At 32.7% G+C, this 72,089-nt stretch overlaps 5 protein-coding genes and 2 long non-coding RNA genes across 11 annotated transcripts; 4 read left to right on the forward strand and 3 right to left on the reverse strand.

Moving 5' to 3' along the window:
* The first annotated feature begins 1,939 nt into the window (after positions 1–1,939).
* LOC146896224 (late embryogenesis abundant protein At1g64065-like) lies at positions 1,940–3,085 on the forward strand. The gene is made up of 2 exons (XM_085735006.1): positions 1,940–2,103; positions 2,358–3,085. The coding sequence occupies exon 2, from the start codon at positions 2,371–2,373 to the stop codon at positions 2,947–2,949; it is 579 nt and encodes a 192-aa protein (XP_085591132.1). The 5' UTR covers positions 1,940–2,103; positions 2,358–2,370; the 3' UTR covers positions 2,950–3,085.
* Positions 3,086–8,041: 4,956 nt separating this feature from the next.
* Positions 8,042–10,178, reverse strand: LOC146896225 (unknown protein 1). 5 transcript variants are annotated; one of them, XR_015022511.1, is made up of 4 exons: positions 9,943–10,178; positions 9,092–9,699; positions 8,890–8,960; positions 8,042–8,314 (listed from the first exon to the last, which is right to left on the reverse strand). XR_015022511.1 is itself a non-coding variant. In XM_085735008.1 (3 exons), the coding sequence occupies exon 2, from the start codon at positions 9,689–9,691 to the stop codon at positions 9,107–9,109; it is 585 nt and encodes a 194-aa protein (XP_085591134.1). In that variant the 5' UTR covers positions 9,692–9,699; positions 9,943–10,178; the 3' UTR covers positions 8,838–8,960; positions 9,092–9,106. The 5 variants fall into 5 exon arrangements, 2 of the variants coding, with proteins under 2 accessions (XP_085591134.1, XP_085591133.1); XR_015022512.1 differs by lacking the exon at positions 8,042–8,314 and adding an exon at positions 8,351–8,464; XR_015022510.1 differs by lacking the exon at positions 8,042–8,314 and adding an exon at positions 8,351–8,464 and having other exon boundaries at positions 8,890–9,699; positions 9,943–10,174.
* A 3,695-nt stretch (positions 10,179–13,873) lies between these two features.
* LOC146896226 (uncharacterized) lies at positions 13,874–16,907 on the forward strand. Its single transcript, XR_015023360.1, has 2 exons — positions 13,874–13,985; positions 16,629–16,907. It is a non-coding gene; the product is annotated as an uncharacterized LOC146896226 (long non-coding RNA).
* Positions 16,908–20,398: 3,491 nt separating this feature from the next.
* LOC146896227 (uncharacterized) lies at positions 20,399–22,307 on the reverse strand. The gene is made up of 2 exons (XR_015022117.1): positions 22,040–22,307; positions 20,399–21,417 (listed from the first exon to the last, which is right to left on the reverse strand). It is a non-coding gene; the product is annotated as an uncharacterized LOC146896227 (long non-coding RNA).
* Positions 22,308–31,009: 8,702 nt separating this feature from the next.
* On the forward strand, positions 31,010–32,740 carry LOC146896228 (uncharacterized). The gene is made up of 5 exons (XM_085736012.1): positions 31,010–31,328; positions 31,465–31,614; positions 31,695–31,829; positions 31,927–32,097; positions 32,186–32,740. The coding sequence occupies exons 1-5, from the start codon at positions 31,077–31,079 to the stop codon at positions 32,498–32,500; spliced, it is 1,023 nt and encodes a 340-aa protein (XP_085592138.1). The 5' UTR covers positions 31,010–31,076; the 3' UTR covers positions 32,501–32,740.
* A 2,508-nt stretch (positions 32,741–35,248) lies between these two features.
* Positions 35,249–36,950, reverse strand: LOC146896229 (NADH dehydrogenase ubiquinone 1 alpha subcomplex subunit). Its single transcript, XM_085735009.1, has 3 exons — positions 36,792–36,950; positions 36,604–36,697; positions 35,249–35,464 (listed from the first exon to the last, which is right to left on the reverse strand). Exons 1-2 carry the CDS (start codon positions 36,897–36,899, stop codon positions 36,611–36,613), a joined length of 195 nt encoding a protein of 64 aa, XP_085591135.1. The 5' UTR covers positions 36,900–36,950; the 3' UTR covers positions 35,249–35,464; positions 36,604–36,610.
* Positions 36,951–52,055: 15,105 nt separating this feature from the next.
* Positions 52,056–55,878, forward strand: LOC146896230 (KH domain-containing protein At2g38610-like). Its single transcript, XM_085732402.1, has 7 exons — positions 52,056–52,256; positions 52,334–52,422; positions 52,527–52,651; positions 53,955–54,071; positions 54,211–54,327; positions 54,462–54,605; positions 55,188–55,878. The coding sequence occupies exons 1-7, from the start codon at positions 52,165–52,167 to the stop codon at positions 55,332–55,334; spliced, it is 831 nt and encodes a 276-aa protein (XP_085588528.1). The 5' UTR covers positions 52,056–52,164; the 3' UTR covers positions 55,335–55,878.
* Positions 55,879–72,089: the final 16,211 nt, after the last annotated feature.

Here is a 72,089-nt window from a genome sequence, read left to right on the forward strand (position 1 = left end):
GAAGAGATATGAAGTTGTTGTGGAAAGAGATCCAACAAAATTCGAGGTGCAAGTCCATATTCATCCATCTCCAAAAGATTCCTTCAATATATCGTGTCTAAGATTTCTTGTACTCCTCACCTCATAAGAGCGTGACTCAATTAATTAGGATCGTCGATACGATCTCTAACGAACTTCTGCCTTCTCTATCAGGTTTCATGGAGTCAATTACAAATGTGAACCCTTGTAAACGGTGGCTTCGCACCATAAAGGACAAGATACATTTTCACTGTCTTTCCATCGACTCTCCTATCGAGTCCATTCAGTAATTTCATCGGAGAGCTTGCTCTGCCATGAACGAAAATAACTCCTGGTGGTAGCTTCTTGTATACACACATATACCTATTTGGGTATCTTCTTCGTTTTATATAAATTTTTACTTATATATGAAAAATGCTAACAGGTGTTTTTGTGACATTTGTTAAGGAAATAAAATTAGAAAGAATACACAAACTGTGTATCAGAAAATAACTCTTATTCATTATTTCAATTATACCATTAAACAAATTTGTTTTTAAAAATGTTATATTGTTGGTGTTTTTAAACAATATAAGAATTTTATTATATTCCCTAAAAAAAAGAATTTTATTATATTTGTTATATTGTTGGTAAAAGATAAAGAAATTTTCATTACGTGTACTCCCTCTGTCCTTGTATATAAGTCATTTTTTTTCTTCACATTTCTTAAGAAAAATTGTTAGTTCTATGAGTGCGTATATTTTGTGTGTGAATACTACTAAATTGTCATTTGTTTACGTATGTATTAAATTTGATTTTTTATATTACAAAACAAATTAGTAGAATTAATTACGAGTATGTTTTTTAAAAAAATTATAAATACATCTAATAATTTTAAGGGTTAGATATGTTTTTGGTCCCTATAAATATACCAACATTTTGTTTTAGTCAATCTAAAAAATTTCTTCGATTTTTAGACCCAAATTTTTTTTCATCTTCACTTTTGTCCCACTTTTCAAGTAAACTCATATGTATAATTCATATCTTTGACTAAAATTTTGCAGAGAAATTTATAATATTATAAAAATCTCTAAATAAATTAGAATTTTTTAACAAAACATGAATTAAATATAAATTTTTATATCTTTTGCGATTATAAATTCATATTTTGTTGAAATTTTTTAATTTTTTGGGGAGAGATTTTATAATATTCTACACATTTTTTTAAAAAATAGTGAACAAAAATGGTACTCATTCCGTTTCAAAATGAGTGTCGCTTTAACCAATTGCACACAAATTAAGGAATGAAATGAAATAATCATTAGACATAACATTTTTACTAAACTGCCCTTAATTTATAAGAAAAAGACAAACTTAAAGTTGTATTGAAAATTGTGTGAGAGAAAAGTTGGAGAAGGTAAAGTTGGAAGAAAGAAAATAAAGTTGTATTGGAAACTGAAAGTGACATTCATTTTGAAACAAAACTTTTTAGCTAAAACGACACTCATTTTGAAACAGAGGGAGTAATTGAAAATTTATACTCCCTCCGTTTCAAAATGAGTGTCGCTTTAGCCAAAAAAATTTGTTTCAAAATGAGTGTCGCTTTCAGTTTCCAATGCAATAATAACTTTTTCTTTTCAATTGTACCCTCCAATTAATACTCTACACACTACTTCCAAAGTATTACTTTTAAAACTAACCAATAGTTAATAAGGATAATTTGGTAAAATAACCATTCTCTTTCTTTTAATCATTGCATTTCTTAATATGTGTGTAAACACCTAAAACGACACTCATTTTGAAACGGAGGGAGTAATAACTAAAAGTTGAAAAAAAAAATTTAGAGAAGCTAAAATAAAAAATTGATATATTTATATGGATAAAAAACACATTTAACCGTAATTTTAATTTGTATAAGAGTTTATGTTTAAGAAAAAACTTTAGTGTCTCTGTCTGGTCATCATCAACATTGGTAACTGCGGAAACCGAAGGATGTGAAATAGAAGGTGCGTTTAGGGTTTGCGAGAGGAGTCAAAATCCAAATTGCGGCGGTGTATACTGAGATTTCAACAGACCAGCCTGATTTTTGCACATCCCTAAGACCAGGTACAGATATGTTATCGCCTTTTCTCAATATTGCTTCTGTTCTTTCTGCAGTATGCCTTCAATTCACATATTTCGTATTAGGTCTCGTTCTATGAGCATAGTTCAGTTAGTTGGTAAAGGGGTGAAATTCTGCCTACTTACAGAAAGAAAAAAAAAACTTTCATATTATGATAACTAAACCTCCTTACTCGAATTGCTGTTTCCAGACATAATTATGATTACAAAATTATTTACATAAATATGAAATTTATTAGATTGATAGGAAGGATGAAAGCAGGAGCTGGTAAAGGGAGAAAAGCATGCCTCATAGTCACAACTGTTTTCATTGCAATTGTATTACTAATAGTCATTCTGGCGTTCACAGTCTTCAAAGCCAAGCATCCCGTTACCACTGTGAATTCATTGAAGCTACGTGACTTTGATGTCAACTTGGATATAGCAAAACTAAGGGTAGATTTGAATGTAACCCTGGATGTCGATGTTTCAGTCAAGAATCCTAATAAGGTGGGCTTCAAGTACTCAAACACCACTGCACACCTCAATTACAGAGGCCAGCTCATAGGTGAACTCCCTATCTCTGCTGGAGACATCTCTTCCGGTGAGACCAAGGGATTCAACCTCACCCTCACCATTATGGCTGACCGTTTGCTCTCCAATTCCCAGCTTTTCTCTGATATCACATCTGGTACATTGCCCCTAAACACTTTCTTGACGATTTCTGGCAAAGTCAATATCTTAGGCTTTATCAAAGTCCACGTGGATTCCTCCGCATCCTGTGATTTTGCGGTTAATACTTCCAATAAAACCGTTGGCAACCAAGAGTGCCAATACAAAACAAAACTTTGATTATTCATTTGCAGTTTAGAGGTTTGCCTAATCTGTACATATTTTACTTTGTCTCATTGGTGATTTCGATTTGTATCCAACTCTCTCTTCTCCTCTTAAAGCTGCTTCTTGAAATTCATTTGTTATTATCATCTCATTCATCTCTATTTTCATTTTTTAACCATAATGTTTATATTTGTTTAGTAAACATGTTTTCTTTCTGCTATCCATGTTTAATTGTTTCTGAATTGACAGTATTTAATTTAACTCTATTACTGTTCTCATTCTTTTATTAAGGCATTATTATTGGTATTCTGAAACATGTTTATTCTCATATATAATGTGTTTTTAGAATTAAGTGTAGATTTGTTAATTTGGGTTGGCTCAGCCCACTCGTGTCATGGTCAATACATTGTTGAGTTGGGTAGTGTTGGGTAAATTTTAGTTCGAAACAATAACTTACTAGCATGATCTAGAGACCGGGTGTGAAGAAAAATGTTTTTGGTGACTGAGAGTGTCGGTGCTTGGGGAAAACAACAACTACTGTCGTAATGTGTGTGAGGAAAGGGTATATGGATCCCTTTATCCCCAAATTCCGCATTGTGTTACGAATCTATTCTAAATCGAAGAGCATTAGTTGCAATCCAAAAGTCTTAGCTCTTCTATGTCTCTTAACAAGAATTTAACACCCATGGGAGATAACCATTGTTTGTAAGTTATTTTCCATTAATCATATATTATTCTTTCTTGCAAAAACTGTATTGATAATCATGCACACAAGTTTGTTTTACTTTTAGAGCAAATTACATTGACCTCCCCTAATATTTTCTTAAACAACACAAACATTGCATCTAGTCTTCAAAACAGACTAAGCTCCCCTCACTTTAACACCGTCAAACTTCCGTTAGATAAAGAAATTAAAAAATGTTATATTTTGTCATTTTTAGTTGTTTCTTTCAAAATAGAGAGTCATTTTCTTCTCTCTCACCATTTCTCAAGTTCTGAACTAGACTAAATTTTATTTCATAGTTGATGCAATTCAAAATGAACAGAGCATCAAAGTCCACTTCAATTGTAAGGGGTTTGAAAACAATAGATTGAGAAAAAGGTTCCCTTCCTTCCAACTGCAATGCACTGGTGTAGTATGTTGTTTGTTCCTTTTAACTTATTATCACAATTGAAACCCATATTTAAATTGATGGTTTAGTTTTTCTTTCTCTCTCTTTTTTTAGAGGAAGGTTTAATTTTTCTTTGATTGGTCGAATTGCATTTCATAAAATCCATCAAATAAATTCAACATTCCGATTCATGCTAGAATGAACTTGATACACAAACATAAGAAAATGAAACTTATAATACAACAGTGGACGAAAATGCTCGGCAATGAAGTAAAAGTCCATAGCAATGTGAGTGAAAGTGAGAAAGATAACGGTGATTTAACAGTGTTAAGGTTGAAGGGAAGTATTTGTCAATTTGATAACTAAATAAGGGAGGTTAGTGTTTAGTTTAAAGCTAAAGGGGGTCTTTTTGTTATTTAAGAAAACCTTACGGTTGGTTAGTTTAATTTTCCCTTACTTTTATGCATGCACATATTCCATTTGCAGTCTTTTGGAGTTTGAAAATGATCCTTATCTTAATTAGGCGCTAGGGAAAGAAGGTTTTGGTCATTTAGAAAGGAGAAAGAGGAAATGTGGTACCATTGGTATTGTTTTCTCAAAGTCCACAGGGAATGAGCAATTTTCATAAGAATATGTCAATTTTTTTTTAACAATAGGAATATTTGGGCAAATTGACATATTCTGATGAAAATTGCTCATTCCCTATAGACTGAGAAAATTTTCATAAGAATATGTCAAGTTAATAACTAAAGAATCGAACAGTAACATGATTATGATTTTTTGGGCAAAGAATGAGTATCACAAAATCCTATAATTGCACAATAATGAATGTTTGAAATACAGTACTATACAGAGATGTGGAGAAAAATTAACATAAAAGTGATTTTTACACTTCTTCAATCACGTACTCGTGATCTACATCCATTCATCAAGCATAACTTCAGAGTTTAAACGAAGCTCAAATCGCAAATTTTCAAGCATGTACAATTTTAAAAAAAGATGCCAAACTTTGACATTGCAAGCATATACTTTGAGATTACTCACCTACGTCACCCAAGAAGCGTGTTATCTATTTGGAAAATGCGTCGGGGACACCCCATTAATTGTAGAGAAATGATAAACAAACACAAAAACAGACACAAATACAACACCATATTTCACTGTTCACTTATACATTATTTTTTTTTTGTTTTTTTATTTTCTCATTCTCACACCAGTACATGTCTCTTCCACTCTTATCAAATCAAACACAGTTTTCTCTCGTTCTCTCACCGGCGCCGATCTACCAAATTCACCGGCGACCGTTCTGTCCTAAACAACGGCTACCGTTCTGTCCTCATCACCGGCGACCACTCTTTTACAGTGTTTTCGCGACTGAGTATCTCACAGACCTCGCCTTCGCCGATGCAGATCTGTTTTAGGGCGGCGGATCTGTGAGTTTCAGTAGGCGGTGGTCATATGAGCGGCGACGACAACAAGGAGGATGGTGTTGGTGTTTGATGTTTGGACAATGGTGTGAGGGTGGTAGGATGATGGTGAGTGAACAACATCAGCGATGGTTGAAAAAGAATAAAAAAAAGTGAAATCAATTAAAAAATACCCCTCATTTTTCAGTTAGAATTTCAATTATGCCATTGTATTTTAAAGGAAATTACCAATCTATCCCTGGTGTCGTATTTGTGTCTATATTTTTGTGTTCACTTATCATTGCTCTTAATTGTATACATCTTGTGAGAAAGAAAAATAAGAAAGATAATGATGTGACATAAACACGGATGTGCACGTAAATTTTAAATAATAGAGGCATTTGAATTGTTGTCTCACGTGGAGTTTATAAAAAATCTCAAGTTGTACAATCCTACACAAGTTAAAATAAACATGGATGGGCGCGTAAATTTTAAATAATAGAGGCATCATATATCTATTTGAATTGTTATCTCATCTAGAGTTTAAAATAAATTTTTCCATAAAATAATGCATTTATTATCTCTTAAGTTGTACGATCTTACACAGGTTAAAGAAAATCCTAATAATAATACCATTTGGCACAATGTCTCTAAGGTTTTGTTTGCGAGTTTGGAGAGGGAAGCCTTTGGGGAAAAAAAAAAGGAAGGAGCAGGTTGCAAGAAATAGAAAAAAATGGAAGGGGATGGCTAGCGCGCCACGTGTACGCGTGTTACTGAAAATTTGGAAAAGTCAAACGACCAATGCTAGCGCGCCACGTGTACGCGTGTTACTGAAAATTTGGAAAAAAAAAATTCGCACAGTTTTGGTGGTTGAGAGGTAATCAAACCCGTACAGTTTTGGTGGTTGAGAGGTAATCGAACCCGTGCAAGCTCATATGCATCCAACTTAAACCACTGAGCTATCATGTTCTGGATGATATTTTTGCAATGTAACATCTATTAATATTAATATTACATACAGTTTCACATCAATAATGTTTTTTTTTTGACGTTATCACATCAATGTTATATATATATATATATATATATATATATATATATATATATATATATATATATATATATATATATATATATATTATTTTTTTTTGAGCAAACATCAATGTTATATATATACATTAATATTACATAAAAAATTTATTAGTTCTCTGAACTCTCAATTTTTTTTAATATTTTTAAAACTAATTTTCTTATCTTTTAATTTTCTATTTTTTTACAAGCATTTAAATTTTTCTTTCAATTTTCATCATATTAGTTTGACCAAAAAAATATTTTAATTAGTTGAAATTATAAATTTTATATATACTGTTGATTTTAAAATATTATATCAATTGGTTTAACATAAGTTAATTATTTAAATTAAACTAATTTTGTCATTTTTTTAGGGAAAATTAATTGTCATTTATTTTTTTACGTACATGTGTTACTATACGTTAAGATTTTTTTAAAATAAAAAACCAATTATGTTTATCTTTTACCAATAGTATAATATTAACTAGTTCATGATAGTTCACGTGACATAAATTTTTTTACTTTAGATATAAGTTTTATGTGAAACTGTATGTAATATCAATATTAATATTTGTTAGTTTGCTAAAACATCAACTTCTTCATGATAGCTCAATGGTTAAGGTTTAATTCATGTGCGCAAGCAGAGCAGGGTTCGAATCCCACCAGGATCGTTTCCAATTTTTTCCCAATTTTCAGTTACACATGGACACGTGGCGCGCTAGCATTTGCTGTTTGACTGTGGTCAGGTTTAATTCATGTGCGCAAGCAGAGCAGGGTTCGAATCCCACCAGGACCGTTTCCAATTTTTTCCCAATTTTCAGTTACACATGGACACGTGGCGCGCTAGCATTTGCTGTTTGACTGTGACGCACAAAAAAGTCATTACCGCCATTCCATCCGGCGGTAATCAATAATTGAAAAAAAAAACCTGCAAATCAGGGAGTGACACATGGCAGTACAAAAAAAAAATCTGAAAGAGGGTCATTTCTTTATATTATTCTCATAGAGGGTCAAAGTTGGAATTTTTTTTCATAACAAGGTCGGGAAAAAAAAAATTCACCCTCCCTTCCCCTCCAAACTCTCAAACTAGTTATCTACATCTGTTTTTAAAGTGCGATGTGCCTGCCTCCATGTGCATTTCTTTGAAAATTCAAAGTTTAAAAAGACAATCAATTAGCTGGTACGGTGCCTTTTTGAAAATAATTTATCATCTCATCAAACGGTAGCTCAATGCAAGATTCGAGTGTATTTACAAATTTTTAAGATAAATGTATGTAATTATCACTTTTTTAAGAATTTTTTAGCGATGGAGTCAAGTTCAATATGAACATGATATCAATGGTAAGACTTTAGTATTGTAACTTCAAGGCATTGAGTTTAAATTCCTTTATAAATTATAAAATGGTCATTAATGCCACTTGATTAATAAAAAAATAACTCCTCTCCTCTCCCTCATATGAATATATGACTTTTTAGAGACAAAGTCATATGACCTCTTCATTCGGTTCAGTCATATGATTCAACCAATGACCCAAAGTTCACTCAATAAACCAGTACCATTACCCAGCCCAGTTTAAGCTGTTATTGATACCAACAGTTACAACTGGCATTATACACAAAATACTTGTGCGTTTATCTTAAATGATACTTTATCTCTAAAGAATAAAAAATTACACTTCCCAACTTTATGCAATCAAGCTCACACCAGTCGACATCCATTGCAGATAAGCAAAATAGAAAGTAGCAGCCACAAGGAACAATATATGAATCGAAATAAAATCATTCCCTTTTCTGAATGGATGCATAACCCAAAAAAAAAAAACAAAAGGAAGAATTATTAGTATTATAACTGAGGGCACCAGTTGTGCCAGCGACCAAGAGGACATGATTAGAGATCAAATACAAACATGAAAATAAAACGCATGACACGATACAACGACCCTGCATCCAAACCACCAAAAGCAACCATTACAAGACAACACCAACATTAAAAGCCATTATGAACTGACAGGAAAACAGCTACACCATCACAAACAATGCTACAACAACAGACCGATCGAGACTAGTATGTGAGAAGATAACCATTACACATGAAAACATCCACTTGAATCCGAAATAAACACCAGCAGAACAGTAGCAGGATCACACATGAAGATCATTTCAATTTTCAACATATTAACTAGTTTAGCATTCCTACAAATAACTGGGATTTTGACATGAGGGATGGGGAGATTTCAGATAAAGGGGTCAAAACTCAAGTAAATGTCAGCATCAAAATCAATTGAAAGCATGTGTCGAAAAAATTGAAACAACGTTAGTAAATAATGAAATGATTTATTTAGCACAAACAAATTAGTGTAGCTTACAATATTGATGCTCATCTTGCTGCTACATCTATCAATCTATCTATACGAGCTTGGTCAGATGCAATTATTCCCTGTAAAATTATATTATTTAAAAAATATAAATAACAAGCTAAGCTAAGCTAAGCTACAAACTAATTAACTATATAAGGAACACAGAATTTTGAAATGAGCAGCACAAATTGAAATGTAATCTAACTAGTACAGATGTTGGAGTGAGTCAGAATTCAAGCTTCTTGCATAACTCCAGTTGAATGATCTTGGGTTGATGGGCGGTGGCAGGTTTGAGTTTGCGAGGAGCAGGAGGACAAGTATGAGCAATTCCGGTGAAACGGAGCAGGGATGGAGGTGACTTACAACCGTGATCATCATCAGAATCACAGTGTTGTAGATTTGAGATTGGAGGAAGAAGCCCCTCCTCCTCCTCCTCCTCCATTTGCTTTGAAAGAATGAAGTGTAAGAGATTGTCGTAGACAGATTCAAAGATATGTTGGTCAGAAAGAGAATCATATTGATGATTGTGAGCAGAGGAACGAAAACGAAGCCGGCGGACAGCAGAGCTCCTGAATTCATCGCGAGTATCCTTTGAAAAGGGGTCGAAAATAACATCCTTAGGTGTTCGAGGGCTGTGATTGTGAGAATCATTGATGCTTAAAGTCCCATTAAGTTGTTTCCTGACCAGCGTGAGCGTGAGAGGGGATTGAAATTCAAAATCAGCATTCTCTTTCACAACCTCAGGAGTTACAGGAACAACACAATCTTTTTCCTTAGCCTTCGAAGGAGGAGGAGATTCGAACAAATCCATCTCACAGCCTGCACACACCATTTGTAAAATTAGGGTTTAGTTTTTTTTCTTTCCCAAATACAACAACGAAACCCTAATTTCACCTTACCTTACCTTCCCCAAAACACAAATATAAAAATAACATTCTAAGAACGAAAATGATTAAAGACAGAGAGAGATCGGAGGCAAACAAAAGCTGAAGCAGCTACCATTAAATAATTAATTAATTACATCGAAAATGATTTGGATTTTGTGAGAAAAGAAGAGAGTACCTGGAAGAAACGGTGGAGGAGAGGAGAGGAGAGGAGAAGCACTCAATGTGTTGTGTTGTTACTACAGAAACATTCACCGCCGCGAACCACGATGCTTTGCTTTCACTTCATGTGTTGTGTGTCCGCCTTTCTTGCAACTACTCTTGTCCTGTCTGTGATGCCAAAAACCGCCAAAAATAAAACCTTCTCCCAAGTATCTAATCTAATCTATATCTATACGTATGAAGCCCAGACACGGTTGTAAGTACGATACGGGTATGCGAATTTTTTTAAATGTAGGATACGATGCAGAAATGATACGCAAGTTAACAAAATTTTTATAGAAAACTTACATATATGTAAATTACTTGAAGAAAATAAATATTGATTACTCTTCATAATTATGTTATTATAAAAGTCACAATCTTTAAAAAATAATACATGTAATCAAAATAAAAAAAAAAATGTAACGTTTTATTATAAACCATACTATATTTTCATATGTTGGATATCGAAATAAGAAACATTAAAAGAACTCAATACAAATTTTATATAATGTTGATTAGCTGAATCACCTTTCTCGTTACCTTCATCCAAAAGAAGAGTAAGAGCATCCACAATGGAGACACCCATTTTTGGGTTGGGTGCTTAAATGGGTCTCATACGTACACATCACTCTTTTATTATTTTTTTAATAGTAGTACCTAATAAGCATTCAATCCCTCCAACCCAGATCTCACACAAAGTTCTTAAATGGGACCCACTAATCAACTATCAATAACTTTATATCACTACATTTCAATTTTTTAATATTAAAAACGTGCGGGTCCCGTTTAAAGTTGGGGGTCTTAAATAAGACCCCGGGTCTTAAGAGACCCCCAAAAAAAATTCTCCAATGGGGGTACCTATTAGGTACGGTGTCTTAATTGGTAAAGACACCACCATTGGGGATGGTCTAAAGGTGCAATTATCCCCCTCAAATTGCACAATATTAATCAATTTACTCCCTCCGTCAAATTCTTATGTTAATCAACATCACGTTTTGCAAATACTCCCTGAAGATTTGCACTTGTGTGCAAAATGCCCCCTCAAACTTGAAAATTTATATATTTTTTTCTAATACTTGACTCAAAAGATATTAAAGACAAACAATTAATAGTTAACTTTAATGAAAATCTTTTAGAATCTCCACTTGATACTTGGTTCTTCATCTATGTTATATGGACTATTTGGTTGTCCCTTTAGATTATGTTTGAAACTGAATAGTTGTTTCTTCTGCACCTATGCTTTTATATTTCGTTCCTATGCTTCAATATTGTCATGATTTAATTAATAGGCTCAACTTCAGTCCCTTCACATTTACTTACCTACTACTTCTTTTTTGTTGCAAAGGCAAAATATACTTATACTATTAAAACCACATCCAAGCACAAGATGTGCTAGAATGAAACAAGAAGATAAGCATACATAAATTGTTTAGCTATCCATAAACAATAACAATGAGACACAAGAAAACTCCCAAAACTCAACAATATGTGAAATGAGTTTCTAATTTTGCTGACAAATTAATGCATCTCCAATTCCAATCCAAAGATAAAGCAAGATTTAGGAGACTATTGCTTAATCTAGGAGGTGTATTTATTTACTATTCATTTAATTTTTTCATATCCTCTGTGATTTCAATATAGTGGATGATGCCACATGGTAATGAATTATATTGCTGAATGATAATATTGTCACTTGATATAATTTTCATAAACATATAATTGTCATCTAATCATTGGTTAAAAAAATGTCATCTAATCTATTTATAAAACAAAGCATATCGATTTAAATATGTAGCTAAGTTGAAAAATATTATAATTATACATTATTTACAAGAATATCAACCACTATGTTAATTGTTTGTCTTTAATATCTTTTGAGTCAAGTATAAGAAAAAAAAATTAAATTTTCAAGTTCGAGGGGCATTTTGCACATAAGTGCAAAACTTCATAGGGGTATTTGCAAAACGTGATGTTGACTAACAGAAGAATTTGACGGAGGGGGTAAATTGATTAATGTTGTGCAATTTCAGGTGGGTAATTGGAGTTTTGTTAACGTCAAAGAGGTAATTGACGAAACTTACAATTTCGGGGGATAATTGCCTATTTACTCCCAAAAGAATTATAATTTTAAGTGGTTTATCGAGAAACAATTTTATTGATGCATATCTAAAATTGAATCATATACATCTCTACTAAATTTTTACAATATTGTATCATTTTTTACCCTTCATCTTTTTCTAGAATACATATCTTAGATGTATCTTTGTATATATGTGGAATATCACATAAGTATCTGATAAAATATATTTTTTTAATTAAAATAATTAATTTCGATACTTCACGGGTACGTATCCTTGGAGTATCGGTATACGATTTGTATCCGATACAGGTACGTCTCCGTTTTGGAGTATCCCACTTGAGTTGGTCTGGCGGTATTGTCTTGGGTCTTGGGAGTGTGCTCCTCCACAAGGTCTCAGGTTCGATTCTCTCCGGTGCCAATTTGGATGGGCTATTTAGCTTCTTAAAAAAAATAGATTTATACGTATAGAAACTAGTATGATACCTGTGCCAAGCACAAGGATTATCATATTTATAAAATCTTAGTAAAAAAATACAAAAAAAAAAAAAAAACAAAACATCGCACATAAAAATGGTGCATATTTAAGTTATTTGACGTATAAATTAGTATAAGGGGAATGTTAACGAGTGCCCTCAAACACTCTTTATGAACCTTTAATAATAAGTTTTTATAAATTTTTATGTAATCAATACATTTCAATTATAATATTTGACTTTTTGAAGGAATATTTCTAAACTTAGGATCCTTAATTTAAATATAAAATAAATTTAGGGATGTGTGTGTTAGTATATTTATCATATCAATAAAATTTGTATAAACCTATACAAAATATTAATATTTTAAAATAAGTAAATGTCATCAATTTGTATTTGATATCTGTGCAACTATTTTGTCGTGGCAAAATTCTTTTTCATACTTGTATTATATTTTCACATTCTCTTTTTATTGTTTTAGTTTCCATGTCATTGACAATATTTATTTTTCTTTTTAAATTGATGACTGTCTCAAAAGTCATCACACAAATGTTTGTTCAATATATAATCTTAAGCATGGGTACTCTAAAAATGAAGAAATAAATACCAGTACTAGTATTGTATGTATCAAACCCTATCTATTTTTACTAAGTTGATTTGTCGTAGTTCGTGTAACAAAAATGTACAGGTGGTTGAATAATAACCAATTTTGTTTTTGTTTTTTTATTGTATTTAAATAGCTAAATTACACCAGAAGTCCTTTAAGTTAATTAATTGTAACAAGTTGGTTTTTAATTTTTTTTTACCACTTAGATCCTTTAAGTTATTTAATTATAACTTTTAGACCCCGAATAACTTACATTTTTAAGATATGAAATCCTTTAAATTGTTACTGTAACAACCCGATTTCGCTAGATTTATTTTATTATTTATTTATGTGTGTTATATGTGTTCTTATGTGATTATTTGCCTGTGTGTATTTTTGGTTGGGAATTGTAGAATTCGGTGTTAGAAGGGTATTTTAGTCATTTTTGACTTAGGGGCATTTTGGTCATTTTGAGAGTAGGGGTAATTTTGTAATTTGGTTGAGGATTAGTTTTGGTGCTTAGTGAGAGTTTTTATTTTACTAAGTGCTAGGGAGTTGTAGTAATTTATTTTATTTACCGGTAGGTGACCGTTAGTATTACTTTTTACCGTTAAGTGAGTAGTAACATCTTGGGGTTGGAATAGAAATGGGTTAGGCCCATTAAGATGTTGTGAGTTGAGCCCAATTAAATAGGACTATATAAACTCTTGTTAAATAGGTTTCCACCAACATTTTCATTTGAGAAGAGATAGAGATAGAGAGAAGATAAGGGTTCAAGAAGAAGAACAAGAGAAAGGGGTTGGAGGCTAGAGCTAGAAGAGGAATTCATCATCTAGGAGCTAAATTGAAGCTTGGGTTAGAGATTCTTGGTGCTAGAGGTAAGAGGGTTAGGCTCCACTCATAATTTCATAACTTTTCCCTTTTACCTATTTTTATGAAATTGATGAATTGATTTTAATTGGTGTAAATTCGTGCATGATTGTTTTTGTTATGTTTGAGAACATGATTTATATGATAATTGTGTTGTTGTTGTTGAATTTGCATGACAAAATGGGTTTATATGCATATAACATGTTTTTGAGTGAAATTGATGATGAAAAATGTTGTGGTTGATAAATTGATGATGAATGAAGTTGTTGTTGTTGAATTGTGGATGAAATCATGTTCAAATGTTGTTGTGGTTATCTTGGCATATGTTGTTGTTGAATTGATGCAATGAGTGTCATTGGAATGATGAATTATTGATGAGTTTGTTGTTGTTGTTGAAAGTTGTGGCAAATTGGTGAATTTGTGAATTTTTGATGAAATTAAGTTGAATTGTGATGTTGATGATTTTTAATGAATGGAACAAGTTAATTATGATGAGTTATGGTATAATGATTTTCTGTTTTTGGCCGTTGATTAGTATTGAGAAATCGTTTGAGAGAAAATTAGGATTTCTTGTAAAAGTGATTTTTAAGTGCTTTTGGAAATAAGTGATTCTGGGATAAGCTGGTTTGAGAATGTGAAAGTATAGTTTTTCAGAAAAATATGATAGGATTAATTGAGTAGAACGCGTAGGCGAAAACAGAATTGAATTTGGGTTAACAGTCGATATTTTACGAACAAAACAGCGAACCGAAAAGGCCCGGACTGCACTGAACTGCAGCCCAGGCGTCAGGCTGCTGGCTGCTCACGCTTGAGCGCAGCACACCTACGCCTAGGCGCAGCCAGGCAGCCCCTTCAGGGCAACAATTTTGTTGTTCCTTGATTGGGCGCTTCAGGACCAATTTCGGACTTCCAAAACCGATTCCTTTGATGTTTTTCGCTATTTTCTAGGTCTTCTAAACCTTTGGAAACATCAAAAGAATTGGGTTGAACTTGACTCCTTGGATTTAATCAAGCTTATTGTTGATTGTTCAAGAAATGTCCAAGAACGCTGATTTTTCCGAAACTTGTTTTCTCAAGAGAATGAAGTAGGGTTAAGTATGTATGATGTTTATATGACATCTAAAAATGGTTGTGAATGGTTTCACCAAGTTTTAACTTGTTTTGCTTTGAAAATGGGAATTTTCTTGAAAAGTGATAAAGAGAGACGAACCTTGTGATTTTCATGAATCCGTCGTATTTGGCCGATGAAATGCTTACGTAGCCTCTACTGCACGCACAAGTGACTTGTGAGAATACATGGCATAGGCAATTGAACTTGTTTACTTGGTTTTGGCTTAAATGCTCAATTATTTTTAATGTTGTGATTTTTGGAGACGAACTTGGTAGAAAATGATTTTTGAGAGCCAATTGCTTATGAACCCTTTATGAATAGATTAATATGATTATGAGATGATGTATGAATGGTTGGTGAGTGATGAATATGATGTTTGTGATCATATGTTGTATTTGTTCCTTTATATGGATTGTAAGGAATTATGTAGAAATGTGGCAACTATATGTTGATTTATGTGGAGATGATTGATGATGTATATATATGTGACAACTATATGTTGATTGAATTGTGGATGTTGTTGGTGATTGTAAATATGTCAAGTGGTGGTGAATTGTTGTCGATGCATATATACTAATTGAATGGTTATGAACATGTTTATGTTATGTTGTTTGTTGAACATGTTAAATGTTGATTGTTGTTGGTGAATTCATACATGCTAATATTGATGGTGATCTTGTTGGTGAATGCATGTATGCAAAATGATGGTGATGGTGAGGTGATTATTGTTTGTGTGAACATATGCATTGAGTCGAGTCATATGTTCATGCATTCATGACTGATGGTGGTGGATTTTATATTCAATTGACGTGATTACGATGTTTTTGTTGCATCGAAGGTGAAGACCTTGAGGTGATCTGGTACCGCATGCATCTAGAAGAGTCTAGAACATTGCATGCATTTGAATAATTGATGAGTTGTGTCATAATTGAATATGTGACTTGGTGAATTTGTGCATTGGTGGATTTTGATGAATGTTGTGATTGTGTGGATTAGTGTATATGTACATTTGTGAATTTTGTTGATGATTGTGAATAATCGAACTATGCTCTAATTGCATGTTTTACTTGCTTGTGCTTATACACTTGGTGAATCTATTTGATGATAGTTACTTTGATAATACTAATGAGGTGAGAATTGTATATGTATATATATATATATATATATATATATATATATGATTCCTTTGATAATGATGATTGCTAGCTTATAACTTGAAATGATGGATTGTACTTGTTGAATTAAGCATGCTAGATGAGTAATGAGGTGAATAATATTTTCATTTGATGGATGTTGATAAATGATGAACTCTTGTCGACGACTTGATTAAAGATTAAATATGTCTGTTGTGCTATGATGATAACGTGATAGCTTGAAGCGCAAGTGATGGGGGATAATCATGTGATGCTAGTATTCTAGGAGGGATGGTTATGTATATGTGATATATATGAATCCTTGAATGCTATGTTTTCATATGGATTATGATGATGTAGTGCTAACCTCAGTGGTTTATCACCTGCCTTTCCGTATGGACGGGTAGATGGAGTGCAGGGTGCTTAGATTGTGTGCTTGATGTTGCCAAGGAGCGGAGTTCCTCCTTTTTATATGCAAGTGTCTAGATTAGGGCTCTGATCTAGGGTAGTACTTGCATGTTGGATCTTGTTTTGATTATGTAGTTGGAGTTGAGACATTGACTGTATCTGAGAGATGTATTTATTGTCATGAGATTTGGAGATGTTATTCACATGGTTTTATATATGTTCCGCTGCTATGTTTATGAGACTTGACAATTTATACATGTATGTTGTTTTTGTTTTGATGACGTAGCATCTATTTCTAGAATATATTTGTATATTCGCGAGTTTTACCGCTTATTAGAAGTAGGGTGTTACAGTTATGGTTAAATAACTTAAAGGACCTAATTGGTATAGAAAAAACTTAAAGGAACAACGTGTTACAATTAATTAACTTAAATGACATAAGTGGTACACAAAAAACTTAAAGGACTAATTTATTACAATTAAATAACTTAAAGGATCTCTTATGTAATTTAACCTATTTAAATTGTCTCTCTTGATTTTGATGAATATAGTGGAGGAGGTCGACTAAAAAAGTAAATATTTGAAGCAACATGATGATTAAAGTAATGCTATTCATATTTTAATCATATGAATGTTTTTATTAAAATTGATTTTTTTTCTCTAAGCATGTTTTCATAACGACAATGTAGTAATTCACTTGAAAATTCTTTTTTTTTTTTTTTTTTTTTTTTATGTTTATATCAACGTACTTGAACCTTTATTTATTAAAGTGTTCAGTATTACCGGTACCCGTAACGGGTACCGTACCTGTACCTATGCATCATAGATATCTATATAGAGGAATGATATTTGTAATTTGATAACAACTTTTGTGACCATCTTTTCCTTTTTCTTTTTTTATTTATCAAAAATAATAGAGAGAATAAAAGGAAAAGAGATTAAGAATACAATATGAGAATTAGAGTATTGTGATCATACTTTTTCTTCCTTCATCTTTCTCTCTCTTGTTTTTGTAAAAAAAAAGGAAATAAAATATTGTCTAAAAAATTGTCGTTTAAATATCATTTCTAAAAAAAAATGTGTTCATCTAAAAAATAATCTACAATATTTTTTATGAGAAAACAATTCTATAATATTCTATTGTTTTTGGTTTTTCATAAACCAAACCATTAATTCTATTTTCCGAAAGAAAAAAAAACCCTAATTGCATTAGAAATTAGGGATAAATACAATAACCTCCCCTGAAGTATGTTCTAATGTCAATGACACCCCCTCTATTTTACAAAACACATATACTTCCCATGGTATATAACTCCGTTTAAACACCGTTAGAGGAAAAAGAAAAATAAACCTCTGTCTCATTCTTTTCAATCATTTTCTTAGATGAGAAACACTGACAACATACTTCCTTCCAATATTATGACCAAGTATACCAAATTTGCAAATTGTGTAATTTCTGCATAGTGTAAAATTCTACACAGAACCGAACTTTCAAATTGCAAATGTGAACCTGAATAGAGAACCAATCAGCATGCAACATGTTTCCTAAGTTTTCTTAATTTTAATTAGTTATAAACAAGTTATTTAATACAAATCTTGATATTCAAGAGGAAATAAAAACTTAATTGAACAAAATTGGAATTGAAAAGATGAATAAAGATAACCGCTTGAAGGGGTTGAGAATACTTTCCTTGATTAATGAGTTGGTGGTGAGCCAGTGTGAGTAAATAAAAGAGCATCTCACCGTCCATATTCATTTTCAGTTATTTTTTTCTTTTAATCATAAAATCAAATTAAGGAATTTGAAAGCAAGACCCATGAATGAATATGAATATGGTTCTTTCTAGCACAATAAGGAAGAAGAACTAATGAAGAGTTGAACGAGAATGAATATTGTGCACTTAAATTAAGTGTACCTGGAAAATTACTTATGAACCGGTTCGGCTGTTCTTGGACTTATTTAAAATTATGAGTGAAATTGAATTCTGTAAAGAAACAAGGACCAAGAAACAAATAGAAGGTGACGACTCAGTTGTTTTTAAATTCTGCAAACAGAATCTGTTAGTTACTAATTGGATCGTTAAATTTGAGGGAGGTGCATGTCAATTGTTTAAACATTTAAGTGAGGTGAATGTCTAGTTTAAAACTAGAGGGGGCCTAAGTGTTATTTAAAGAAACCTTAAGGGAGGTCTGTGTAATTTTCCCTAGAAATTAATATACTTTTTAGGGAAAAATACACTCACCTCCCTTAAGTTTTCTTTAAATGACACAGACACCCCCTCTATTTTTAAAATAGACAATGACCTCCCTTAAATTCTCAATAAATCAACAAATACCTCCCTTCTCTTTTGACACTGTTATCTTTGACCATTCAATTGATTTTCCTACAAAGATAACTCATCTTATAGAACCAGTGAATTACTTGCTCAACTCCCTTCAACATCTGTTGCGGTAATGGACCAAACACCCTAATATTCATGACAAGATGCTTTAAATTTTCGCTTGTCTGAAACAAAGCTCCACACAACTTTAGAAGCATAAAAGGCAGTTTAAACAAACAAAAAATTACTAAAACACATCAAAAACAAACATTGCATATTAATAAGATTAACTACAAGCTAATTTTATTTTATTTTTGGGAGAATCTGGTGTGCTTCGAAAAATGGGGTTAGATGGACTTCAAATTTGATATTTTTAATGTGAAAGTTGATGTTGATTACCAGAATTTTAAGATAAAATGAGAATGAATACCAGGGCAAGGAAAAATATGGAAAGATATATATATTTTGAGGGAAGGTTAGTTTTCTAGTGTTAAGAGTAATTAGTATACACCAAAAACAAGTTTGTGAGGAATACACTGCCACCACATAGCTGCCTGATGCCATCGATGAAGAATTTTGATTAATAATGTTAGGTAGGCTTAATTGGTTGCAGCGGCGTAATGCATTCAATCTTCAATAGATTGTAATTCATAGCAGCAAGGAAATCTACGCTCTACCGTATGCTAGTTTGCGAGGCTTTTTTTTTCTGAATTAAACAGATAGTTAACAGTGTTAGATCAAGGGAGGTTATTGTATTATTGAAACTAGAGGGGAGGTATGTGTCATTTAGCCAAACCTTAGGGGATGTCATTGTAATTTTCCCTACTTTTTAAATCTTTTTTAAATTTTTTTTTCGGTTGCAAGGATGTTAAAAAAAATCTTGCGTGTTAATTGGGATACAATTTACTTGGATAAGGAGACTGCAAGGCTAAGGGTTCATAGAATTTGAGAATTTAATTTGATATTGTTGGTTAAGTGGTGTTAGAGGATGTATGCAGACCAAAAGTGTTTATGGTATGAGATTTTAGAGGCGGGGTATGGACAAGAAGGTGGTCGTGTTAGGGAGGGTGGACAATTAGGATTTGTTATGCAAACCATTGATATTCGTTAGACAATGCAGAAAGTTTCATAATTGTCAATATTCAGAATGTTGTCAGCTCCGCATATCAAATTTAGCCCGCGTAACGAAGCTTTGCTAAGCAAACAGGATGCCCGCCTAACTTAGCTTCGCTAGGCGAGCAGGTGGGTCACTGCTCAACTAGTGAAGAATCAGGCGGTTTAAAGAAAGACAACACATACAACTCAAAACAACTTGATAAAGCAAAATCTTATTTTCTCTCTTGTTAAGACATGTTTTTTTTTATCCATATACAGGATAAGAAAACATGTCTTAATGAGAATGAAAAGAATAAAACTTTCCCTAAAAAAAAAAAAGAAAAGAAGAAAACTTATGAATGAAGAAAGCTCTCCCATTGGTTGAAGAAGTGGCAAATTAGTTTGCTATAGATAGGAGTTCAATTCACTTCATTTGGTTCAGTTTTTGTTAGAAGAACAGAACCACACTTGGTTGTTTACTTTAGGAACCACACTTGGTTCCCAAATACAATACGCTAGATATTAGATAACTATGAATATTGATCGTGACTTTGAAGAGTAGTTTACTAAGTAATAGTATGATTACAAATTAAATCTCCTTGAAACCTCAATTGAGAAAAAATTGGTCTCTTCTTGAACTAGAATCATACTATAAGAGTTTGTATTGTTCCCAGGAGTCTATCTGATGAAGACGTGTCTTCAAATATGGAAGATTGAAAACAAAATTGGAAGCCAATGGTACAGTTTGGCTTGATTGCAAAATTTCCATGGCTTTAAATGAGCAACTAGTCCCATTTGTTGAACATTGTGCTTCTGTATTTTCACATTCACCCATTACACACTCTGAAGTTGATTTTTGCATATAGATTTTATCTTGATTGGAATGTGAAACATATTCATTACTTAATAAGAGCCAGGGTCGCGGTGGAAGTTTGTCATTGCTTTCTAACCTTGACTCCAAAATATTTGTTTGACATTTATCTTGAGTTGACAGTGATAGTTGTTCTTGATTCTTGTCCAATGTCGTCCTAGACTTTTTCCCAGATTCTTTGGATCCACAATTAGGGAGATTAAATTTTTCTACACAATTAGTTGAATCTAGATGATTAGAACAAGAATTCTGATTTGGGAATAAGGACCCTTCAATCTTTTTTCCTTCACCTTCAATCTCTAGATTAGTCTTTCCCTTGAAGCTTCTCATTTTATTCAATGGATTTTGAGACATCAACATATAGCTTGCAGGAGAAAAAGCGGATGCAGTACGAATTTCACATCCAAGTAATTTTCTTTTAGCTATATTTTGGGCAGTAGGTCCTAAATCTTTAACAAACAACATCAAGCTATCTTTGTAGCCATTATCTTGTTGACTAACCTATACAAAGAGTAGACATAATAATAAGAAAAACACAATATAATTAATCTATGTGAACCATAATTTATGCATTTTGCGAAATTTCATTGACGAAAAAGACATTGTGAGCAAAAACAACTCACATGCTCAAGTAGTTTTAATCTATCATCATATATTGTTGAAACTATTGTCTCGTCCCGGTAAAAACGTCGATAAGTACAATGCCTATCAACTGCAACAGATGTACATATGTGAATGCCTTTGTTACCTGATAAATAACAAAATTGTAAGTCATGAAAATTTCACATTTAAGACTACCACTACACAAATTATTACGAGGTTAGTGTTTTTCGCAATAACAAGCTTTTCAATTGAGCTTCACCAAGCTTTGGATGAAAAATATTCATAGGAGGTTTTCAAATTTTCAGATTTAGACCTTTGGAATGATAGAAGTGCATGATTGCCTTGTATAATACCAAACTTAGTAGTAGAAAGTTGCAAGTAAAATACAATTCACCAAGGGGAAGAATTTTTAGATGCTCTAGAAACACATATCAAAGATAATAATATTACTACATTCATACTTAATTTCAACACTAAATAAGATGCTACAATTAAAATTTCTTCAGATATTTCCTCTTACCTGTCTGAACCTCTACATCTCTAGCATGAATATGCTTAGAGGTGTCATGAAAACTTGTCTTGGCAATTTTTTGGCTAGACGTACCATGGGAAGAACATGACACATTATGTGAGGGGACTTCAATAATTGTTTTATTGGATTTAATGTGTGTTGAATCCGTAAAATCTCTTTGGTTTTTTTTACCCACTTGCTGCCTTGTTTCTGAGAACTCTATTTCAAACTTCTCAGGATCGGTTCTTAATACATCAAAAACTTTCTTAGCCAACTCACCTATAACACGGGCCTGTAAATTGATATGGTAGAAAAATTGTTTCATCAAGAGAATTAAATATTCGATAGTGAAATTTGGGGGTAAAATATTCAGAAGCATTTTGTACCATACCTGTTTGAAGTATATGGTACCGGGAGGATTAAAATTCATCGCATTATTGAATATTAGAAAAACATCATGCTGCATAATGGTTTCGATCAAATAACATTGCATTAGATGACAAACATTAAAGCATAATATATAACACTATGCATGCTGCTAACATTGCATGACCAATGTTTGTAAACTTCAACCTCAAATTGTTGTAGAGTCTTATACATTCGCTCGTGTAGTTTTGCCCTCATAGTGCCAAAATCCATAGGCTGCTTGACAATTGTATAATAATCCTCAACCTTCCCAGAAAATACATAAAAATATGAGTTATAAGGAGAATTTCATGAATCCGCAACATACAATGAAAAATTAGGACCACAAACCTCATTTGGATCAACCGGTTCAGCAAATATTTCGTAGGTGTCTTTCCTGTGTCATAAAGTACACATTCACACTTTATGAGTTTAAAATTTCAATCACATGACAAAATTATTTTTTTTATAAGAAATTTTTTAATTATTAAAGGTAATACAAGAGCCAAGCTACTCGTCCAACCTATTAGAAGAATAAAATAGAGCCTGACATACAAGCCTACAAACAACCCCAAGAGATATTGGAACGCCTATCAAAAATCAAAGCAGTACCAATAATAGTTTTCAGGGTCTTGTTAACCGGCCGAAAAATTAGTTAAGGACCTAAAAGTAGAATGAAAAGTCAAGTTTTGCATTGAAAAATAACACTTTTTTATCTTTTAAAAAGTATAATACACAATTTCCAAGATAATATTTCTTTTTATAATTCATTAACAAGTGCCCCCAGAGGCACTTTGTTAACATTTCTCTAGTTTTAAATATTCCTACAATCCTTATAAACAAACATGCCAATAATAGTTTTAATATTGACAAATTAAACAAGTCATTTTAATCAGTAACCTTGAACTTTAAAATAATATGGTTATTCACTCTTAACTACCAAGAAGTTGTATACCAAATAATACATCTCACTCTTTTAGATCTCTTACACCTCAAACTCACACATGATGCAAGAAATTGACCACACCATTACAGTCTATCAATCAGACTATCACAGTACTAACTCAACCTGACATTCATACAAAATCAGACCTTTATACAAGACAGAATTATATTAAGGTTTTCTGATTGTGACAGGAAAAAGTTAAAGCTAACTAACACCTTTGTAAAGTGTCGAGGACCAGTTCAAGTATTTGTTTCTCTGGCAAAAGAGTTGATGGCGGTTTTGATGGTTGGTCGTCTACTACATGCAAAGCACAATAAATTAATTAAATGAATCAGAAGTTTGAATATAATAGCTAGTGTGGCAATTCATAGTTTGAATCATCACATGGTATGTATATAAGAAATTAGAAGATCTCACTAACCACTGACGTTTTTCTTTTTAATATCTTCATGTTTCACACCCTGTAATGACTTATTAAGTATCATATCATATAATTAAGTAAAACCGACCTAAGATAAGGAAAAAAATGTAGTGTATGCGTGTGTGTAATGTAAACGAGATTAAACCTGATTTGTTGAAGCAGTGAGATGTTGAGGCCTTAGTTTTGTCCTCTTTTTGTCCTTTGTACGAAATGCAAGACCATGAACATTATCTATCATGCAAGATATACGTGGGCTCCTCCTTTCTCCCTCCACCTTTTGCAATTTCCTGCCACACACATCAAATTTTATGAAGTATAAGTGAAAATATGTAGTACTCTTTAAGATTGAACTCTAACTAAAACCCACCTCAACCTGGTCATTGTATACATCGGCATGTTCGAAATTGGATCAATGTTATTTTAAATGTATAGACCAAGACTTTTGAAAAGGTAAGATACTGTGTATTTGGGAGATATCAAAATGCTTAAACAATAATTGAGGCAGAAGTACTAGAGTTTATGTGAATTAATTAGTAATAATATGATCATGATCCCGTAATAATTCTTATGAGGAACCAAATCACGAAATCTTCTTTTTCAATAATAACATAGCCAAAAGAAGAAAATATCGAAACTAATTATTTGTCATTAGGCATGGCAACAAAACCTGTGCCCATGGATGCCCGCCCAAACCAACCTCGATTTGACAGGTTTTTTCCGATTTGATTGGGTTTGGGTATTAGTTTGGGTTTTCTCCGATTTTAAAATACGGGTATGGGACGGGTAATGGGGATATATGTACCCACCCCGAACCCATACCCAAACCGTACCCGAATGTAGAAATGTCATGTTTTTGTTTTTGTTGAGGGGGTTGATAATGATATGCCATTTTATTTGGTTTGATAATTGTCATGATATAAGAACTTTCATTGATAGTTAAAGGAACAACTTAATTATTCAGTAAGGAAATAATAAAATGAGCGCAAATTGTTGGATAATGCATCACAACAATACCATTGAAGCTTAACAAACTCTTTTTTATATTAAAAAATTGATTTAGTGCGGGGACGGGGATGGGGCGGGAATACCCGAACCCATTGGGGATGGGGATAGATTCAATTTCTCATCTCCGTTGGGTATGTGTAAGGTAACGGGTAAGTATATGGGAGTAGGGGATGGGGATGACAAAACTCGTTCCCACCCCGCCCCATTGCCATGCCTATTTGTCATCAAATCAACTTGTTGAAATTAAACATAGGATCACACTTCTCTGGGTTAGAATCCTCTCCATTTGATAAAACAAATGGAGTACACAATTTGGAGAGAGCACATGCACAAAAAATTTCTTCACTCAAGTCAAAGACATTCTTTTTGTTTTTGAAGCTAGTGAAAAATGTATGTTCTGAATGAGAAAGGTGCGGATAATTGAGATTGAAATGAAATAAAATAAAAATAAATTGAATAATATAAGTTTTTTTTTTTAGGGAAAAGAAAACTATAAGTTGATAGTAATAAAGTTATAAAAAATAAAATAATATGTTGGATAAAATAGGGATTCAAATCTTCTCATGTAAAGTTGAAATTCGAATATGAGATGGTTTATTAGTAATAATCTCATTATTAAAAAATTGAATCTCATAATTTCATATTTAATAACTTTAATGTTAAGATTGTCAATACTCTCATTTTTTTTTGAACAAGGCAAAATGGAATTAAATAGCCAAACCAAACAGCAAATCCCAAGCATAAGATGTGCCTAGAGACCTGCTAGAGTACACAAAGTATGTCAATAGATACAAAAGAACAAAGAGGTAGTTAACCAATGCCTAAACAAGCTAAATGACATGACCACCACCTCTGAGTGCTAAAAACAAACATGACATTTTTTGCTTTCAGCCAACCTAATGACAACAACTTAACTTTATCTAACAAACGGGGAATAACGGTTACAACATTATTGAATAGTCGGTTGTTTCGTTCATTCCAGACAACCCAAGAACACAAGAGCCAAATCAATTGCAAGAACGAACGTTTAGCTTTACCCGCTCCTGTCATATAAGTAAATTGTAACAAATGATCAGAGATAATGTTAGAATCAACCCCCGCAAAATCAATCCAGTCACGAACAAGCTGCCAAAGCATTCCAAACGTTGAACACGAAAGAAAGAGATGATCGGCCGTTTCAATATGGCCACATCCAGACACACAGTAAGTCGCTGATGTTGGAATGATCCCACGGACGGCCAAATTAGCTTTCGTCGGCAAACGGTCATGAAGAAGTCTCCAAGCAAAGACTAATACCTTCAAAGGAACCTGATGATGCCAAACAAACTCCAAAGATGTATCCATACTAGGTGTAGCCGGGTCTGTCAGCATATCATAGGCACCACGCACAGTGTAACCCCCAATAGGATTCGGGAGCCACACCCATCTATCTGAAACATTAGGAAAAACAGAGACATCAAATAGTAAAGCTCTACACTCCTCTACCAACTCCTCCTCCCACGCCCACAACCTTCGACGCCACCTCCAACTATCCCCTCCATGGCCTATGCCACGAGAGAACATGTCAGCCACTGAGGCATCTTTGTTCTCAGCTAAATCAAATAGTCTAGGAAACCGTACACAAAGCGGTAAACCTTCAATCCACCTATGCCTCTAAAACATCGTATCAGACCCATCCCTCACCCTCCTCATCACACTACCACCGAACCAGCCCTCACCCATACCGCCATCCCCGTCACGAATCCTCCCTACCTCCTGCCACCAAGAGGAACCACTCCGGCCCCCAACCTCCAACCTCCCACAAGCCTCGCCATAACGGGCGACTAAAACACGATACCACAACCCGTCTCTATCCACTAGCATCCTCCAACACCATTTACCTAGTAATGCATTATTAAACTCTTTCAACTTCCGAACCCCCAACCCTCCATGCTCCTTTTTACAACACACGGTATTCCAACCAATTCAAGTAATTTTTCTATGGTCCTCACTCCCCCCCAAAAAAAATTTATTCAATAAAGATTCAATGGAAGAGATTATACCTGATGGAGCTCAGAAGAAAGAAAGTGCATAGACAGGCAGAGAAGTCAGAACCGATTTAAGGAGGATCAAGCGGCCACCAAAAGAGAGAAACCGGCTATTCCAACCCGACAGTCTAGATTTAATACGATTCACAATAGGATCCCAAAAAGAAAGTCTCCACGGATTACCCCCAATAGGCAAGCTTAGATACATAAAAGGAATTGTTCCAACTTTGCACCTCAACACCGAAGCCGCCTCATTCAACCAAGACTCGGGAATATTAACTCCCACCAACAGACTTTTATGAAAGTTTACCTTCAAACCCGACATCGATTCAAACAGAAGGAGCGTTGCTCGGAGAGCACGGACGTTGGCCCAACTCTTTTGACCCACCAACAACGTATCATCAGCAAATTGAAGATGTGACACAACCATCGAATTGTCCGCACCCACTGAGTACCCATGAAACAGATGATTTTCAACCATAGCTTTCATCAAAACATTTAGTCCCTCAGCCGCAATCAAAAATAAAAAAGGGGAAAGTGGATCCCCCTGACGTAGGCCCCTGTGTAAATGGAACTCATCAGTTGGACTTCCATTTACAAGGACTGAAGCTGTAGCAGTGGTCACACATTCTTTAATCCACTTCCGCCAAAGCACAGGAAAGGACATACACCGCACACTGTATCCAAGTAGCCCCAATCTACAGAGTCATAAGCTTTTTCAAAGTCCGCTTTAAATAACATAAGATCCTTCTTCTTTTTACGCGCCTCATCCACCACCTCATTAGCTATAAGAATACCATCAAGAATTTGCCTGTTCTTAATAAAAGCAGATTGCGTTTCAGACACCACATTACCAATCACCTGCCTCAATCTATTAGCTAACAATTTTGCTATAATTTTATACAAACTCCCCACCAAAGATATAGGCCTAAAATCATTGAGTCGTTGAGGATTGTCCACCTTCGGTATGAGAACAATAAAAGTAGAATTTATACCTTTGGCCAATCTGCCGTTACGATGAAACTCGGACACAAACCTCAAAATGTCATCTTTCATATCTATCCAGAACTCTTTAATAAAACCAAAGTTCACTCCATCCGGCCCCGAGCTTTTTAAACTATCACAGTCCCACACAGCGTCCTTAACTTCATCCACAGAAAAAGGCTTAATAAGGCCACCTCCCTCCCCAACAGATAAAGATCGAAACTGCAAATTATCCATGCAAGGTCGCTCCTCATGTTGCGCCTGAAAGTGCTGCGCAAAATGAGAGAAAACCGCTTGACACATAGGTAAGACACCTTCAATCAATACACCGTCAACCAAAACATAACTAAAAGCATTACGTCGACGTCGGGAAGACATAGTTGAGTGGAAATATTTAGAATTAGCATCACCTCTAATCTTATATGAACTAATCTTATATTCAATACTCTCATGTTGAATATCATGTAACGTATATGAACTAAAATTATGTTCATATAAGTAAGCGACATCTCTAATCTTATAAATTGTTTATACAAGAGAATAACTCTGATTTTTTAGATAAAAGTAAGAGTTACCTACTTTGAGTTGCCTCATACAGACACTAAGGGGTAGCACTTTGGTGCTATTAATGGCACCGTACCATTAAATCTGGGCCACACAAACACATTGTCATTGCATCTGGGCCACACAACACATCTATCTTGGTGCCATTAATGGCCCATATTTAATGGTACGGTGCCATTAATGGCACCAAAGTGCTACCCCTAACTTAAGTGTTAAATGGCTAGTTTAGGTTCTATTTTGTTATGATTTTTTTTTTGTTATGTTTTTTATTGGATTATTTTTTCAATTTTAGGGTTTATGTTAATTTATTATACTCCCTCCGTCCCTCAATAGATGACCTAGTTGACAATATACATTATTGACTTGACATACTTTGACCATATTTTTCTACTAATTCATAAAGATAAATAATATCATGTAAGATGTTGTTGGATTCGTCTCGATGAATATTTTTAAAATATTAAATTTTCATAATTTTTTTTAGTAGAGAATTGAAGATATCAAAGATAAAACATATGCTTTGGTACGTGTGTCGAAGTCAACTAGGTCATCTATTGAGGGACGGAGGGAGTATATCGTTAGGGTTTTGGTTGGTGTTGTTTTTTATGATCTTTGTGATTTTTGTGTTGTTGTTTGAACACATGATTTATTTGACATGTTTAGGTTTCATTGAATTTAAACAAAATAGAACCTAAACTAGCAATTTTACTGTCCTTAATTGTGGTCCCGCGCTGCCGAATTTGAAGTGGTGGCTTAAGATGATGACGATTATTTACTCCTGCGTCATTTTAGTCAATTTTTTTCTTTCTTAAATGAATGTCGCTTGCACTTTTTAATGTACAATTATTATTTTATTTTAATTATACCTTTTAATAAATTAGTGTACACTACTTTCAAAATATTACACTAATAGTAATTAAAATTAGTTTAATAAACCAAAAGGACAAAACTTATATACAATACTGTTTGTGCTGGTCTCCAATAAAAACGTGACACCTATTAAATTTTCCAACTCAAATTTAACGGTGTTACTTGTGCACTCTCTTCGTCAAAAGAAAAAAAATCTGTGAACTCACTCCTGTCAATAAACGTGTGGAGCTGGAGGTAGGAGATCTGTACACAAAGAACCAATAAAGTGGCTTGTGTCATCACAACACAATCATTCCCATTCATATTTCAGATGCTCATAACCTCAAGAACAACGTTAACGCTACCAACAACAACAATGGTACTAATTTCCTCAACCTTGAAACCGCCTGCAGGCGCTGCCAGTTCCCGATCCTTCGGTCAATTGCTCTCCCGTCCAATCCTCCACAACGAGATCATCGATGACATCGCCAAGATATCCACAATCGTCGGCGCCGGCTTGAAAGTGCGGAATTCAATGGAGAGAGTGATGAACTGGCAGAAAGTGAGGTACACGGGGGACATTATGGCTCACTCGTTGTATAATAATTGAATTAAAATAATGAAAAATAGCATTTTAAATATGTCAATTATTTTAAAATAATCAATTATTTTATTTAATTTATTTTAATTCTGAATTTTTGTTTTTTTAGTGTGCCACGTGTCGTAAAATGATTGGACCACGTGGCACTATGTTAGTTTAGTTTTTTTTAACGGAAAGTTAACTGAGGGACCAATACCAATTTTTAAAGTGCGGGGACTAAAGCCAAACAAAAAAAAAGTGCAGGGACCAATGCCAAAATTGGGTGAAAGTGCATGGACTAATCACACATTTAAGCCTATTTTAAATAACTTGTATGTGGGACAAAAAATTGTGATGTGTTTTAGTGAAGGACAAAAATTTCAGTTTTTGTCCGGTCCCTTGCCTCCAATTTGTCATGTCTCAGAATTTTTTTTACAAATCAAACAATGTATAACTATGTTGTATATTGTTATATCCTTCATTTTTAGCAGGTCAAACGCACCCTATAACTTCACTATGTGTGGCATACCTATGACATAGATAGTGCAGTACACATGACTAATTCTCATTTCATCTTTTTAATTGTATTTCTTAAATAAAATAAAAAGAATACTGCTGCTAACCTATAAAACAATATAGTTTTAGAAAAAAAAATGATATGCAAATTTAGAAAAAAAATTATATGCAAATTTAGTCGCTTAAAATTATATGCAAATTATACTGCTGCTAACCTATAAATAATATATTTGTCAAAAAAAACCTATAAATAATATAGTTTGGTACTGTACTCATCCCATTCTTTATATTATTTAGTCGCTTAATTTTGTTTCGTAACAAAAATTATTCAAATTTGTTGAGTACAGTAGCAAATATCTAATAATTAGACATCACGTCGTATTTTTGTATTAAATTATTATTATTTTTAGGTGAATATAAATTTTCTTAGAAAAAAGTGAGTTTAATTAACTTTAATATAATTTTGTGTCATGGGTACCATTACGCAATTTTTTCCTTATAGAATATATCCAGTTTTGTTATGGGTACATACATTCACATAACTAATTAATGAACGACACTTGTACCCAAAAAAGAAAGAAAAAGGAGGAGGGTTGATTAGTGATTAGTAATGACTACGAATCCTAAGCACCACACACTTGTGCGTTAAATCTTGGTTTAGTTATTTGGGTTGATGAGAAAAAAGAAATTAGTTGAATGGAGAGAGGGTTGTTTGTTTTTGTGATAGGGGTTACGGTGGTGGATTGATAATGGCATATAGGAGAAAGCAGGTTGTATCAAGGAGTTCGACCTTCAAGGAAGAGATTAATACTAATACTAATGGGCGGCATGAATTGTTAGATGATAATGAACCAAATAGTGCTCCTCCAATTATCAATACTAATTCCCTTGCTGCTCAGGCCATCAAAGCCTCTGCTGCTCGTCGTCATCCCTCTCATTCCTTTGCTTTACTCAATTCTTCTAATTCATCTCTTCAACATGATAATCATCACAGATCCAAGGTTAATTATATAGGATTCTCTCTCTCTCTCTCTCTCTCTCTCTCTCTCTCTCTCTCTCTCTCTCTCTCTTAATTAATTGTACCATATCATTTATCATCATAACATAACATATATAACATACCATGCATGCATGCAGAGCTTTGATTCTTACGGGGATGCTTCCAAGTCGGGTTTCTGGGGAGTCCTCGCACAGAAAGCTAAAGAAATTTTGGAGGACGATCATGATCATGACACCCAAAAACTCAGATCATACTCTTTTAATATCCCCCCGGGTGCTCGAACTCAGGTGAATTATATATTGATTGTATATTTGTATGTGTCGAATTCCAATTCCATGCATGTTGTCTTAATTAATTAATTCTTCAGGATGGTCGAACAATTGGAGAGAGTAAGCTAAAAGGATGTGAAGACTCAAATCAATTAATTTGGAATCCATGGCAACAACAATCCACGAATTCTCATTCGTCTATCCACGAAACCCAACTAAAGGCATCTCGCGACGTAAGGTGCCAACTAACTTTTTTTTGGTTTGGCAGTCAGGTCATGCATTAATCATATGTAAAAATGATGGAATTCTCTATCTGTTTGTAACAAACAGGTGGCAATGGCAACTGCTGCAAAAGCAAAGTTACTTCTCCGAGAGCTTAAGACGGTGAAAGCAGATTTAGCTTTCGCTAAAGCACGGTGTGCTCAACTAGAAGAAGAAAATAAATTACTTCGTGACAAGGAAGGGCGTGAAAAGGGACAAAACCGTGCAGATGATGATCTGGTATGTATCATATCAATGTATCATCAATTTATTTATTGTTACGTTAATAATATATATGTACTGAATGAATGAATGAATGAATGTCTAGATCCGGCTTCAGTTGGAGACACTTCTTGCAGAGAAAGCTCGATTGGCAAGTGAGAATGAAGTATATTCTCGTGAAAATCGTTTTCTACGGGAAATTGTGGAATACCATCAGCTAACAATGCAGGATGTGATGCATTTTGACGAAAGCATGGAAGAAGACAATGATCTTGATCTTTATGGACCCATTGATACAACTCAAAATGGGAATATTATTCCTCTAATGTTGTCCCCACGCTCCCAATTATCAACTCAACAGATGCAATCAAAATCAATATTTTCTGTATCCCAACGACAACAACATGATCAGAATGCATAATCACAAGGTGGAGCTTTTCCTACGGATCAACATGCAAAATGATCCATCCTTTTCATTAATATAGCATAGCCTAATTAGACGGGTTTTTTAATTACAGTATTCCTCATCCTCAAATTATTACATACATAATCAATGCATGCATTCACTGTGAAATATACATTAATTCATAGTGTTTTCTTCAACTAAAAAGTCATTAGTGTTTTGTTCCCAACTACATATACTTGTTAATTAATTCACGAATTCTTCTTCTTTTTTCTTTGGTACAATGGACAAATTCTTCTTTATATGGCTTACTTTTATTTTTGACCCTTTAGTTTTATCTAATTCAGAAACTTTGTACTTCAGTTTTTAGATTTCAAGATTTTGGTGCCGTAATTTTTTAAATATTCGCCCCTAGAATTGCTTAAGTCTAAATAATTCTTAGGGTGGTTAGGATCACGCTATCATCAAAACTAAAATGGTTGACGCTAAATTTAGTGTAGGTAAGGCCAAATAAATCATTAAACTAAAAGGATAAAACAAGAAAATAAACTAAAACTTACTCCCTCCATTCCTTTTTAAGTGTCTTTTTAAAAAATTAACACCAAAATAACGATGTGTATTTTTGCACATTTTCTTTCTATTATACCCTCATTTTAATCCACCAATAAATTCCTATTTCACACACTTTATCTTTCCAATAAATTTAATATGTTATGTTTCTCCCGTAACAAACAATTATTATCTTTTTCTCCAACAAATTCCTATTTTTTTGCGCACTCTCTCATAACAAACAATTGTCAATTTTTTAAATATTGTGCACATCTTTTTAATTATTGTAAGTCAATATAAAAATTATTTCAACTTCGCATTTATCAAAAGTTAAGAAAAACTTAAGTTACTTCCAACTTCTTTAATCAAAGTTGAGGCTTCAACTAATGCTAAAGTCACACTTGAAATTTTTAACAATTGTTACTCATCTTATCTATAGAATTTTAACTCTTCTTGAAACCATTGTTTGGAACAAAATTTTGTTTAAATTTGAAGATAACAAGAAACAAATTTTGTTTAAAAAAACAAACTTTAATTTTCCAAATAGATTGCATTAACTAGTTTTACTGAAAAAGATAAAAGTAATTGATAAAAAGTATAATTAACAAATCGTACCCTTAAAATACCAAAAAGACAATTAAATAGGAACGAAAAATTCACACTAAAAAGACACTTAAAAAGGAACGGAGGGAGTAAAAAACAATGTACAAATCTTAATCAAGAAATATATCTTGAAGAAAAAGTTGTTCATTAGAGATATACTCAGTTGATTATCATGTCTCAACAATTTTTATTTTTAAAAGAAAACGGAAAGAAGAAATTCTGATTAATTAAAGTGATACTAATGACTCTTTTACGTCAATTCTCGATGAGATCCATCCAAACACAATGCATTGAGGTTACAAAGCTAATATATAGCAAACATCTCAAGTATAATTCTCATGTTTTCCTTCCGAAGACAACGATCTTGAAAATTCAGAGTGCATTGGTTTCGCCATTCTCATGTTTTCCTTCCGAAGACAACGATCTTGAAAATTCAGAGTGCATTGGTTTCGCCCGCCTGGTACTGCTTATGTTGGCATTGTCTTGCTAATAATTGGATACGTGCACCACCTTAATGTTGGCATTGTCTTGCTAAATATATGATCACAAAAAGAGAAGTGGAAGCTTAAAAATTGAGTCTGAGTGAAGATAGCAAATGGCTTATAACTGAATTAGATAAAGCAGCGTTCGAGCATTGCTGGTCAAAGTGGCTCCTAATCTATTGCTGAGTGATGGCACCTCATTAACCTTGGTTCTTTTTGCTAGCAACAATTATTATGACACAGTATGTACATTTCCAAGCACCAACAATATCGTTCTGTGAATACGTTGACTCGTGACCATTTCCCTAAGTAATTATAATTGTGTCCACCTGTGTGGCACGATGTTGTATTAACGTTTGAGGGCTTTTTCTTTACGATAAAACTTAAGTACCGAATGTCATCGTGAGCTTAGCTCAGTTGGTAAGGACAATGCATAATATATGCAAAAGGTCTGAGGTTCAAACCCCGGCCACTACAAAAAAACTTAAGTACCGTATATTGAATAACTTCAATCTGTTCCCATATATTAATCAAGAAATCAATACAACAAGAGTCAGCATAAAATCAAGCTACATTGCTGCTTTTCTGCACAGAATGTCTTGGCATGGATTTTGCAAACTAATCGTAAAGGACCAGTTAAATGTACTGAACTATTACCCCAGCAATTTTAACATCCATGCATAAGTTCGACTGGGGTTTTGACATGTCAACTAAAATCATACATGATGAAAGGATGCGTTGATGCCCCAAGATTTCAGGTGACACTAAAACCCTGGCGGATCATGCAAACAGAGTAACTTAATTAGATCAAATCACTACAATGAAAGCTTATTCCCTCAGAACCCCTTACAAAAACACAAACCTACTCTTCCTGTATACGTTTCATAATATCATTCCTATCTCCCGTTCAAACTTCCAATATCTATGATACCCAACTTACATAAATTATCGATTGCCATGGTGTCCTCTCTTGTACAATTTTGTGCTTAGTGAAGGTGTGGACAGGGATTCATTTAAAATAAAGGCAAGGATTGGGATTACAGGCTGCTTTCTATACTTAATCATCAACCCATAAATACCAAGATTTATGTCAAAGCACAAAATTGCTCAAAGATTTAAAAAGCAACAAAGATTATAAAGCATCACAAAGAGATCGCAAATCTATTTCACCATGTTCAACTAAAAGAAAACAGTTGATTAGAGCATATGTATATTATAACGCTTACGGCAAATTTCATACAAGAAAACACATGGAAATTTAATTGTAGCAATCTACTCTGCTTCCATGGAACAGCTGGAGAGCAACATATAAGCAATTTATTCCCTTCACGCACGCAGATAAAACAACCTACATTTGGAAACATATAAATTATGATCTGATTGATTGACCTTGATAATTTCATACATAAAGAAAATCAAATCTGGAGCTCAAGTGCAAAAAAAAGTTCACAGATATATGCTTCAATGTACATGAAGAAAATATCCTAATATTGTCCTTGTAGTCGTCAAAATTGCAAATTCTTTCTTTTTTCTCTCAATAAAGGATATTTGATAAAGAGATGCAAAATATAGAAGAAGAAAATGATATCCTAATCCTCCTAATGAAACCACTGACCAAAAGAAGATTATCAAGGAGAATTATCCTGCCAATCCCTATGATTCAGAATATCCAACGAAGAAAACCCTCTGAATAACCATTAGCATCCTAAAGAAGTTGTTAAAGACCACTATATGATAGATCCGATAATGGCAAGAAATTATATTTAAATTTTTTACATTAGATATATACTAGCCATAGACCCCAAATCATTGCAGATATTGCACATATTCAAAAGAAATTACCTTCATTATGTTGGATGTGTAATATAAAAGACATTTGTGTGTCTTCACCAAATAGTTTTAAGATTTTGAGATAGTTAGAGCTTCCCAGGTTAGGTGGTCTATACATTGATTCTTGATTTCTCTAATAATAAGAAGTTAAATCTCAGCACAAAAACAAATGGACACGTGTATTGTCCATACTTAAAGCTCAAAGGATCAAGTGTAAGTGAGTGACTTAAATAGGTGGTTTGTCATTTTTGCAATGGCTGTGAGTTAGTAATAGTTTCTCATATAAATGCAAATAAGGCCCTATGCCTAAACATATTGGAAGTCTCCCTCTCTAACTTCACTATAATTTGTACCCATAAACTTAAAAGGGCTTTATCTTAAAATAAAAACAAAATACGATCATGACATAGAGATGATTCATATGTTTTCACCCAACAACTTAAGCTTAACACTTTACTCCTCCACAAACCAATAAATTAGCATACGAGAATACATTTAATTATTCTATCCTGATAGGAAAATTAAGTTTTAAACCAAAATTGCAATTGCATCTGTAATGGCAACGAGAGTATGGTTAAAATCCGCTATAGAGTTGACAATCAGATCCATTGATAATAGGGAAAAAAAGAAAGAAAGAAAGAAAGGGGATTAGGGTACCTGTTTGTTAATTGGAAGAAGAAGCTTGATCGACGAGCTTCTTGTCCCTACGTTCCATGGCCACGTCCCACAAATCATTGCCGATGTGCTTAGGCTAACCACAAAAACAGATCCAATTCAATTCAATTTTAATTTTAAAAACACAGAACAGATAACTTCAATTGAATTGAATGAAGAAGAATACATACTCGTCCGTGAGCAGCTCTGTGGATGTAATACTGAGCGTTACCCATAACACAAAGCATTCCAGCAATTATTCCCAAAGGTAACATAGCTTCCAACCAATGCAACGCCATCTCTCTCTTCTTCAATTCCCTTCTTTCTTTCTGATGTGTATATCCTCTCCTTCTTCAAGACTCACTCACTTTTCCATATATAAGCCCAGCCTAGCTTAATGGGCCTAAACACTCTTCAACTTCACATCTTTTATTTTATATTTTTCGTTCCTACACCCCTTATTTTATGTGTCTTCTGTCATGTTACATGTCGTCACATCATCCTCCATTTTGCCACATATATGTTTTTGTAACAAGAGCGAAGACCAAAAACACATGAACTTACAAGGTTGATTTGCTTATTTAAGCCTACTCAAACTGAGAAATTTGAGACATTTTTCTGCTTCACTTCTCTTAAAATGAAATTGCCAAAACAAAGCATTTTTGAAAAACTCACATAAATTTCAATTTCATATGAAAACATTTAATTGAGTTTTTATTTTCATTTAAGTAGTGAAGAGTTTCTTTTCTTATAAAAAAGGAATCACATGATTTGTAGAATATAGATACCTACCGTGGAAATGCACAGTAAAATATTCCTTCAGCAAATAGTATCTTCTATTTAATATGGATTCGGTGCTGTAAAAAATAACACAGTTGTTATCCCAACCATTGGATGAGTTTGACAAAAGTGTAATAGTAGCATTCGATAAAATTTAATGGCTATTATTGAAAACCATGTTAAATTGTGTTATTTCACTACAATAACAAATCCTAATTCATCTTCTATTAGGCTAGGAAAGTGACATTTACTCTATTACTCACTTACACCATTTCAGAAAAGGAAAATTGTTGTTGACACATTTGGTTTGGCTGAGAAACACATGTAAAAGAAGAAAATGGCCATCGGCAGTTAACTGCCGAATTATGGAACCGGCTGCAGTTAACTACTGAGGACAACTTCGGCAGTAAACTACCGAGGAAAACTTCGGCAGTTAACTGCCGAGGAAACTTCAAACCTTTTTTTTTTTGACAAAAACCATAAATTATCATTATTAATATTTATTGATTTTGAATGTTTCAATGATTATTTTGGTATGTTTCAAACAATTGCAATATTATAATTATGCGTATATATCTTAATAAGAATAGCTTTTAAATCAGTGTAAAAATTAAGCATTTGAATATTGTTTTGCAAATTAATTAAAAAAAATAATAACAAAAAAATCGTTAAAATAATTGTGCACAACGATTTTTTTTAAGGTAGAATATGTTGTTATATTTTCTACATTAAAATAATTGTGCACAAAGATTTTTTTTTATTTAAGTAATTTGCAAAATAATATTCAAATGCTTAAATTTTACACTTATTGAAAAGTTTTTTGAGGACTTAAATGCTCTGTATTTTTTTGGTCAAGATTTAAATGATATTCTTATTAAGATATATATCTCTATTATATATATTTGCCTTCTTTTTTCTTGATAGTACACGTGTCACTCTTTTATTCTTAATCTCATTAATTGCATCCATATCAGCACAAATTTATTTGCTTACTTTCATCACCTCAATTTTTCATAGCATGATTCACGTAGAATATGCTTACTTTTAGATGAAACTGCTTAACTCACAATTTAATACAATTAAATTGTATTGATTTCATATAAAAGTGAATCATAGTTAAAAAAAAAAAAGTGAATCATATGATTTAATTGAGTAAAACAATAGTAGTAACATATAATTACGTGTGAATAAGTGTATTAAAAACAAAAACGTTTTTGCTTTCATTGTTAAAATAAAACGTTTCATCAACCAATCATGAACATGGTTTTAAAGTTCAGCCAATCGAATTTGAGCATTATTCGTGTGTTTTTTTTCTATATATATATAGTCACTTTGTCTTTCATCAACACCACATCATATTAATTTAGCCACTCCTATTGGGAAGGGAACAAATGTGCTGATAAGCTTGCTTCAATAAGTCTGAATATTCAGGGTATCACTATTTCCCAGCCTGCATTCAAAGCTTTCATGGTCAAGACAAGATAGACTTGGGTTACCCAATTTTTGGGTTGTAAATTTTTAGGATGTGAAGGTTTTATGTCCCCCTCCTTTGTGTTTTTCTCTCTATCTATAATATTTTAAGGTAGCAGTCCTTTGCTGCACCTCTTTTTTGGTTTAGAAAAAAAAAAAAAAGGTTAGCCACTCTTGAGTTTTTTCCTATATAGTCACTTTGTCTTTCATCATTTGTATATGCATCTCCCTTTCATACAAATTGTTTATAATATCATTTATTTATCATGCAAATATTTCGACCTTCTGGCCAATTCAATTTTATTGATTTCATTATTATCAAATTGATTTAGGCCCCCTTTTTTTCCTGAATTTTGATTCACTTTTATTGGTTCAACTGTCGACTCATCTCTGTTAATTTTAGGGTTTTCGTTCCTATATATATTTACACCTTTTGAAAAAGTTTACTTCACGTTTTCTTTTTGTAGTTATTTTTTAAAATCAAATTAATATAAAATTCTACTTATGATTTTTTTGTCTCTAATCGTATTCTAGCTTTTCCTTATATAACAATTCCTTTAAAGAAATGTAAATGTAAATATTTTCTAAACATTCTTTATGTATGAATGTCTTTCATGCGTTTAACCAGACTCCATCCCCTCCTCCTACATTTCTTCTATCAAAAAATCAAAAATAAAACAGACCCCTAAGAAAATGTAGAAAAAGTATTTTAGTTTTTTTTTCAATGAATTTTCTCTAAACCTCTATATTTTCTTTATTATTTTCAATGGCTCCTATTAAAAAAAAAACTGATTTAATTTATGAAGTTTTTACGTTTCTATTGTCAAACTTTGGTGTGTCTATGATATCAAAACAAAACAAAAAATCACTCATTTTCACTAAACATGGCGTTGATATATATTATTTCACATAAATTATGTTGACATCTAATCTCATCCATTCATTTCATTTGATAAATTATTTCACATGCATCTAATACTCTTTAACACCTAATCAAAGCATTCCATTTTTATTTCCCCATATTTATTTATTTCTGCCATCAACACATACTCAAACTTCTTTGTTAATTTTTTTTACAAATTGCAAGATAAAACTCATACTTATGGTTGTTTGAGTCACTCATCAACATGGATGATATTTATTTGCCTTTATTTGATACCCATATTTTTTTATTTATTATCTTTATTATAAAGATTTCCCTTGCATAGAAGCAATAGTACTCATTTAATATTATTCTAACATCATATTCCTCTCATCAAAATTTATTATTCTTATTATTATCATTTAAAAAAAAACCAAACAAAATTGTTGACTAAAAATGAATTGTTTATGGTGTGTAAATGCTATTAACTAGCAATACCTTTTTGATTTATATCACAGTTAAACAAGACAAAGGAAGATATTCTATATACACCTTCTATTTCATATGTTTCAATCCGATCATAAAACCAATCTAAGCATAACATGTGTCAGGTGATATTTTAAGCCAACCGAATTCTAACATTTGTTGTTTTTTCCCCTATATATATATATATATATATATATATATATATATATATATATATATTCAAAAGTAATTATGGTTAGGGGCTCAAAAGTAATCTGATTGTCTTTTCCCCTATATATATTCAATCAAACTTGCATCAATTTCATCTCATTACTTCATCTGATGACATCTTTGAAATCAATTCAGTTGAAGAATCATGAAGCATAGTCACGCGGATTATACGTGTTTGGTTCGTTCGTTATGTGAAACAAGAACATCATGTAAATTGGCACTAACCATGCTTATTATTGTAAATCAAATATCAAAATAAAATACTTGATCAAGTAGAGTTTATGATCATGCTTTTCATGTTCTTTTTGAATAGTACTTTGATCAATTGTTATCACATTCTTCTATATCATTTTTACGATTATGTCATTAAACAATAACATTGCTTTTTTTTTTTTGGGACATTTCTTTCTAGATTTGTTTTTCATAAATATTCAAATAAGAAAATAACATTATTCCAAAAAGTTGGACACTTTTCTTCGACATGGTCATGTTGATGAAGTTTGGTAAAGCTTTGGGCTTAGAACATTGACATCCAAACATCAATGCTATAATCTTGAGTTAGTAGGTGAATTGGCTTACTCAAACCATACCTAATAATAGATATTATTTGGTTTTGTAGACATTGCTAGGATAATGATCTTAATTGATTTGATTTGAGAATGTTCCTTTTTTCTTAATAGTAAAAATGTTCAACATGAAATTGATCCTTCTATATCGAGTTATTGTGGAATAAAGATATAAATTCATGATTCTTATTACATTTTCATATAACATTATAACTAATTATTGTCAAAGAAACCAATACATGAAAAATATAATATCACCAACGTGTTTTGACTTCTCTTGCTTGGAATGAAAATTTTATATCATCAAATAAAATGTATGATTAAATTAAAGAAAGGATTAAATGACAGTGAAAATTCATGAATAAATGAAATATAACCGTTCAAATAAGGCTTATAAAAATGATCAAAATAATAAAAGGTACATTTGACAAATCCTCTTACTTAGTATTTTAATCTCAACAAAAGTGAACCAAAGATACAAATTTTCTCCATTTTTATTTTCTCTTGACATGGTTCTGATGGATGCATTTGTGAGTATATTCCTTTTTTTCACGTTTTCTTTAATGAAAATTTCGTTTTGTATTTTTAATGAATTATTTGATTTTTCAGGGAAACAAAATTCATGCCACTATGGAAAGAACATTGATTTACAAATTTTAAAAAGACATGAAGGAGGGTAAGGCTACTCTATGAGTAACTTTGGTGTTGCTGTAAATCTTGGATCTTATAGAACATCATTTTTCGACTATTTTATCTTCCATATAGTGTTGTTAATATCCTAAAAAAATAATATTTATTATAATGGACATCATGATCTGATAACACCTCTAAGATCAAACTGGTGAAGGGATCATGAAGCATAATCATTCGATTTGTTCGTACTTGATTCGTTCGCGGTGTCAATCGTGACACACACCCATCTGTAAATTTGAATTTTAAAAAATTACCATTATAAAACAATAAAACATTTACTTTTCTTTAATATTATGGCCATTTTTTTTTCTTACGACAAACAAACGTAACCAATTGGTTCTTAAAAAACATAACCAATTAGATTTTTTTTTTTTGACAAGATAACAATTTGGATTCAGGGTTGACAAATTACATTAATATTGAGTAACTAAAATACCAACATATAGCATTGAATATTATTTTCATTCAATCATTATGACCATTAATTTAGATTATACATGTTTTGTAAGTTGTATTAACTTCTTTAATATTTTAGATTATAAAGAGCAATTAGTGAATTTGTTTTCCTTTATTCTCTCATTTAATAAGGAGTGTTGCGATAGGAAGAGATATATCGAGAGAAAAAATTAAACGAGCTGTTGAACGAGTATTTGAGAATTATGTGTGTTCAAATATAGGATCCTTTCAATTGGAAAAAAAAAATTTGAGAGAATAATGTGGAGATCCTAACCATTGATCTCCACATTATCAATGGTTAAAATTAATGGTAGGTTCGAACCATTGATGGTCAAAATCTCCACATTATTTCCTCAAGTTTTTTTTTTCGATCAAAAGAATCCACTCTCTAAAATAAAATGGTTGCTAAGACATAATTTAGTCCATCGAGCTAAAATAAAGGGTGTGGATGTGGATTAATTTTTTAAAATCTTAAAACTTACTCTTGAGAAGATCTGAAATACTAATCCTATTGCCTCCATGCACCGAAATGAATCATGAAAAATGACATTAAATGCACTTATTTTAAAAAAATTCAAAACAATTTGATAAATGATTAATTCTATTAGAATTCAAATCAAAATATTGGCCCAATAATTCAAAAAGTTATTTGTTTTTGAATTTGCTTAAAAATCTAATATATACATTATTTCGCTAAAATTGAATTAATAAATTATAGGTGGAACGATTCAGACTTTACTTACATTCTGATCGAACTCTAAATTATTAAGATCCCTTCCTCTATAAATTGGAGGGTTAACAAATAAATATGAAGGAAATAAATTTATATTCTAACAGATGAAAAGTAATTAATTGATTGTTTTGATACACTACAAAACCTAAAAATATATGTACAGTATACAATAATTTATTTGGTTAAAAAAATATACGGTAGTTTAACTCATTAATTTAAATAAATCAATATACATTAATATTTACATCACAATTAGTTGATTTATAACGTCCCCTATTAATCAAGACATAAATAGTCATTTAGTGAATCATTATCACTCATTTCATATATCAAACATTAATCATTATGTCAATGAATGACTACTTATGTTTTGATTAATGAGAGAAATTACAAGTCAGCTAATTGTGTGTTATATGTTAATGTGTATTTATTTATTTAAAGTAATGAGTTAAATTATTGTTTATTTTTTTAATCAAGTAATGAGTAAAATATCACCCTTATCGGAGGAATTGTCATTTAGATTTCCTTACCTTTCAAATTTAAAACCTTATTTCCTTTATTTGCATTTCCATGTATTTCATCTACAACACACTAAAATTTGTAATTTTGTTTTGGAAACATATGTAAGTAATTTTTCACCCATCAAATTACTCCCTTAAATTATCAATCATAAAAATGTCAAATGAACATGCATTTTGTCAACTCAACGTAAAACATTAACATTGTGAAGGAATTTGAAATAATATAAAAACAATTAAAATAATTTTTTAATGTTTAATATAAAAAATTAAGAAAATTACATCTAAAAGCAAACAAAATATTTCATCAAATGTACGGAATTCTTAGAGATCCTAAAATGGGTTGTATCGTCTTATTTGGCTAAGAGAAATATCATAAATAAAAACGACACATCATCTTCATCTAAAACCTTAAGACGTTAATCTAATTTTCATTTCACTTATATGTTGTTCAATATTTACTCTCTCATCCAATGCAGAAGTTTAACTCACATGATGCACTGAAAGATCTCTCTTAATTGTAAGACTCATTGTGCCTCTCATAAGGTGAAATAACTAAATAAGGTAAAAAGCACAACATGATAAAAAAGGTGGGTTGGTATTAGTTTTATAGAGCAATTTTTTTGCTCATTTCTTTCATGGGAAGAGAGAAAATAAATTAGAAAAAAAAAAGAAGAAAAAAGAATTTTAACATGGGAGAAATGATGAGGGAAAGAGTGGGTTTTTTAGAATTTTATTGGTTTGTTAAAGGAGTTGAAGATTAATTCGTAATTATGTTACCAAAATATAGGCTCATTAAAAAATGCTACAATAATTGAAAACGTCTCATTGGCATGTATTTTGTCAAATCAACATAACACATCTAAGTTTTATACTTTATCAAATCCCACCAAATTCTACAATGGGTTGAATCATCAAGGTAGACTAAGAGAAACCACACAAGTGAGATTGACATCACACTATCACCCAAAATCTTAAGGCATTAAACATATTGGTCATCTCACTTATATGTTTCTCAACATCTATTCTTTCATCCAATGTAGAACTTTATGTCTTAATTGACACATTATCATATCTTCCTTAAGCATGAGATTCTTTATGTCTATGATCTGAAGACATAGTCTAATAAGGTCAGTCAAAGATACAACGTGGTAAAAAAAATGTGTGTTGATGGTGATTTTATATAAGGGGGGTTTATATTCCTTTCTTTCATGAAATGAAAGAGAAAATTAAAAGAAAAAAAATATGAAAAAGAAAATATAACATGAGAGAAATGATAAAAGAAAAAAGTAGTGTATTTTGTTCGTGGAAGTATTGAGAGTAAAGTGAGTTACCAATACTTTTATGGGTTAGTTGAAGAAGTTTGAGATTTATGAGTAATTATTCATCAAAAAATAGAGTCAATCAAACAAATGTCACATTATTTTAAAACAACTAATAACCATAAATTTTGTTAACTCAGCATAACACATTCATATTTTTCTTTTTTTTTTTGAAAAAGCCAAGATGGTATATAAATATATGAAACATCGCTAAACGCTTTCGCACAAGGTGTGCCAAAACGCCCAGCCACAAACAAAATTCAGATCCTGTACAACGCCATTAAGGCGCAAAGAAACAAAACAGAAAAAAGAAGAACAAAAATCAAAAGGCTAAAGAACATAGTTCAAGCAGGTTAAAGGACTCCGCCGCCACACTTGATAATCAAAATCAAAATTAGTGTATTTTGATTTCAACCACCAAAATGGCTGAAGCTTTACCCTTTCACCTAACGCAAGCAAATTGTCCTCTTTCCTTTGAAAAATTCTGTTGTTTCTTTCTTTCCAAATTGTCCAGACAACTGATACCCAGATGATGTGCATGGACTCCGTTGTCTTCTTTGAAAAACCCCGAAGGCCACCAAACTGATGCAGATGGTTGAAAAACTGACAATGAAAAACTGTTGATATACCAAGCCAACCGGCGACAAGCTTCCACAAATCACCAAAAAAGCTGCACGTAATAAACAGGTGCTCCCTGACCTCATTAGAACCGCAGTTACCAACACAACCTTGATCAGATATTAGTATGACCCTCCGTTGGAAGAGTTTATCTCTTGTCGGAATCCGGTCAAGGAAGAGACGCCAAGCGAAAATCAACACTTTTAGAGGCACCGCTTTCAGCCACAAGAAATTATTATTATTATTATTATTATTAAGCTGTTGGTGCCTATCATGTTCCAATTCTGTTAAAAAACAATAAGCAGAACTAACAGTATAACAATTAGTAGCATGTAACTTCCAAATCCATTTATCGACGCGGTCAACCTGCAAAGAGAAGTTAGATAGGCGAATAATGCACTCCCCCAACAACTCCTCCTCCCATGCAAACAACCTCCGACGCCACTTCCAAGCCTCACCATTGACCCCCCACCCTCTCGCACACATAACAGCCACCGTATCTAATTTATTCTCCGCTAACTCAAACAATCTCGCATACAACTCACACAATGGTTTCCCTTCAAGCCATGGGTCAAACCAAAACAAAGTGCTCTCACCATCCCCCACATGACGCCTAATATTATCAGTTAACCACCGTGTATCAACCTCCCCCACACCATCCCTAATATTCAAAATATTCTGCCACCACACCGAACCACCTCCCCTCCAAATGCAGCTAAGCCGCCCCCCCTCATCTCCATAACGGGCACACAACACCCGATACCAAAGACTCTCACGTTCCTGCAAAATCCTCCACCACCACTTACCCAAGAGAGCAAGATTAAACTCCCTCAACCTCCGCACCCCCAAACCTCCCTCCTCCTTTTGCAAACAAACAGTCTCCCATTTTACCCAAGTTATTTTCCTAATATCCTCACAACCCCCCCAAAAAAATGCATTAAAAATAGATTCAAGGGAAGAGATTATACCTGAGGGGGCTTTGAAGAAGGAAAGAAAATAGACCGGAACTGAGGACAGGACAGACTTAAGTAAAATCAAACGACCTCCCATAGACAGGTGACGGCTCTTCCAACCAGATAATCTTTTTTTAATGCGTTCAACCAGAGGGTACCAAAAAGCTAACTTCCTCGGATCACCACCAATAGGCAGCCCCAAATATAAAAAAGGCAGGCTGCCATGTTTACAATGCATCACCGACGCTGCCTCATGCAACCAAGAAACTGAAACATTTACCCCATAAAGCATACTCTTATGGAAATTAACTTTTAAGCCAGAGGTCAATTCAAACAGCATCAACACAGATTTTAAGATTCTAATATTCCCCCAACTTTTTGCTCCCATCAAAAGAGTGTCATCAGCAAATTGCAAATGAGAAATGACAACATCACCATGCGCCCCTACCTTGTAAGGTTCAAACAAACCCTGCTCAACCACTGAGTTCATCATAACATGTAAGCCTTCAGCAGCAATAAGAAAAAGAAACGGAGAAAGAGGGTCACCCTGACGCAGGCCCCTCTCCAACCTAAACTCCTCAGTAGGGCTACCATTTACCAAAACAGACACTGACGGTGTCGAGATACATTCCATCATCCACTTACGCCACACAATAGGGAAATTCATCCTTCGCAACACAGTATCAAGATAATTCCAATCCACCGAGTCATAAGCCTTTTCGAAATCAACTTTGAACAATAAAAGATCCTTCTTTTGCTTACGAGCTTCATCGACCAACTCATTAGCTATCAACAAACCATCTAGAATTTGACGACCAGGCACAAACGCTGACTGCGACGAAGAGATAACACCACCGACAACACTTCGTAACCTGTTAGCAAGGACCTTCGACAAAATTTTATAAAGGCAATTTACCAATGATATGGGGCAAAAATCAGACAAAGATTGAGGGCTCTCGACCTTCGGAATCAACGCGATGAAAGTGCTATTAATACCTTTTGTCAATCTCCCATGTCTATGGAAATCATTAAAAAATCGAAGTAAATCCTCCCTGAGTAACTCCCAAAAATCCTTTATAAAGCCCATATTAATGCCATCCGGACCTGGGCTTTTAAAACTATCACAATTCCAAACTGCCTATTTAATCTCTTCCTCTGAAAATTGCATTATCAAAGACGCCCCTTCCTCCTCAGACAACGTTTTAAACAACAAATTATCAACACTAGGCCGCCTTAAATTAATAGATTTAAAATGATTTCTGAAATGATTGAACACTGCCCCACGCACAACATTCATATTTTTCTATTGTGAGGTCTCACCAAAGACCAAAAGTTAAGGTATTTGAAATAATAAAGGTTGGGACTAAAAAACTTTTTTCGATATAAAAAATTAAACAAATGACATCCAAAAACTAAAAAAAAAATCATCACAATGTTCGGAGTTTTGATGGATCCTGCAATGAATTGCATCATCACATTTGATTAAGCGAAATCCCACAAGTGAGATTGAAACCACATCTTTACCCGAAACTTTAAAAAATTATGTATATTGGTCATCTCACTTCTATATTTCTCAATATATAATCTTGCATCTAATGTAAAAATTTAACTCACACATGACACATTAACCTTTCTCCCTTAAATATGAGATTCTTAATGTTTGTAATATGTTGAGATAGCCCGATAAGATCAGAGACACACTATGGTAAAAAAATATGGGTTAGTAGCGGTTTAATAGATGGATGTCTTTGTTTCTTTTCTTTCTTGAGAAAAGAGAAAGTAAATTATAAAAAGAAAAAAGATGAAAAAGAAATTTGAAAATGAAAGAAATGATACCGGAAAAAACTAAGTAGTGTGTATGTTATCTGTAGAAGTGAATAAAATATTGATGGGTAATTATGCTACAAAAACATCAGACTAAAAAAATTCACATCGATTTAAAATGTCTAATAAACACATGTTTTATGACCTCAGCAGATCATATCTACATTCTTTCATTGTCAGATCCGATCAAAGATCAAAAATGATTGAATTTGAAATAATAGAGGTTGATAAAAAAATTGAATGAAAGCGAATGATATCTAAAATCTAAAATTTAAGATAAAATATTAAACAAATGATGTCCACAAATTAGCAAAACAAATCATCATATTTCTGGGACTTCCTTGGGTGTGTACATTGGGTTGTATCATCTCACTAGGATAATATGAACCACACAAATAAGGTTTACATCACATGTCCATCCAATATCTTAAAACATTATGTATATGTGTCATCTGACTTATATGTTGTTCAACATTCTTGCATACAATGTAAAATTTTAACCCACACTTGACACTCTCGCTCCCCCATAATGTTGAACCGAAATATGATACCATGATTGGTCCTTCTAGAGCAGGCAACACATGTGTGGATCGACTTCTTGGAGAAATAGCATCCACGCAAGTAAGAATGATACCACATCATCATCCAAAATTTTAAAGTTTAAGTATATCAGTTTTTTTTAACTTATTTGTTGTTCAACCTCCACTCTTTTATCCAATGTCGGGATTTAAGCCGTTAACGGACACTCTTTTTGAGGGAAGCCTTTAAGTGACACTTGATACATAACAATATTCTCCTCCTCAAGTATGACGAAATTTTAGCCGGTATTAGTAGTGTTGGTGATATATATATATATATATATATATATATATATATATATATATTAAGTTTATTAAGTTCCCGTAGACTTAACTCAGTTGGTAGTGATAATTCATTATATATGCAGTGGTCAAGCTCGAAACTCGGACACCACAGTTATCAATAGTTATGAATAATCAATTGCATGTACAAGATGAACAATAACCGACGAGACAGAAAAACAACAAGCGTATGATATTGTATATAGGAAGAACAAAAAAAATCCATATCTCCATATTTAATTTTGTTTTGTTTTTGGATTAATCCATTTATTATCAATATGCATATTAAAAATATTTGCTTAATTTTAGTCATCCATGTAAAATATTCCCGTGTTAAAGATTAATATTTCAGCATTACATCCGTTAAATTATTGTTGTTTAACAATACAAAAATCAAAATAAATATATACACGTTAATATTTAATTAAAAATACGATAACGATTTTTATGTGATAAAAAAAAGTTGGAAATCTAGCCCGTGCTTGGCACGGGTCCACATACTAGTATATATATATATGCATAAGTATAATACTACAATTGTTTGAAATGTACAAAATAATGATTGAAACATTCAAAATCAATAAATATTATTAATGACAATTTATGGTTTTTGTCAAAAAAGAAAAAAATCAGGTTTGAGGTTTCCTCGGCAGTTAACTGCCGAAGTTTTCAATTTTCCTCGGTAGTTTACTGCCGAAGTTTTCCTCGGTAGTTCACTGCAGCCGGTTCCATACTTCGGGAGTTAACTGTCGAGGGACATTTTCATCTTTTACATGTGTTTCTCAGCCAAACCAAATGTGTCAACAACAATTTTCATAGAAAAGTGACATTTAGTCTATGTTTAGATGGGTTGGCGCTTGGATGACACAGTATTTGGTGACATTGATGACGTTGACCAACCATAATATCACAAGTGTACAAAAAAACAAAAAGTCCTTGTGAAAGAGAGATAAGAAAGCCACTTATAACATTGTGGTCAGTTAATATCACCAATGTCACCAAATTATATGTTACCCTAGTGCTAAACTCGACCTTAGAGTTAGTAAAATGTGTGGTAAACAATTGTCGGCATGCCGTAAGGATATGACCAGTCTCCGAAACATCCACCCGATTCTGATGAAAAGCATCCACAGTAACCTTAGAATCGGAGCAAAAATCCACATGATCAAAGGACATATCACTCAGCCATTCCAAGGCATGATATAAAACTAGAACTTCTCCCATAGGAACTCATTGTAAATAGAATATCCTATACATGCAACTGAAGATATTACTCTCTCGAGTTAGGTAGATCTGTAACAGATGGTAAATCTATTCCTCAAGCGATAAACCACTTGCTTAAAATAAAGCAAACTAGAATTTTTAATCCAAAAATTTGTGAGGCCAATATTGAGAAATTTTAAAATGGTTGACCAATTTAGTGTAGAATTAAAATAAGGGATTAAAATTATAATTACATGTAATTTTTTCTAAATGTACCCATAGTTAATACTAGTAAGTTTTTTTTTTTAGGGAATTTAGTAACAAAAAGGGTTTTAAGAGATGAGAAAACAAAATTGAATGCATGATCAAAGTTTCTAAATGCACCCTGTATAAATAAATATATTATTTTCATTCACACAAAAACAACTTACAAAATTTGGAAGAAAAAAAAAACTATTTATGAAAATTACGAAGATCAAGTGATTAATGAGGTGTATATAAGAAAAAATCATTCAGTAAAATGTAATTTTTTGATAAAATTGTTATGGATCATACTTTACTTATTTTTCGATCTTAATCGAACTTTAAATTACTGGAGACACTTCTATTCAGAACTAGAGAGTTAAAAAAAAATACTTATGAAAATTGCAAAAGAAACTGCAATAGAGATTTTAATCAACCAAATAAAATAGGTGATGAGTACTTAATACTACAACACCCAATATCACTACTATTATTAAGGTGGGATCTAAAGCCATAGTCTACGCTAGGAGTGTATAAAAAACGGTTTAGGCCATGCTTCAAGTGATCCTCACCCGACTTTAACATTAGACTAAACCAATTTTTTAAATTTGAATCCGATCCTTAATTCAATAAAGCTCTCCGAGAGCATCCACAATGGAGACACTCATTTTTAAGTTCTTAAATAGATCTCATGTGTACACATCACTCATTTATAATTTTTTAATAGTAGTACCTAACAAGCATTTAATCACTCCAACCCAAATCTCACACAAAGTTCTTAAATGGAATCCATTAATCAATTATCAATAATTTTATATTATTATATTTCAATTTTTTAATATTAAAAGAGTGCGAGTTCCGCTTAAAATTGGAGGTCTTAAGTAAGACCCTAAAAAGATTCTCCCTATTAAAAATACTTAATAGATACTGGGTCTTAAATGGTTAACATCCTCCCAATGAAACACAATATCTGGTATGAGAGGAGGATCCAACCATGTGTTTGTGGGTCCAGCAGCTAAGTGCGCTCTGGCAAACATCATAAATCTCCTTTGCTTTGCTTTGTTGTTGGTGCTGTTAGAAGACACAAACCCCCCTTCCTTACTGCTTGGTCTTGCAATGCAATTGTAACACCTAACCAACCTAACTAATCATTTTTCAAAGAATAAATAAAATAAATAAAAAGACCCGGTCTAAACAAATGAATGATTAGGTAGCGCAAAAAGTTGAGATTGTGTGCATGGACGACACGTGTCTGGAGGTGGTTCACAGTCTCTCGGTGTTCGCTTGCAGTCACGCCGCTGGCTCAGTCAGCAGCATACAATTAAAAATAAATAATTTTTGCATCGAGTAAGTAACTTTGCCTTTGTCTTTGTCTTGTGGTCAAATCTTTCTCTTTTACTTCCTCCTCGTCTCATCTTACCTCTCTCGCACTCGCACTGTCATAATCTTCTTCTCTCTGTAATTCTCAACTCATCCAAGTCAGTCAATTTTCTTCAACTTTTCTCATCATTATTATTATTATTATTATTAATAAAATGAAAAACAATTAAGGAAAAGATTTGATTTGATTGCCTTCCATTTACGCTGATGTAAAAATCGAGAAATTACTGATCGATTGATTGTTGGTAGTAAAGTATATGGTAGTACTAGAAAGAAGCATAACAATGAATAAGAAGAATTAATAAACCTAGCTAGCTAGCAGCAGTTAGGGAGGCAGACTCCTTTTGTGAACTCGATCGGGTGGCATCAAGCAATCAATCAATCATCATGTCAGGAGGAGGGTTGTATAATCCGAACTTCTCTTCCCCTGTGAGAGCTGCTTCACCTCAGATTAGACCTAATTCAGATATCATCGACAGGTATGCTGTATTTGTGTTCTGTTGTGTTTCATTCCTTCCTTGCTTGATTCATTCATTCATTGTTTATGGCATCACAGTCAGTATCTGTCGGAGTTACTGGCAGAGTATCAGAAACTTGGACCATTCATCAAAATCCTTCCCAACTCCAGTCGTCTCTTGAATCAAGGTCACTCACTCAGATCTCTTTCTTTTCATAATCAATGTATCATCTTCTCAGCTCAATAATACATCATCATCTCATCTCTGTTTTCTGTCTGTCTGTGTGTGCAGAAATATTAAGAGTTTCTGGAATGTTATCCAATCAAGGTTTTGCTGACTTTGACAGACTGCGCCATAGAAGCCCTAGTCCTATGTCTTCCTCAAACCTCACTGGATGGAATAATCTTCAACACGAGGTCAATTCTACTCTGCTTCTCATACTTTTACTATCATTTCTTCATGTGCCATTTTATGCAGTTTATCACTAGTAACTCATTGCTATGTATTCTATACTTCGACAATGCTCTGGATTGTTAGTCTAATACTCTGGATTGTGATGTAAGAACTGTGTGAGTCCCACAAGTATCAATCTCTCCAATTTAGCCCCTAAAGTATATTAAAAACATCTAGCACCTACAGTCTATGAATCCGTCAGTTTAGACCTTGCTGTTAAGATTTTAGGGACTGAGAGGGAAGAATTTTCATATACTTTGGATCTAAGATGATGGATTTCATATACTTGGACTAATTTTGATTTACTTTAGGGGTTAAGTTGCAGAGAGTGATACCTCAGGCGCTAAAGTGAGGGTTCATTCAAGTATTCAACTCATAACATCCACCATGGTAGTAAACTAAAAAGATCCCTTAAATAGGTCTTAAGTTGACAGATTGCTTGTTTTTAATTTTTTAATAAAAATATCGATTAAGAACTCAATGACTCCAATCGTAGTAAACTAAAATGACTCCTTAAATAGGTTTCAATAATATGTACTTTAATGTGTGCATTTTGAAAATAAATAAAAAGAACTTGAAGAGAACAAGAATCACATGAATTTGAGATGATGGGACCAACTTTTATCTATTTTCTTTCTTATTTTGATCGTGGGACTTGTTAGTTGTTAAAGAGATAAAGTCCTTATATAGTTGCATCCATTTTTTTCCTCCAATGGAGGTCCTTAACATGTTGAGGTCCTTATTAGGTAAAGGACTCCCCATTGGAGATGCTCTAGTAGATAGTATGTTTGTATGTATGGCCAGGAAAATGTTCATGATTCAGCATGATGCTTAGTTTCTTATCAAATAACACTACGCAAAGAAAGGAATACTTAATATATAAATGTAAAAATTAATAATCTTGGGAAATTTGAGAAATGTTAAAATTTCAAAAGTGGAAGAATAATGAAGAAAATAGAAATTGCTAACGGGATGGTCAGGCAAGTACTGTGAATGCAAAGACTGGGTATGTGACATTATGACTAATTAATTTATCAGTCTTGAAAGAAAACCATATGACCGTCAGAAAACTTTGTTCCATAGTATATTGATCTATTCACCTTACTCTACTTCGTATCAAACTTCTTAGTGGTTACCTAGTTTGAGAAGTTCTTTTCTTTTTTTAAATCAAACAACTTCATTACTTACCTATGTTTTTCAGATTATATTTTTGTACACTATATGAGCTTTTATACATCTAAGATAACATTACGTTATTTTGCACAGAGATTATGTGGAACTCCTGGAATGACAATGGATTGGCAAGGCGCGCCTGCAAGTCCTAGCTCATACACTGTTAAAAGGATTTTGCGCTTGGAAATTCCAGTGGATACATACCCTAATGTAAGTTCATATGTCAATTCTAGTTCAATAAGGGAAAATTATTTTTACTTGATCAGACCACACTGTCCTTTATCTTTCTTGAAACTAAAGGTTCGACCAACTAGAATTAATCTAAATATATTTCTATTTATTGCATTAGTTCAATTTTGTTGGAAGACTTCTGGGACCTAGAGGAAATTCTTTGAAACGGGTAGAAGCTACTACAGGTTGCAGGGTGTTCATTAGAGGAAAGGGGTCAATAAAGGATCCAGACAAGGTAATGTAAATCTTGATATGATTTTCCCGATTTAGTACTGCAAAATGTGTAACAAAAATGATGCTTCTGTCTATTGATCTGATTATATATATTTTTTGTTTAACAACTGAGATTGTTGTCCTTTAAATCTTTAGGAAGAGAAATTGAGAGGAAGGCCAGGGTATGAGCATCTCAATGAGCCACTCCACATATTGATTGAAGCCGATTTACCTGCTAATGTTGTTGACATGAGGCTCAGGCAGGCTCAGGAAATTATAGAAGAATTACTGAAACCTGTGGTAAGTTCCTTCACTTCGTGTATTGATCTTTTCTCCGTGTTAGGCTGTGTGAGGTGGCTACTATTCTGCTTCATTTTGTTTAAGAATGGTATTAACGTGCTGATCCATGAATGTGTAGACATTTAGAAGCTTTAAAATTCCTTATCAAATTTAAAGAAACAACTTTCTTACAATGGTTTCGAAGTTTGTTAGTTATATGGATACGAGTGATATCATTTGTTTAATTGAAGTCAGGAACATAACTTCCCAACTATATTAGAAGTGCCTATTAATTGTTTGACAATATTAGCATCATTTCAACACCAGATGGAATACCTTTTCCTTGTTTGTGAAATTTCTGTTAAAATCACCTTAATCTACCACATCAAATTCGAGGTAAATATATTAAAACATTTTTGTGCAATCTACACATTTTTTTTGAGCTCTCTATCATGTATAACAATATCTTCCCGGACACAACCATGTTATCGTTTAAATCAAGAACACCACGACTTCCAAATAGTAATCATTTTGATGATTAATCTTAGTTGTGAAAAGTCTTGTATATTCACTTTGTTTGGGATGTCAATTTCTGATATGCAGGATGAGTCAGAAGATTTCATCAAAAGGCAGCAGTTGCGGGAATTGGCATTGCTGAATTCAAATTTGAGAGAAGAGAGTCCTGGACCAAGCGGTAGTGTATCTCCATTTAATTCTAGTGGAATGAAGCGAGCAAAAACTGGTAGATGAAAGGCGTCCTTGTTATCTTAGATTGGTATTTGTCCAGCAACCCATTGCTGGGAATATCTTGCAGTACATCTGCATCAATGCAGCTATGAAAGAATAGACTGACAATTATTGCTGGCTAGCATTCTGGTGGTTTTTCATCCTCTTTTATCCTACATTCTGGATAACAATGGTGGATACATAAAGAAAATGATAAAATAATTATGTTGGGTATTAAGAATAGGCTTGTTCAGGTCAGTCCTTTTCATTTTAACTTAATACAGCTATTGGATTTATTCTTGTGTCAATAACTTGCGTAGAAGTGTGGAATATACAAATGATGGGTTAAGTTTTCGGTCTAAATCGACCAAGTTTTGTGGGCATGTAACGTGCCAAGTCTCACTGGATTCTTTTTAGTTGTCTGTCATTAGCATTTGTAATTCCTTCCAAAAGGTATAATGCATTGAAGTTGGAATATGAAGGAATGTCATAAAAAAGTCCTCTCATGTATGTGGGCATTTGTTTTAAACAGAATAGATAATACATGTTATTTGAGCGAATTGTTTTAGATTTATACCTGTCAAATTGAAATAGGTAGGACCTGTGAAGCCTAGATACGAGATACGATGCGGATACGATACTGCACTGATACGCCTATACGGAAAAATTTCAAAAATCAAGATACGATACGGCCGGGATACGTTAATAAAAAAAATTATATAATTAAATGTACAATATAATTATAACCATTTTTTTTTTGAAGAAGCTAAAATGAAATTTATTAAAATCACAGTGGATCCTAACCAGCACAAGGAATGCTAGACTAGGTGTCGTATTATTTCAATTTTTTAATATGCAAATATATTAACAAACACAAGAAACCAGTCATAGGCTCGTAGCACATCAACATGAATATAAATAATATTGACGATTAAGAGAGTGGTGATTAATCAATTACATACACAATATATATCAAAAAGAGCACCATCAGTGCTATACTATATTCAAAAAGAACATTGTTAGTGCTATACTATATCGATCCAAAAAAGAAGCACTATATCGAAAAAAGAACACATCAGTACTCAAGAGTTAAGTTATTTTAGTTAACATTAATCGTCTCAATCTCCTCTCCTCCATTTCCATCAACAAGATACAAACCAACTTTCAAATCTGGTTCATCCAAAGACAACTCTACTAACTCAATTACAAAAAAAAAAAAAAAAAATAAAAATAAAAAAACACACGTATCCGTGCGTATCGGAAAAATAGAAGTATCCTTCGCGTATCCGGGACGTATCGGAAAGTATCGGATAATTATTTTTTTAAAAAAATAAAATTTAATATTCGGATACTCTCCGGATACGTATCGGGAAGTATCGGGCATGTATTGGTGCAGGATACGCAGGGGATACGATACGTCATCCATTTTGAAGTATCGGGGCTTCGCAGGGTAGGACTTGTTTTTATTTTTATATTGGTTCAAATGTATTTTTTGTCCTTCTATTTTGATCACCATTAACTTTTAGTCCTTCATTTTTTAAACTGAAATTTTAGGTCCCATTACGAAACTCTTGGGATTTTTTGGTCCCGCTCCATTTTTGATGTTGTATCCGTCTCATATGACACGGTGCTGAGGTGGCAACAGTGAGTTGAATAATTTATTTTTTCCACATCAGTACTTTATTTCCAAATCATTTATATAATTATGCTTATAAATAATAGAAAATCAAACGCTCTAGAAAACTCAGAAACCATTGAACACACTCAAATATCAATGAAGTATACAGCCCACCAACCACTTCTCCACCTGCTCTATCAACCAACCGAGTCACCGTTCTCTCACTTGGAATCCAATCCATGCCTGGACTCATTCACTTGACCGCACCCCGTGTCACCATTCTTTCACGATTTCACTGATGCAACAATCACACGGGTTTATGGTATGGGTTAGGTTTCTCTACTTGATTACAAAAGCCAGTTTTATGGATTGAAAATAAAATTTTCCCCCAAATTCAGAACACAAATGGTGCAAGTACGATGCGAGCTTGATCAGGATTTTTTTCATTGTTGCAGCAAAAGAGAGAAGGTACTCCTTGTCGTCGTTAAATGTGGGGGGTGAAAATGTTGGAGGTTTAGGAAAAGGTTTGAGCTTGTTGAATTTGGATTCGAGGTCGATGGAAAAACAAAGATGAAAGAAAAATGATTGATGATTTCTCGGTTTGGCATCAACAATGATTTTCATTTCTAAGTTTGATTTAGTGGTAAAAAGATAGACTTTGAACCGAGTTTGGTTTAGTGGTAAAAAAATAGGCTTTGAAGTACCCAAATGTTTTTTGAAAGAAGTTTGAACCCATTCTTGGTTTGTAAAAAATTTCAATAAAAAAGAAAATCATGTAATGTCTACAACATTAGCCAATCACACTATATAATACTCTCTCCGTCCCATAATACATGACACAATTGACCCTATTACGTATGTCAATACATAATTTTGAGCTTTGATAGGGCCAAACCGCAAGTGCACGGCCTATCGAAGTAATAGTAGTAAGTAGAGTTATCGTTCCGCTAGGGAGTTGTTCAACTTAATTAACTTTTAGTGAATGATTAGAGGAGAGAAAGTTAATGAAAGAGAGTTTGATTGCTGAAGGTAAAAACAATAATAATAAAAGGCCTTAGGATCATTGGTTCATCATAATGACTAATCCTTCACTAGACAAAACCTAAACATCTAATTTCATGATTTACACACTAATTTCTAAAGACCGGTTTCCCTTAGCCCCTCACCTTTCCGATGAAAGTCCGGTGAGAGTTTACTTCTAGCAACCAAGCCTATTTCACTGACATGATTACTAGAAGATGCATAGAGGATTGAAACTACTCTTTGTCTCAATAGTTGCAAAGACTATTTCACTGTTTTGCAACTATTGTCTAGATTCACTTGTTCCAACATCAAGACTCCGCTCTCGCTTTATGAATTGATGTTTGGGATGATGGATTAACGATTATCAAACCCTCCGCTTTCGCTTCCACAGTTTGATAATTGTTAATCCACGTTAAGATGGTGAATCTAGATTAGAAATTAGGGTTACATAGAAATTGGGGTTTAGACATGTTTTGTTTAGGATTGAGTCATTAGACTCCCCAATAATCCCAAGACGAAGAAGTCTAATCACTCATGTTCATCGTAGACATGGGGGAAGAAGAGAGAAAATAACAGTAAAGTAAATTGCAAAGAAAGTAAAAGGGAAAATAAAGACTTTTATTAAAATAGCAATTGAAATAAACAAAGTAAAACATGATTGTTTATGGTGGAGAGCTACTCTATTTATAGCTTTACATCTGACTTAGAAACTAAGCAACTAAAAGGATAAAACGGTAAAGCTGCAACAGGGTAACTTGGGCTTGAAGAAAAGCAGCAAAACAGGTCCTGGAGACGGGCACGGCCGTGCCACATGTTGGCACGGGCCGTGCCAAGCTTCTGACTTTGGGGGGACATATTTTTGTCCCGTATCTTCGTATTCTTGCGCTGTATTTGTTCCAGTCCTCTTTCTTTTGCTCCAAGGCACCTTCCACCATATATTTATTCCTAAAATAAAATAAAACATAATTTGAAGTAAAATATTCTAAACTAAAATAAAATGCAATAAAATAAAATAAAATCTAAAATAAAACTAAACTAAATAAGGCAATAAATAAGACTATCTATGACTCATCAAGCTTAAATATCTTGAATAATATGTTAGAAAAAATTATGAAAATTTGATATTTTGAAAATACCCATCGAGACGAATCTAACGACATCTTATGTGATATTATTTATCTTTGTATATTAGTAGAAAAATATGGTCAAAGTAAGTTAGGTCAAAATTGCAAATTTTCAAATGGGTCATCTATTGCGGGACGGAGGGAGTACTAATTTTCCCCGTTCAAAAATAAGAAGTCAACAATTATTGATTGAGAAATGATATTTGTACAACCATTTTTGTACAACTTTTGTACAACTTTCTCTCTCATACTCACATTAGTATCTTCTTATTCTCTCTCTTCCTTTTTCTCCCTCCATTGTTTTTGACCAATGAGAAGAGAGAACAACAAGGTTGTCCCAAAAGTTGTACAAAAATAGATGTTCAAATATCATTACTCTTATTGATTTGATATGATTTCTATAACATGTAGAGGAAAATGACTGCGATGGGAAAAAAAGACCACACATTACAACAAAGGCCAACATTTATCCACACTTTATTAGCGCCAAACTTATGTTTGTTGTCAAGCAGTTTTGGGTTAGAAATTCACCTCTTACGTGAAAAGTGAGATGTTCGGGGTTCAAACTTCAACTTCACATATATTATGCAATGTTTTTATCAATTGAGTTACGCTCATGTGGACAATAGTGTCAAAATTAACCCACCTTCAATCCAGGGACGGATCCATTTGAGGGCCATGTGGGGCTAAAGCCCCACATCCAATTTTCATGTTTTTTTTTTATATATTATAAATAGGGTAATAGTTATTTTGGTCCCTGAATGTGTAACGAGTAGTCAAAATAGTCTCTTAATGTATTAAAATTTTAAAAAAGTCTCTGATTTTGCATTTTGTTAGTCAAAATAGCTCTGAAGTGACAATAAACAAGTATATTGAAGGACTAATATAACAATATTAACAAATTATTTTAATATTAGAGACTATTTTGATTAAAAAAGTGCGCAATCAATGACTATTTTAAAATTTTGATACATTGAGGGACTATTATGGTTACTCATTGCACATTCAGGGATCAAAATAACTATTACCCCTTAAAAATAAAACACAACATGTTGAGAATAAAACCAACAAGTCAACAACCTTGTGCAAATCTTATGGAAACAAATAAGTGCTACACATTTGCTATGATTTATAAGTTTTTGAAGTTGGCTTTGCTTTTGCCGGTAGCAATTGCAAGTGTTAGCAACTTAGCCAGATTTTAACCCCACATGCACCAAATATCTGGATCTGCCCCTGCTTCAACCTCTTTTAAAATTTAGGTTTAAGTAACAAGTTCTCTAAGAGTATTGTTCAAAGAATACATAAAATAAAATTTGTTTTAGAAATATAAGTCAAACACATGTTAAAGTTATAAATACACAAAAAAATTTTTTTATGTAAAAGTAACTTCTTTTGGGTTCTTTAACAATGTCTAAGGGTACTTATTAGTATTTTCCTAACATTTACAACGTGACAATGATTAATTTTGATCGGAAGTTTCACCATATATTTGTAGGATGTTGCTTCCATTCATCTTCATGGCAGGAGCATTATCAATCACATGAGGCACTAATTTTTTAATTTATATCTATACTATGTATAAAGAAAATAGCATGTTTTGATTCTTTTGGGTTGACTTTTTTTCCTTCCAAAATTACACTCAACTTTAAATACAAATAGCACGTAATTTATATAAATTTGGGAGTAATCAATTTTGGAGTAATCGATTCCATCTAAAAATTGATGTCAGTTTAGCCATTGAACAAATCGATACAAACATGTGAATACCTTCAAATCATTGGAAGGTTAACATTGAATCCTATCAATGGCATCCAAGAGGATTGCCTTCATTTGTAATGGATTGTGTTAACCAAAACGACTATTACGTATTAATCTAAGGTTAATTAATTTTCTGAGAATTAAGATTTTTATAGGCTTGAAGAAATCGAGTGACACTTTTATGATGATGAAAGGCAGCATTAATAATTTGATGGTATGCAAAGTCTTCTCTCAAGATCTGCCCAGTGCGCTGTGAAGGAAGGAGGGCTATAGCAATCTTACACTAGGCATTATTAGTGACTAATCACAACTAGGGGTGGGAACAGGCCAGGCCGTCCGACAGGGGCCTATGGCCTAGCCTATTTAAAGCCTAACTCGGTCCAGCTCGTTTATTAACAAGGTCAGGCTCAAGCTTTTTATAAAGCCTATTTAATTAAATAGGCCAGGCTAAGGCTTACAAAAAAGCCTATTAAGCCCGTTGGGCCGACCTATTAAGCTTTTTATGTATAATATATCTTCCATTATTGATATCGTTGAAGTTTTTTTCTCATAAACTCAATCCTTCATATGATTGGTTATTTAGTAGTAGATATATTGGTGTGATTAGACCTTTGTAAGATTTCATTATTTAGTAGCACATATATTCATGTGCTTTAGGCCTTCGTAAATTTTGGCCTATTTAGTAGTAGACTTACATGTGTTGCTAGACTTTAGTGTAAAATAGGCTTTTAAATAGGCTTTCGGGCTTCATCAGGCCTTTAAATAGGCCAGGCCAGGCCTCGAATTTGAGCCTATGACGGGTAATAGGCCAGGCTCAGGCCTATAATTTTTGAAGTAGGCCAGGCTTGGGCCTTACAAAGCCCGGCCCGGCCTAGCCTATTTCCACCCCTAATCACAACCATCAATTAAAATTAAAAGCAAGGGTCAAGATTAGGAGTAACTCCAAAGACTTACTTTTGGAGTCAATAGACCCCTCCTCATATATGAGTGAATAGCCAAATACCCCCCCGAAATTGCAAGGGGCGTCAATTACCCCCCTGTAGTTAACGAAATATCAATTACCCCCCTGAAATTGATAAACGTTAGTCAATTACCCCCCTCCGTTAATTTCCTCCATCCAACATGCTGATGTGGCAGTTAACTGCCCACGTGGCACTGCCACATGGTCAGAAAAGGCATGCCACGTCAGAGGGGGGTAATTGACTATAGGGGGGTAATTGACTATTTTTTTTTTTTTTGAAAAAAATCTGATTTTCTTTTTTTTTCTTTCTGGTTTCTTCATAATTTTCTACCATTATTTTGTGATTGCAGCAAAAGGGTATGTTCAAAATTTGATTTTTGATTCTTGGTTAGTTTTGTTTTTGAGATGGGATCAATAAGGCGCATGATATGGAATGAAGAATAGAAAAGCATGGTTGGAGTTGTTCTCGGTGCCAGAGCTTTCTTCATAATTTTCAACCATTATTTTCTGACAGTTTAATTACTTCTGGAAGCTTTTGCAAACAGCATAAGCTCCAGCTTATAGCTTCCGCCAATTCCCAAAACAGCTTAACTCCTTTATTTCCACTCTTGCTCTAACCAATCAGCATATATAAACATTTCCCTCTCAAAAATTGATTCTTGCTCACTTAAGCACTTCTGGTTCGTTCAGCAGCTTAAGCTCTAATTTTTAGCTTATGACTCAACTCCCATGCCAAATCAGCTTATTACCACACTTTAACAACTTGTCACTACTCGTGATTCCTTAAATTGTTGCCTCTAACACCCAGCAATCATCAACAGAATTAAGCTTAAAGTTAAACTTCCTAAAACAGCTTATTTACAGTTTAAGCACTTCTACCCACTCAACTTCAACCCAAGCTTCAGCCCATCCATCTATCCAAACGTGCTTAATCACTTGTAAAACTAGTCATACAACAACTTAATCTTACCATTCTTAATATAATCATCACAATGCCATTGCAAACTGCTTAATTCGAAACAGTTTCAATTCTCCAGCTTCTGCTTATATTTCTCCAGCTTCTATGTACTTCTTTTGGCCTTGACCATTTAACCTACTGATTTTGGTGTTGTTGAGTTGGGTTCTGTTAGATTGTTACCTGAAATCTTTGATTTGTTGAACAAAATCAAATCATTGTTTTCAATTTCAAAACCTGCCACACAATCATTATCATTGTATCCTAAGGTGGTCAATGAGAGAAGAGATGAAGAAAATAATGGTAGAAAATTATGAAGAAACCAGAAAGAAAAAAAAAAGAAAATCAGATTTTTTTCAAAAAAAAAAAATAGTCAATTACCCCCTATAGTCAATTACCCCCCTCTGACGTGGCATGCCTTTTCTGACCATGTGGCAGTGCCACGTGGGCAGTTAACTGCCACATCAGCATGTTGGATGGAGGAAATTAACGGAGGGGGGTAATTGACTAACGTTTATCAATTTCGGGGGGGTAATTGATATTTCGTTAACTACAGGGGGGTAATTGACGCCCCTTGCAATTTCGGGGGGGTATTTGGCTATTCACTCCCTCATATATATTCTCTCAAAAAAAAAGATCCCTCCTCATATATATATATATATATATATATATATATATATATATATATATATATATATATATATATATATATATATATATATATATATGCGAGGTTTGCTACAATAGACCCACTTCTTTTTATGAAGGTCTATTTTAGCACTCAACTCCTTTTCACTTGGACCAAAAACCCACCTTTTATTTTTAGATAGAAGTCAAACCCAAAGGATAAAATAGTAATTTATAGTTGAAGGGTCCGGCTTTTTGCTTCATTGCACTCCCCCGGTCTCTTGGTTTTCTTTTTCGATACTGTGTTCCTCTTATACATTTTCTTAAGCTCCTTTTTATCTAATGTTGTCCAAATTTCTTCAAATGGTATGCAGCAATTGTGTGGTTATCAGATTGGGTTTCTTTTTGATTCATGTACTTGTTGGATTCCCACTGTTAAAACAACAAATTTATTTATTTTTTGTCAAAAAGAAAAACAATCCTTTTTTATTATCAGATTGGTTCCCACTTCCCACCGCTACATTTATCATCTTCCGTCGCCGGCGAGTTCTATAGAACCAAATTTATTATCTTCCTCGTCTAATGAAGCAAGAAGTTAGAGGGAGATGAGTGATTGATCTTCACACTCAGATTGAATGTTACTTAAATTGAAGAAAATGAAATGGAGAGACAAATTAACCAAAAATAAAGGTCTATTTTAGCAACCAACACCTTTTCACTTGGACACAAAAACCTTGTTTTTGTTTTTTGAAAAAACTAAAACTAAAGGGCACAAATGTCATTTTAATTTAAAGGTTAGATTTTCTTTTATTTTCTATTTATTTTTACGAGAATTCTTTAGGCACATTCTCTTTCTTCCTTCGTTGTTTTTTTTACTGGAATTTCTTTCTTCTCTTACCACTTTTTCTGATGGGTGTACTTGAAGTTAGGATCATTGAATCCACCATTTTTATCTATCTTACCCTCCACCATATTAAGATTAGAATTGGATGTTACCTTGTGTTGATAGTGCTTGCGCTGGCTACATGTACAACTCATGACTTTTTTCCCTTTCCTCTTGGATTTCTCAGTAGAGCCGTTCTTGGGGATCTGGTGAGAGGTGCATTGATTTTGGAGCCTTGTGTTGTGATCAGGCAAGAGGGACGTCTGTTATGGAGCATTATTTTGTCATTTGTTTTAGGTGACCTGAGTTAGTAGCTAGGTGCTCTCTGTGCTGTTAATTTGGTGGCTGTTTTGCATACAGTGTTTTGGTGTTCCTTTATCATGTATTCTGCTAGACTTATGGCATGTCTTGTGCCTTCTTCTTATTATATTTTTAATAAAAAAGTTCTTTTTCAAAAAAAGAAAAAAGAAAAAAAAGAACCATCATATGAATCCACCATAGATTCTTGGAGAGAAGAAAACTATTGATTTCCAAATGGCTCCTGTCTCAACTTTCTTTGGAGGAACCACTCTATTTGATACAAACTTTGTTCTCAATGATGTTTTTTACTTCCTAAGTTTCTCTTTTAATCTGATTTTAGTACCAAACCATACACAAACCTTAGAATTGCTCTGCTGTGTTTGTGGTGTTTATTCTTTGACCCTCATCATGATACATAAGTTGCAAGTTCCACTTTGATGAAAAACACAGAAGGAAGAAATTCCCGTAAAAAACAATGAAGGAAGAAAGAGAATGTGCCTAAAGAATTCTCGTAAAAATAAATAGAAAATAAAAGAAAATCCAACCTTTAGATTAAAATGACATTTTTGGCCTTTAGTTTTAGTTTTTCCAAAAAACAAAAACAAGGGTTTTTGTGTCCAAGTGAAAAGGTGTTGGTTGCTAAAATAGACCTTCATGAAAATGAGTGGGTCTATTGTAGCAAACCCCATATATATATATATATATATATATATATATATATATATATATATATATATATATATATATATATATATATCCACTTGACTTTCATTTCATGTTCTCCCTGTATCTAAAAAGCATCCATGGTAGCCTCAGAAGTTGAGCTAGACCACCTTTGCCTTTCTTTCTTATCTTTCTATCCGTGCCTGTATCCTATCCTTAGAGCCCAACCCTCTCGTCTTAGGGTAGGATATCCAGAAACCTTAAATCACGGGAACTTCCCCTTTTTGGTAGACAGCCTATGTTGGGCTGACTAAGCCCACTATCCTACCTAATAGGGTCCCATCTTGTGTCGGGTTAAGGGCGCTTAGTGGAACCCAATTTCTTCACTTGTAGTCTAGGGCTTTGCTTGGCATTGGGCTTCGATATAGCTTGCTTTCCAGGTTTTGGATTAAACCTCTACTCTCCTAATTCAGTCTATAGGCTTAGAATTTAGCCCAGAAAGAAACCTTTCTTAGCATCCAATTGCTCGACTCGATGGGTACTTCTAGTGGTTTGCCGGAGAAGCTCTTGTATTTCTTTAAGGAGTTGGTTAGTGGCGTAGACACCTCTTAACTTAAATCGAATATTCCAGAGACTAAAAAGATCGGGAATATATATATATATATATATATATATATATATATATATATATATATATATGGGGTTTATTTTGGTCTCTTAACTTCTCTTCGATTTATTTTGGTCCCTTAACTTCTATCGGTTATACATTTTAGTCATTTCCGTTAGTTTTAATTCAAAAACGATAAGTTTTCTTCATCTTCTTCTGAAATTTTTCTGGGATTCTTGTTGTTGAAGGTTGATGGAGATGATATGAAGATGAAAAAGAGGAGAAGAAGATGAAGAAAATCTAATGTTTTTGAATTAAAACTAACGGAAAGGACCAAAATGTATAACCGAGAGAAGTTAAGAGACCAAAATAAATCGAATTTTAATTAAGGGACCAAAGCGATACCGTCTAAATAGTTAAGGGACCAAAAATGCAATTTAGCCAAAAAGAAATTAATTCACTTTTTATGAATCAACTACTTTTGAATCATACACTCTTATAAAATGACCAATCATCTATTTTTTTTTTTTATGTTGAACAATTATATGTATACATACACACACACACACTAACGTTCAGACAGACAATGTTTGCTCTTTTTTTTTTTTGCACTAATGCAAATAAATTAGGAAAAGTAGTTATTATAAAATTTTGATTAAAATTATTTTTATTTTGATTAAAATATAGGGTTAATTATGTTTTAGGTCCCTATAAACAGGTGTGTTTCCAACATTATTCCCTACTTAAATTTTATTAAATTTTTGGTCCCCAACGTTTTTTTTCCGTTAGCAAAATAGGTCCTCGCTGTTAATTGTTGCTGATTGAGCAAACGGTGAAGCACACGTGGATGCCACATCTGACTTTTTTTGTTGGGTTAAATATGTTTTTAGTCCCTATAAAATTGAGGCATTTTAAGTTTAGTCCTTACTTAATTTTAATAGTTGTTTTAGTCCTTACAAAAATACTATGCACTAAGTATTAGTCCCTGCTCAATTCAAATTTGTTTAATTTATGCTTAAACTCTTAAGTTTTTTAACAATTTTTTGTAGACGTGTTAAGAGCATTACTAAAAGTTCCTACGCAAAAAATTATCGCAAAATTTGATTTATATGTCCAGATTTTATTACTTTTATCTTTAACTTTTATCGTTTTCAAAAATTCATATTTAATTCGTTTCATGTTAAAAAATTCTAAATTTTAGTAATTGAACCTTTCATAGTGTTCTAAACTTGTCTCAAAAAAAATCGTTCAAAAATTTAAGACTTTAAAGATAATTAAACAAACTTTATTTTAGCAGGGACTAAAAGTAGAAGTAATTTTTTTTTTGTAGGGACTAAAAAACCTACTAAAACTAGTTATGATAGTATTTTCATCATGAAAAGATATTTTTGACTAGTAATTATTCCAAAAAAAACTATCAATTCGGCAACAAAACCACTCATGTCCGACAATGCAAGAGAAGTCATCAATAAGATAGTGAAAATCGTGAATATTTTTGGCATTGGGATAGCCATTCCGCCCATTTCGTCAAGATAAAGAAGACGTAGTCTATCATAACTAGTTCCTGCCAAGAAAAAAGGGCAGTGCCAATAAATCCATGAGATATTATTTGCAAAACGGCCCCGTTGATCCCAGTATCACTTATAGAACCAATTCCTAGAACTATGAAACCCATATGAGATACCAAAGAATAAGCTATTCTTTTTTTAAAAAATACGTTGACCAAAAGATGTTGAAGCGGCATAGATTAGTTGAATAGAACCTAATATCATTAACCATGGGCAAAATATTAAATGAGCGTGGGAAAATAATTCCATATTAATTCAAACCAACCCATATGCTCCCATTTCATGCAAAACTAGTGGCAGTATACAAGATGCCTACAGATCAACCAAAGAGTAATGCTTAATTCAATTCTACAAAACCAGATTGTAGTGTGAGGGATGCCTCCTACTTATAAATACCTTTTCAAGATATAGTTTAGTCCTTACTTAATTTTAATAGGTTTTTTAGTCTCTACAAAAAAAAATTACTTCTAATTTTAGTCCCTGCTAAAACAAAGTTTGTTTAATTATCCTTAAACTCTTAAATTTTTGAACGATTTTTTTGAGACAAGTTTAGAACACTATGAAATGTTCAATTACTAAAATTTAGAATTTTTTTAACATGAAACAAATTAAATATGAATTTTTGAAAACGATAAAAGTTAAAGATAAAAGTAATAAAATCTGGACATATAAATCAAATTTTGCAATAATTTTTTGCGGAGGAACTTTTAGTAATGTTCTTGTAACACCCACTTTGATATTTAATTATTTTTATTAAGTTAGAGTCTATTTATGTGATTTATTTTAAATATGTGAGGTGTTGGTATTTTATTAAGTGGCTTTATTCTATTATTTATTAGAATATGAGAATTATTAGAGTACGTAGATTTGGGGGTTAGAATAGAAAGAAGAAAGAGTTATTGGGTCTAAACAGATTTAGGAAGAGTATTTAGTATTATAAATAAGGAAGCTTATGTTAGAAAGAGTTTTTACGTTAAACCGCTTTTTGGAAAAGAGGAGAACAAGGAGAGAAGAGAAGAGAAGACAAAGAGAAGAGAGAAGAGGCTGCATCGATTGTTAAGGTAAGGGTGAGACTAACATTCAATACTATTATGTGTATGATTATAATGATTAGATTTAACGAGTTGTAGGAAGAGTTTCTGAGGATTGAGGAATTAGGGTTTTAAGTGAAGAATATAGGATTAACCAATGAAAAGTTGTTAGATTGATGTAGAATATGTGTACAGACCTTAGATAATCCATAGGATGATTATTGGATGTAGTTTTGAGGTTAGAACCATGGAATTGGATGAGATGTCGGTGAGTTTAAGAATTAGGGTTTAAGAATTGTAATAGGTTGTTAATAGATTTGAGAACCCTTTGAATTTGCATACAGTAGGTTGATGAATAATTAGTGTTCTAATGATAGGGTAATCATAGGGAAATGATTAGGGTCAAGTTTGGAGAGTATTGGATCGAAAACTGAGTCGAAAAGATTTCCCCAAGGCGAAATCGCAGCTGAACTGCGATTTTGCTGTCACTGTGCAAAACACGTTTTTATTGTCTCAGTTTGACAAGTTTAAGTTCCAAACTGGGTTTAGGTGTAAACACAGGTGCCGTCTCCCGTGCGCAAGCTCCGTAGGTCTCGTACCGGTGCATTATGTTTACAACCGGGAATTTTAGGATGCTGTACTATGCTTACCTGTTTCAGTGGGTAATATTTATTATACTAATTATATAAATCATTATTACATATTTGTTAAAATCAAAAGTACAAGGTCAATTTCGGAATTACATATCAACTAAGATACCCATATCCTCTTTTGAAGTTTCAGGCTTTTCCATCAAAGATCTAGTAAATCATTCCATGGTGCATTTTTTTTTTATTCTAGTTCATAGGTTATTAAAATTAAGATTTTAGATGTGAACTAGACATTGATTTGTTGGCAAGAGTTTTGTTATTTTATTTAGGGTTACATAAGTAAATGAGTCCATTAAATATATCAACATTTAATTTTAGTCTCTACTCTTTCTAAAATATTTCTTAGGTTTTTGGTCCTTCTAAAATTTTTCATCTATGAAATTAGTCCCTACTTTTTAGTCAACTCATTTCTAAACATCATATTTTATAATGAAATTTTCCAGAAATGGGTAGAATATTATGACAATCTCTCCTAAAAAAAATTAGAATTTTTAACAAAACATGAATTAAATATGAATTTTTATGTTTTTTGTGCTAAAAAATCATATTAAATTCATGTTTTGTTAAAAAATTCAAAAAAAAAATTAGGAGAGATTTTCATAATATTCTACCCATTTCTGAAAATTTTCATTAAAAAAAATGAAAGTTAGACATGAGTTGACTAAAAAGTAGAGAATACCTTCATTGATTGAAAAATTTGGAGGAACCAAAAGCGTAATGAATATTTTAGAGGAACTAAAATCAAATATTGGTATATTTAAGTGGACCATTTACTTATTTAGCTCTTTTATTTATTTATTTATTTATTCATGTTAAGTAGAATAGGGCCATAAATCCTTATTTATTAATTTTGTTAAGTCTGCAACAATTTAACCTAATATTTTTCTGGTCATTTGCTGTATTAGGTTAGCAGTAATTTAATCTAACAAATTCCATCTAAAAAATGCATCGCACCAATTTCATTCCTATCCTATTGTCTTTTTTTTTTTTTTTGTAATATTCTTATATTTAGTATGTCAGTCTCTCATATTTAGTAAGTCAGCCTTACAAAGATTCTCATCTTTAGTAAGTCAAAGTCAGTCTTACTAAGATTTTCAAGTAATTGAATATTCAATATTTGTAAGATTCCCATGTTTAGTAAGTCAGTCTTACAAAGATTCTCATATTTAGTAAGTCAGTCTTTGTAAGATTCTCATATTTAGTAAGTCAGTCTTACAAAGATTCTCAAGTCATTGAATAAATATTTGTAAGATTCTCATATTTAGTATGTCGGTCTTTGTAAGATTCTCATCTTTAGTAATTTAGGGTGTGTTTGTTTCAAGTTATATTTGTTGATTCCTTGGAATAAAATGATAGAAATATATATGTCTATGTTTGTTACAAGTTTACTAAATTTTATTCCTGGGTATAAAATGTTCTTGGGAATAAAAAAAATTTCCCAAGGAAAAGGGTGGGAATAAAGTTCCCATGGAGATGGGAATAAATTCATAAATAGTTACCTATTATAATCCCTATTTTTATGGTTCTTATGAATATTATAAAGTTAACCAAACATATTTTTCATAAATACCTTGGAATAAAATTTTCATCTTTATATTCCAAAGAATAAATTTGGTAAACTTAAAACAAAAACACCCTTAGTCTTACAAATGTTCTCATGCAATGGATGGATACCATTTTGTTTTTTGAATCGAATTTTTTGTGTCTTTTATAATAATAACTGAACTTTTAATGTTCTTTCAATCTTATTGCATTTCAATACTTTAACTACCATACTAAATATACTTCATCCGGTCATTTTGATAAAAAATAAATAAATTGTTTAATAGTTTAGACAAATAATTTAACTTTTGTTGACCCATTGTTTATTGAGGAAGTAATTTATAAGGATATTTAAGTAAATGAAACACATTTTACCATTAAAATCAACATTTTCAATCATTTATCTAGTACGCATGTAATATTTTAATAAGACATTTTAATTTGAGATGATTAAATATGTTTTTAGTCCCTACAAAATCATGAGTTTTTAGGTTTAGTCTCTAAAATTTTAAGGCTTAAGTACACTTTTGACCCCCTAAGTTTCCCAAAGTTGTGATTTTGGCCCCCTAAAAAAAAATTCTTTCCAGGCCCCCTAAGTTTACTTTTTGTTTCAATTTTGGCCCCCCACGCCAATTTTGACCCAGTCAACGCTGACGTGGACGCCACGTGTGTAATGTTTTAATTATTTTTGTATTTTTTTATTTTGTATTTAAAAAAATAAATATTTTTAATTTTTAATTTTTGTATTAAAAAACAAAAAGAAATTGTAATTAATTTTTTTTATTTGTAATAAAAAAACAAAAAAATTTAGTTTTTGTAATTAGAAAAACAAAAATTTAAAAATTATATTTTTAATTTTTGTAATTAAAAAAAATATTTACACAAGTGGCGCCCACGTGTCCGTTGACTGGGTCAAAATTGACGTGGGGGACCAAAATTGCAACATAAAGTAAACTTAGGGGGCCTGGAAAGAGTTTTTTTTTTTTTTGAGAGGACCAAAATCACAACTTTGGAAAACTTAGGGGACCAAAAGTGTAATTAAGCTAAATTTTAATAGTAATTTTAATCATCCAAAATATTATAGTTTCTAAAAATAGTCCCTATTTTGAATTTTTTTTACAAAAAATGGATACTTTTAGTCCTCTAAAATAGCACCTATAAAATGCAAACATCATAAATTCATGTATTATTTAAATATTTGTCAAAAAAAATGTATTATTTAAATATTCTTAGTTTAATTTAGGGATAGATTCTAAATAAGCAAAAAACATAAATCCGATTCAAGAAAAATATTTAGTCTTCTATGTGTATGTTAGTGGGATTTTCATTAAAAGAGAATACATGGAACATATTAAGTTGCTGGGAAATTTTTTCAATTTTTCAACAATGACAAAAACACCCTTTTTAAAAATTGAATCCAAAATCAATTACATTTATTAAATCAATATATATTTTAAAAAGAATACAAT

This window comes from Medicago sativa, chromosome 8 (genome assembly GCF_051527215.1).
Source record: "Medicago sativa cultivar Bolivia chromosome 8, Bolivia_mono, whole genome shotgun sequence".
Lineage (NCBI taxonomy): Eukaryota > Viridiplantae > Streptophyta > Magnoliopsida > Fabales > Fabaceae > Medicago > Medicago sativa.

What these genes read in the sequence shown, in the direction of transcription:
- LOC146896224 (XM_085735006.1), top strand. Translation starts at nt 2,371, where the DNA reads ATGAAAGCAGGAGCTGGTAAAGGGAGAAAAGCATGCCTCATAGTCACA.
- LOC146896225 (XM_085735008.1), bottom strand. Translation starts at nt 9,691, where the DNA reads ATGGATTTGTTCGAATCTCCTCCTCCTTCGAAGGCTAAGGAAAAAGAT.
- LOC146896228 (XM_085736012.1), top strand. Translation starts at nt 31,077, where the DNA reads ATGGCATATAGGAGAAAGCAGGTTGTATCAAGGAGTTCGACCTTCAAG. An exon ending in AACTAAAGGCATCTCGCGAC is followed by an intron (nt 31,830 to 31,926) that starts GTAAGGTGCCAA and finishes TGTAACAAACAG; the next exon opens with GTGGCAATGGCAACTGCTGC. An exon ending in ACCGTGCAGATGATGATCTG is followed by an intron (nt 32,098 to 32,185) that starts GTATGTATCATA and finishes ATGAATGTCTAG; the next exon opens with ATCCGGCTTCAGTTGGAGAC.
- LOC146896229 (XM_085735009.1), bottom strand. Translation starts at nt 36,899, where the DNA reads ATGGCGTTGCATTGGTTGGAAGCTATGTTACCTTTGGGAATAATTGCT. An exon ending in ACAGAGCTGCTCACGGACGA is followed by an intron (nt 36,698 to 36,791) that starts GTATGTATTCTT and finishes TTTTGTGGTTAG; the next exon opens with CCTAAGCACATCGGCAATGA.
- LOC146896230 (XM_085732402.1), top strand. Translation starts at nt 52,165, where the DNA reads ATGTCAGGAGGAGGGTTGTATAATCCGAACTTCTCTTCCCCTGTGAGA. An exon ending in CAGTCGTCTCTTGAATCAAG is followed by an intron (nt 52,423 to 52,526) that starts GTCACTCACTCA and finishes CTGTGTGTGCAG; the next exon opens with AAATATTAAGAGTTTCTGGA. An exon ending in GGAATAATCTTCAACACGAG is followed by an intron (nt 52,652 to 53,954) that starts GTCAATTCTACT and finishes TATTTTGCACAG; the next exon opens with AGATTATGTGGAACTCCTGG.